Source organism: Eschrichtius robustus, chromosome X (genome assembly GCF_028021215.1).
Source record: "Eschrichtius robustus isolate mEscRob2 chromosome X, mEscRob2.pri, whole genome shotgun sequence".
Taxonomy (NCBI): domain Eukaryota; kingdom Metazoa; phylum Chordata; class Mammalia; order Artiodactyla; family Eschrichtiidae; genus Eschrichtius; species Eschrichtius robustus.
In genome coordinates this window covers 3,699,164-3,771,252 of record NC_090845.1, presented here as the reverse complement: position 1 = coordinate 3,771,252, position 72,089 = coordinate 3,699,164, and positions in this window count along the sequence as shown.

The window sequence follows — 72,089 nt, the reverse complement described above, 5'->3', positions numbered from 1 at the left end:
ATACAACAAACATAAGTTAGAGGAGGGTAATTTTACTATCAACATCTTAAAAATCCTGAAGACGTCCTTTAAGATGATTAAAGGTTCATTTGCATGAGTCAAGCCCATCTCGTGTCTGGTTTTTATCAGGCATTTCTGGTTTCATAGCTGCCGATGTGGTTCCTGATTTCCCCAGTGGCTCCCAAGATGCTGCAAGGTTCCAAATCAAGGGAGGGTTACTCCCGCAGAATGAGAATGAGGAGATTTATTTCCTGCCAAGCATTCAGGAGTGCTTGAGAGAACAGAGTGTGCGTTCTCAGGAGTCTTCAAGAAAATGTCTCTCACAAACGTGCGGAGAGGTTATGAGAGAATTCTTTATCCCCCAGTGTTTAAAGAGATGCTTAAAAGTTTTCCACTGGGTTGGATCAGTCTATAACCACGAAAATACAGTCAGTAATCACGAAAATACTGAACTGGTGTTTAGAACAGTACAAATAACTGTATCTTTTAAAGCAAATACCCCAAGTATCCTGATTTATAATCTAGGTATAAGCAAAATTCTCCACAACATACCCTGCCAGGAGCGAGGACTCGAATGATATACAGAGAGTGTGAGATCAGTCTAAAATGTACTGACTCAGATCTCTCCACCCCATGATCACCATAGCACTGTGTCCCCCACCCTGCATTCCCAGCACCAACCCGCTCCCAGCGTTTCCACCGTGCGGGCTCAGTTTCCAAGTTTCTACACTGCTTTCTCTCTGTGTGGGCTGGGGTCCTTGATCTTGGCTGGTAGGTGGCAGATCAGGGGTCTTCCATCCAGGTCTCTGCATTTCTCAATTTTTCACTCTCCCTGTGCTGAAACCTTGTAGGCTCCAAGGCTGAACACATGAGGCAGCGGCAACCCAGTACCGTTAACAGAAGGTCCTGGTAGGGTCTGAGATTTCCTAGCGTTTTAGGGGCTCCAAGCCTGTAGACTTTGAGTCTCCAAGGGTCTTGATTTATGGAGCGTGGGAATGGGAGCAGGAGCCCGGCGCTGCAGGGGGCATTGCACCCTGAGGGCTTGATGACCAGACTGCAGTGAACCCGGAGTAGGGCTTGGAGAGTGATTTCCATCTGGAGCCAGTATCACCCCGCAGGATACATTTAGCGATGCCAGGAGATATTTTTGGTCGTCACAGCTGGGAGCGGGTGCTGCTTGCATCTAGAGGGTAAATGCTAAACATCCTGCCATACACAGATTTCTTATTCTCTGCCCGGAAACTATGGACTACAGGTATTGGACATGAGATGTCGGAAGAACTTGACGCTTCTGTGAATGAAGTTGCCCGACTGCACTTACGGGCAAGGATGGGGTCCCTCTCAAGGAGGTGGGCCCAAGTTAGGATTCTGCAGGAGCTGAGGGTGTAGATGGTCTGTGGTCTAGGTCCTTGGATTTGCCATCGCACAGCTCTGATGTGTAATGATTAGGACTTGTGTTCCTACCTCCGATGGTCTGGCGTCTCCATTAGCTGGGACTCTCCAGATCCTGGGCTCTGGGTTCTTTCTCCAATGCCTGAGGCTGCTCCCTGCCCCACCTCCTCTTGCTGGCCTGGTATCCGCACTGAGCTTGTTGGAAAAGCTCTGGAGGAAAAGACGCAAAAGCCAGGCGGTAAACAGCCAGCTTGCCTGGGTCTGGTCTCCATGTGGACGGATTCCTTCCTGCATTCGGAACTGATGTTCAAACTCAGCCCTTCCAGGAAAACGTGGGTCGTAAGTAGACCCGAAGGGAGATACTGATGCATGGTCTGTCTTTGGAAATGAGAGATCCTTCACCAAGGGGTCTCTGTAAGAATCAAGGAACAACCCACGCATCATTCTGTCTATGGGTTTCTCTAGTACTGCTAAGTGTTTAAGGCGTTCCTGGGCATTGTTTATTAGCCTCATTGTATAACTGAGCAGATAAAGAGTTGTGTAACCACAATGCACTAACATCCCCTCTGGGGGTATCCCTTGGGGAGACTGTAGATGAAATCTTATCTTGGAGAGATTTCCTCCAAAGGCCTTATATAAAGTTTGTGTTTTCTGGTGGATTTTTGTTTGTTTTTCAGTTTCATTCATCGTTACAGTGATAGATGCTTTCCCTGCAAAGGCCTGGGTTGGATCATAGTTGCATATGAATAAGATACCATGTTTAATGGCTGCAGTAAAATATTGGTGTGCAGCTGGCACAGAGAATAGACTCCAAATATTCTGCATCCAGAAATAACCATGTCTCAGATTGTTTAGGAATCCCTCTCTAAGGCCGGGGAAGATCTGGCAGCCTCCCCTTAAATCAGGAATACATCATTCAAGCCAAATGAATTTTCTAAGCCACAAAGCATATACTTTGATACGCTTTCGAGCCACAATTCGAAAGTTGACAGCAAATGTGCCATTTCAACATCATTACAATTGTTAAAACTTAAAAACGGCACAGCATGAAAGTGTACATTTCTTAAAATTTGGCATTTGGGAACATGATTTAACTATTCTTGCTCTTTCCCTGTTTAATCATGCAAACGTGCATGCATATCCAGTGAGTAGTATTAATTATAAGAGTCAAGTGTATCTTTGGAACTTCCCACTGTAAAACCATATTTCTAATATAATCCAAATACTACTATATTCCCAATACCCTTCATTCTTAAGTAGAACAGTTATTTCCCAGCTAGAGGATCAGGGGTGACATTGTTCTGAAAAAAAAAAAAAAAAAAAAAGATTACCTTTAAGTTCTAACTCTTGATACTTGATCCTTAACTTATTCACATGTGCTTTATACTCTTTGCAGTTCACAGGGATCTTTGACCTGGGGCCACTATTTAAATCATTCCATAGCAAAGAAAGGAAAAAATACAAAATGGGTGCAAACCTACATCACCACCCAATGTCTGTGAAAATCTCTTGCTTGGTTATTGCATTTCTGCATATAGAAGGATTACATTTACATGTGGAGTGGGAATGGAAAATCCACTGCAATTTTCTCACCCAGGAGAGCAGACCTGACTTATTAAAAAAATAATAGGTTTTGAATCTTTAAAGTTCTATTTTAGGTAAATGGTCTGGGTGTAAAATATTCGATGTTTGTTAAAGTGTGTTTTGGTATATTTTGGTTTCAAAAGAATCCTCCATTCTCTCAATCTCTCCGTTCCATTCTCTCTGTCTCTCTCTCTCTCTCTCTCTCACACACACACACACACACACACACGGGTGTGCACACATAGGACATTTGGAGTACTCAAGCATCGTGAACGTTGGTTTTCTCGTACCCCTTTGTGCAGCAAAATTTTCCATCTACAGTTCTAATCACATGACCTAAATCAGATGCTTATTTTGGGACAGACACTCACTCTTGACAGAGGTGCTTTCTAACCTAAATTTCCCCTGGCACATACAGGTCTTTTATAATAATAATATGTATATGTCCAAATACATATATGGAGAGACTCCAGATATTTTTATATCTCAAAACGTGCTTTTCTCTCCTTAAATTCACTACACTCCCCACTCCATGCTTTCTCCTGAGGGATACTTCTCTATCATTGTTAGATAAGTTTCCTGGGAATTCTTCAGTCCTTAACCAAGAGCAATGTAAAACAGCGATGGTCTGTCTCCATTGGATAGACCTATTCGGTCCTGTCTGTTATCTCTTGTGTCATCTAAGTTCGGGAGCAAATGACTTGAAAGACACTACCATAAAATATCACTGTGAGGGAGGGGGTCCCTGCAAAATTATGTCAAGTAGAAGTTATCTGACTCATTGTAAGTCCATGCCTCTAGAATTTTACTGTTTCTGCCATCTAATTAGCATGTATATCATCTACTTGAGATCAGTATATGCTCAAGCCAGCCTATTAGTCAAAAAATTGGCCAATTTAATGGGAAGTGGGTGGAAAAACAAGAGTTAAATCGTTTGCTTTATGTCACGTAGACAGCAATAGCTAGGGTCACAGCATTGTTTCACTACCGAGCCTCTGCTGTTTAATCTCAGTCCTCGTTTTGGATACAAAAATTGGGGTGTGGATCCACGGAACGGTTGGCCAGTTTAATGCAGATTCAGTCGTGGAAACCAGGATGAGCCCTTTACTCTTCGTTTTAAGGTGACTTTTTAAAGTTCTGTACTGAATCTTCTCTGATGACAACAAGAGATACATCTTAGGTTAACAATAATTAACACTTTAAAAGAATAGCTGCCTTAAGTAAGCTTGATAAAATAAATGAACATTAATACTAATCCAAAGAGCATAGTCTGATAGAATTATCTTACACTCCTATGTTTTAACCACAGGGATAGTGTTTTTAGTCTTTTTCTGTTGTTGTTAAATAAGATTGCATTCTTTTTCTTCCAAATTTATGGTGATGAGAGTTAACACTGCCTTAGCGGGAACAGTCCAGTATTGCAGAATGAAACTGAAATATAATAAAGATGCAGGCTTAACCAATAATTTTCAAGAAAGGACTGACCTTAAGTGGGAGCTGTGTCCAGAGCACAGTGTTGGCCCGAACGGGAAACCCAGTGTATCAAACGACAGGAAGCTGTGAGGGTTTGAAAATCCTAAGAAAGGAAGTCAATTCAGGGGAGATTGGAAAGGTCAGCCAGACTTTGTGGAGACACGGACTGAATAGAACAGAAAAGACCCGTGACATGCTTTGCCAGAGGGGTGAGGCAAACCCAGTTTTCTGTCGGTTCTGACCATGTGAAGTGGACGCTGCCATAATGCATCCCGTCACACTCAGTCGCCTTGGCAACAGCACAGCGTTTATACCAGGAGGAGGGAAATAGCTGGCCTTACCAGGCAGCAGAGAGAGGCAAAGCCAGCCAAGGTCCAGAGATCTCGCCAGAAGGGCACAGGTGGATGTTCGCTGAGCACAGGGGGGCACCATGAAGAGAGGCACTTGATTGCTGCATGAGAGGATTCACTGAGCTCCCAGCTGCTCTGGAGCCCCCAGAAGACCCCCTCGGACATTGGCTATCATCAGTGTCAACCACACATCGAGTCTTCGTAAATCTTTGATTTCTTTTTTGTTTTTTTAAATTTTGGTTTTATGGGAGTACAGTTGATTTACAATGTTGTGTTAGTTTCAGGTGTACAGCAAAGTGGTTCAGTTATACATACACATGTATCTCTTCTTTTTCAAATTATTTTCCTGTTTAGGTTGTTACATTATACTGAACAGAGTTCCCTGTGCTCTACGGTAGGTCCTTGTTGGTTATCTATCTTGTATATAGTAGTGTGTGTATGTTCATCTCAAACTTCTGATTTATCCCTTCCCCCCCGGCTTCCCCTTTGGTAACCAAGTCAGACAGAGAAAGACAAACAGGGTATGATATTACTTATATGTGGAATCTATTTTTTTTTTTTAAATGAACTTATTCACAAAACAGAAACACACTTCCAGATATCGAAAACAGACTTATGGTTACCAAAGGTGACTCTTTGATTTCTCAAGCCCACCTGATCCCAGTGTACAAGGAACGGAACCCCCACTGGGAAGATGGCAGGTGAAGAATAAACCAACCAAAAATCTTTTGCCGCTTCTCAAAGCGATTTGCAGTAAAAAGCAGTTCATCACTGTAAGTCCATTCATACTTGTAACTCAGCACAAGTTCAGTGTCTTTATAAACGTTCTCATTGATTGAAATCAGAGTATTGTTCTCAGTGCAGATAGGCATTGATAGAATAGAGATCAATCTGTTCTTGTGACTTATTTGGGATATTTTCCATATAAAAAAATCTGGTGAAGGTTACCACTTGAACAGAGGGTCTCACAGTTATTGTACAGTCCTTCTGGGTTAAAAGAATCTAGAAAAGTGTTTCCCTTGAAAGTGTAGAATTTTTTTTCTCTAGAGTAAAATTATGATTGTGTTAACTATTTAATTTCATTGTTCTTGGACTTTACAAATATTTGTCTTTACAGATTAACCTTTAAGAGCTCATTTTTTTGTTTGTGTTTTGCTGAATTTACTTGGGCATTGTAATTTATTAATAGCTAGTATCACTACCTGTTAGTTCCTAAATAAGCCGACAACTATATTTCTATTATTTGTAATCCTGACACTGTCCCTTCATGTGAGGTACGTTAATTGTTATTTTTGCTTGGTAGAAATAAAACTAGGAAGTGAGAAGCTATCTGAGAGAAAACTTCCGAGTTATTCTACAGAACTGCTTGGCAAAGCTTTTCATCACCATTTTTTAAAATATGTGGACACTTTTTAAAATTAAATGAAGGATAATCATGTGTATATTTATTTATTGTGTTAAAATTTATTTTTGAAGTATAGTTGATTTACAGTATTGTGTTAATTTCTCCTGTACAGCAAAGTGATTCAGTTATACATGTATATATATTATATATACATTCTTTTTCACGTTGTCTTCCATTGTGGTTTATCACAGGATATTGAATATAGTTCCCTGTGCTCTACAGTAGGACCTTGTTTTTTATCCATTCTATATATAATAGTTTGAATCTGCTAATCCCAAATTCCCACTGCATTCCTCCCCCACCTCCCTCCCCTTTGGCAACCACAAGTCTGTCCTCTGTGTCTGTGAGTCTGTTTCTATTTTGTTGATAAGTTCATTTGTGTCACATTTTAGGTTCCACATGTAAGTGTGATATCATACAATATTTGTCTTTCTCTGTCTGACCTACTTCACTCAGTAAGATAATCTCTGGGTCCATCCATGTGGCTGCAAATGGTGTTATTTCATTCTTTTTTATGGCTGAGTAGTATTCCATTGTATATATGTACCACATCTTCTTTATCCATTCCTCTGTCGATGGACACTTAGGTTGTTTCCATGTCTTGGCTATTGTAAGTAGTGCTGCAATGAACACTGGGGTGCTTGTATCTTTTAGAATTAGAGTTTTGTCTGGATATATGCCCAGGAGTGGGATTGAGGGGTCATATGGCAACTCTGTTTACTTTTTTGAGGAACCTCCATACTGTTCTCCACAGTGGCTGCACCAATTTACATTCCCTCAGGTGGATATTTAAAAACAGCTGTGTTATGGACTGAATGTTAGTGTCTCCCCAAAATGCATGTTAAAATCCTAACCCCCAAAGTGATGGTACCAGGAGGTGGGCCAGTTGGGAGGTGATCAGGTCATGAGCGTGGAGCTCTTATTAACGGGATTAGTGCCCTTATAACAGAGGCCCCCGAGAGCTCCCTCCCCTCTTCTGCAGGTGAGGACACGGTGAGAAGGCACCCTCTATGAACCAGGAAGGGCACCCCCTCACGGGACAGTGAATCTGCCAGCACTTTGATCTTGTACTTTCAGCCTCCACAGCTGTGAAAAATAAATATCTGTTGTTTATAAACCACCCAGTCTGTGGTTTTCTGTTATAGCAGCAGGAACAGACTGAATCAAGCTGTTTAAAGCAATAATTATTTGCCAACATAGAATTATTGAGATATAAAATAGCAAAATATGAGATTATATATCTTATAATCTACAAGAAAATTTATCTAAAAGACTAAAAGAAATTTTTAGATAGACATAGGTAAAACAAACTTCTTTTGAAATGTCATTATGAGTTTAGGAAAAGAGATGGTTAAACACTAATATGAATTGCAAGCAGAAAGAAACCCAATGTGTAGTTTCCCAGGAAAACATGACAATGCTTATGTACAATTCAATGTCATAATGGAGTCCCAGGTAACCATTAGAAATAGTTAACCTAGTTATATTGCTATCACAAGGTAGATGAGGGTAAAATATATATTTATATGCATATATGCATAATATATATTATGTATGCATATAAATGCTATAGGGAAATAAATTATGCAAATGTATGCTTAGGAAAATAAAAGCAATTCAGAAGATTTTTTTCACTCTGATTCTCGAGGGGTTTGCCATCAAGGTAGCTAATGCAACAAGGTAATTATTAGCAGAATTATGATTGGGTTCCTTAAAGAATACAGCTGTTTTAAGCTATGGATATGAAAGATATATTTTTAGAAATTTAGACGTTCAGATGTCATTCAAAGAAACTGTTTTCTTGGAATCTGTGTAGAGTGGAAATGTGATTTGACTAAAATCCTTTAATTTGGCGTTATTCAGGCTATATGTCCATGAAGTAGAACAGGGCATGATGTTAAAATACAACAGTCTCAATATTGGTCAAAACAAATATCTTGTTTATGTTATGATGTTTCATCTGTAATTATTCTTCAGAGGAATGATGAAGAATTTAATATCAGGAGCTAATTGGTCCCATTATTAAAAAGAAACATGTGCCTCAGGCTTCCATCAGCCTTAATTAGGCTTACTGGAACAAATTCACAGTCTGTAGTGACCTTCCTCCTGTCTTTTGCAATCACACAGAATTTTAAAATATAAATAGGGAAAAGGCCGTGTACTCCTTCTGTCTCAGAAAATTCATTGTTAGCGTTCTGGTGAAATTGCAGATACCACACCTTTACTATAAAGAATATCAACAGTTTCTAATTATTGAGGGAAAAAGTGATAACCTTGGCTTCACATTGGCTTTCAGATGTGACTATCAAAACGTATTTGTTTGCCTGTAATTTTTAATTTTCTCAGTGTTTGACTTTGGAGGGAGCAAGGATAAATATTTCTGTGGAAGTGTTCAGGTAAATGCTGTGAATCTTTGCATACCAAGTATTTCCCCATCTATGTGCTATGATGTAGCAAGAGTTCTTTCTGTGCAGCTATACTGGTTATCTTCTTGAGGGTCTGTGGTTCGTTGTACCATTCTGCCATATACTGACAAATATGACTCACATGTGTTGCTGTGGAAGTTCTTCAAAAAGATGGATGTGATCTTTCCAGCATCCCAAACTCATCAGACAGAGGGAAGATGAGACACTGCCATTTCCTATCTTACTGCATCATACCTGGACGCAGGTATGATGTCCGTGTAGTGGACCAGATGCCCCGTGAACAGGAAATCAGCTCCTCTCACCCCACCATTGGTGGGGCATGTGGCTCTGACCTTGAATGTGGTCCTTTTCATCTGTAAACTATGCCTAAAAGAGTCGATGGTCTCTTTTTCCACTTCACTCACTAGCATTTGTTCCAAATAGCAGGAAATCTGTTAACATTGCTGAAGTAACTGTTGTCATGCCATTTCATTTCATTTTACTCACATGTATAACCTCTCCTTCTAAATGACACCAAAGGCAGCATGGAATCCAGTGTACAGTTTGGAGCGGTGAGGCATCAGTGGGTTACAGTGGAGCTAGGGATGTTGTGGATATTCAGAAATTATATTTGTGCTTCCTAAGAAGCATATCCAGAACGTTCTCTATACTCAACCCATGTGTGAGATGGTGAGAATCATTTTCATCCCAAATGTACCTTTAAAGATATAAAAACTTTACTGAAAAGTGGAAGATACCAAAACCTTTTTGATTTAAGCAACAGTCAGAGACCATGAGAAGTAGTCCATAACTTGGACATACTGTTAACTATGAAAAATGGATTGCTACTTCCAGGAATGTGTTCAACAAGACAATAGAATATGGTGATTTTTGAGCGTGGGTTGGTCAGTGTTGGTTTTCAAAGTTCTGGAGTGAGTGGAGAATGACAGTTTATCAATGACTTCCATTATGATATCACCTGGAGGCTTTTCAATATACAGTTCCCTAGCTCCACTACACACTTTCTGGACTGAAATATCAAGGAATGATGTGCATGTACCTGAACATGTAACAGACTCCCCAGGTGACTTGAACGCCTGACAGGTTTGGGGAGACAGAAATCTTGGTGTTCATGGATAGAGATGGGGGATGGAAACCCACAGCCTCCAAGTGGGGCAGTTGGTAGAAACACAAGGTGTTGACTCTTGGGGGGCTTGCCATACTGATAAGGATGAGGATCTCATAGTTTCAGCCAAGTACAATGGGGATAAAGACTTTCTCTAACCTCAGCGAGGGAATGGACAAGCTGTATGGGCTTGGAAAATCCAGCAGACGAAAGGGAAATGCTGTTTTGGAGGTGTCTCCTAGAAGGAGTTGGCACGTGCTCCTGCCTGTCACCCATAGTTAGAAAAGCTCTTGTCAGTATGGACTTACCCTGAGAGACAAGGGGAGTTATCTGGAACCTTGTAGGGTTTACAATAACGAGGGGCAAGTTAGAAAACCAATAATCAGAGGCTAAAACCCAAAAAGTACCTACCTACTCTCATTTTGTGGAAGACACTGTTCCAGTCTGGGTGTCTTAAACCCGTGGGGAGATAGCAAGTGAGATGTGGAGTTTCTAATACTGTTATTTTAGGCCTATAGTGCAGAGTTTCTTTTTTTTTTCCTTTTAACTTTATTTATTTATTTATTTTTGGCTGTGTTGGGTCTTTGTTGCTGCGCGCGGACTTTCTCTAGTTGCGGCCAGCTGGGGCTACTCTTCGCTGCGGTGTGCGGGCTTCTCATTGCGGTGGTTTCTCCTGTTGTGGAGCACGGGCTCTAGGCACGTGGGCTTCAGTAGTTGTGGCTCGTGGGCTCTAGAGCGTCGGCTCAGTAGTTGTGGCGCACGGGCTCAGTTGATCCACGGCACGTGGGATCTTCCCAGACCATGGCGGACTCTTAACCATTGCACCACCAGGGAAGTCCCTAGTGCAGTTTCTCATAGAATGATGAAATTGTCAAATGGTGCAGTGGTGCATTGTCAAAAAAAAAAAAAAAAAAAACACCTCTCCAAAAATAAGCAAGGAACCAGTATTAGGGATCCTGCTCTTGTGAGGGGAAGGAATAATGATCAGAAAAGGGTTAGGCTACAAAGTTTATTTTGCAGATGACACTGGGTAGCAACAGCAGCTTCACGATATGTATCAGTCACTTACATCAAAGAGCCAAAGCATCAGTTATATCCTTGGTTATGAAAGACTACATATAAATAAAGACTTTGATTTGAAGGAAATAACCTAGTACCCCGCCAAGATAAATAACCCTAAAATTTTACCATGAAACACTACCAGCAAAAAAAAAAATAAATTGGTGCCAATGCAATTACTTTCCATCTCTTCCAATTATAAAAGCATCCCTATTAAAATATTGCATCTTTGTCACATGAAGGACATTCTTTGAAGTGTTTATAGCTGTCATAGAACTATATTGACTTGTTCTGTTGTAAATTGTGCTGTGATAGTATTACAGTTGAGCAATGCAGTCAACTGTAATTTTATTAAAAATAGATTTTTCTCTTTATAGTTTTTAAAGAGACCCAATTTCCTTTTCATTTGCAGAAAAAAAATCTAGTACCTTGTAAGTCTTTATACTAAAATATGGAAAAATGGTCTCTGAAATAACAGCCAATGAGAAAATACATTCAATTCGTTAATCCATTTAATCATTAATGAATTCAATTGGGAAAACAGAGAAACATATTAATAGGTCCAACTCACGTTGTCAGACTCTCATCTATGAGCTTCAATGGTAAATCACATCAACTCTGGCTAAGCTTTTTGTTTTGTTTGTTTCAAGTAAAAATATTTAAGGAGGTAGAATCATCACCCTGTAATGTGTATTTTATGGAGAAATCATATATTGGACAATGCTTGTAGTTATCTAAAAATAGGGGAATGTCCCAGGAATTCACAGCCATGGCAGAGGGTTTGGTTGAGGATGACTATGAAGGAATCGGGTAAAACAGAAGTGAAAAAATAATCACCTGGTAAGTGGGTTGGTATTAACAAGGTGAAATGATTATTGATAAGTTATTTGACTCATCCAAAACCTTAATTGGAAAAGAGATAAATGTTCTTTAAAACTGAATTTAACAAAAACTCTAGCAAGTAACATGCACACATCTATTTTTACCTACACACACATTGAAAATATACACGTGTGTATATTTATTTATATATGCCTCTGTGCATTGATTTATATTTGTACGTGTGTGTTGATTTATATTATAAATATATGTATGTGTATATATATTAGAAATCTGTCTGCCTGTCTCTCTCACAGAGAAATTTTTATATTATATATAAAATATATATATGTGCGTATATAATATGTATACTCAGAGAGATAGAGGATGATATATATACGTATTATATATATATATTTAGAAAGCGTGAGAGAGAGACAGAGGGAGATAGAGAGAGCGAGTATATATTTCTACATATAGAGATCCAAAGGGATTTGGTTTACACAATTAGCCATAGTTTTAAAATTGGATAACTAAAACGATATCAGCATAAAAGCAACTACAGAGTATAGAATAATCTTTCACTGCAATAATTTGTTATGGAATATAGATGTTTTTAGTTCTGTTGCAGCTAATGCAAAAATGGAACTGTGTAGGAATGTGTAATTTTTATTGTCCAATGAAGAAAACATATCATTTTCTCAGAAGAAATTCATTTTCTCTGGTACTTCATTAAATGATAAATAAATTGCATGCTCTAAATTTTGGAGCTCTGGTAGAAAAGTCATGTAAAAAAAAATTAAGGTGTCTGAGTTCAGCCCCAAAATAAATGTCCCATGGATAATGTACAGAATGTATCTCACTTAGCTGCTACTAAGAGGGATTCTGGGGAGTCTGTTTCTAAAAGAAAGCAAAGTTGGCCACAAGTTCTAGTGCTGTCGAGTAATGGAGATCAAAACATACCACATGTGCAAAGGAACAGGTGCCGTGCTCCTTGTGTGAAATCAGGGACTCAGGAGTTACTCTTAGGAAGCAGGAGAGCAAAGGAACACAGAGCAAACAAAATCCTCAGACATCTCCATCCAACCACTCTTCATGCTCAAGACCCTGGGGACTGGCTTCATCTTAGAGATGCTACAGTAGGAACAAGGGTTTTCCCCTGTGACCTGCAACCAGTGCCCATATGGAGGCTGCTGTGGGCAGATTTTGGCAATGAGCAATGCTGAGGTGTGTGGTGTCAACCAAGATGAGAGGCTACATACACAAGAGCAATGTGCACAGCATAAATCCTATGACACCATGGCAACTGCTCATACAGCTTGTGTGTCTTGAAAGCTGACATGGAGATTAATGATTTAAAAGGCTGTTGTGCTATTTATTTATTAAAAAAAGATTTTTTTTTTTTTTTGCAAAAGCCCAAGCCTGAAAAGAATGGCAGCTAATCCATTTGGCAGGTTCCCAGTTGGTTTCTTTGGAAATGTTCTCTGAAATACCAAAACGATTCATTTTGTTGAATGTCCAGGTGATGTGCTGGGAAGAATAGAAATCATACTAAAAACAAAACCTTCCTAATTTCCCATTTCCATTGCAGAAATATTTAATTTTCTCTTTTAATAGCAGTGAATTATAAAACAGAAAGGCATAAATGCAGAAAAAATTTTGAAACACATAAAATGGCAAAAACTGTGTGCACAGCATGATAACAATAGCAAATGTTGTAGTTAATCCTCTCTTACTATTATAGAAAGAAAGGCATAATGAAGAAAAACGTTATAACTCATAAAATGGTAGACATTAGTGTTTGTGCAAAAGATGACTTGCATCAGAAAAATAACTTAATACACACTATGGTGGTGGGGGAATTTCATGTGAAAATTACCATCAAATTCATTGCCATCAAAATGAGGTTGAATAGGACTTCCCTGGTGGCGCAGTGGTTGGGAATCCTCCTGCCAATGCAGAGGATGCAGGTTCGAGCCCTGGTCCAGGAAGATCCCACATGCCACGGAGCAACTAAGCCCACGAGCCACAACTACTGAGTCCACGTACCACAACTACTGAAGCCCGTGCACCTAGAGCCCTTGCTTCACAACAAGAGAAGCCACCGCAACGAGAAGCCCGCGCACCTCAACGAAGAGTAGCCCCTGCTCACCGCAACTAGAGGGAACCCATGCGCAGCAACGAAGACCCAACGCAGCCAAAAAATAAATAAATAAATAAACTAATTAATTAATTTTTTAAAAAAAGAGGTTGAATGTATAGCCTGAAGAAACTTAGAAGTTTGAGTAATGAAAATATTTGCCATGCAGTGAATATCCATGAAATCAAAAGGGTGGACCCTATCTCTAAAATGAAAATATTTGACCATTTCTCCTAATTCATTTAGTCTAGAAGTCAGGAGGACAATGCAGTGAAGTGGTACCAAAATGACAGTTATCCAGGAGGAAGGTTCTAGGCGTGGGTGCATATGTGTCCACATGTATGGATCCTCTCATGGACCCATGGCGCTCTTCCTGGACCTACAGCTCTCCCAGGAAGCAGCAGGATCACGCTTTTGACCATCACACTGCATTATCCACCCAGAAGTACAACGTTCATCTTTTAAGTCCTCTCTCACAGCAAAGTTGATCATTTCATTCTGGTTTTGAAACAGTGAAAAATTGGAAGCAATCTAATGTATGCACCTAAATGTAGAGAGGAATGGGTAAATAAACTGCAGTTTATTCACAAAATGGAATAATATACACCATTAACAGCAAACTAGGTTTACCTTTGCCAAATAGAATAAATCTCAGAGGCATAGGTTTGAGTCAAAAAGAAAAAGAAAAAAGAAAGAAAATAATAAATAATTAACAACAAGGTCCTACTGTAGAGCAGAGAGAACTCTATTCAGTATCCTGTGATAAACCACAATGCAAAAGAATATGAAAAAGAATGTGTATATATATGTATAACTGAGTCACTTTGCTCTACAGCAGAAATTAACACAACATTGTAAATCAACTAGACTTCAGTAAAATAAATTTTTAAGACATAAGTAGCAAAAATACATGTAAATATATGGAGAGGATGATATATTTTGTGTCCAGTTTGAAATCAAATAAATTTCCTATAAGATACCTAAATGTAAAATGTTTAAAAATACATATGGAAAGAATGTACATCAACATTAGGAAATTGGTAATATGTGGTGGGGACAGGGAGTGGGAAATTTGGGGGATTTATTTTAAAAATTGACACGAAGCATAAAATTACACAGTTTTTATTTGTGTGAACATTTAATGTTCGAAATATTTTCTTAATCAGCTAAGATTATATCCAGTATGTGCAAGATCTCTGGGGAGAAAGATCAAAATATTGTTTAAAATTTGTAGAACAAAAATAAATGAAGTATGAATACATGTAGATGAGAAAACTCCATACTGTTAAAAGTGCAAGATGTTCATTAAGCTAAATTCAATATGATCCCAAAGAAAGTACCCATCTTTTTGGTAGAAATTGACAAGCTGTTCTAAAATTTGTGAGGACAAGTGAGGTGCAGTCATACCGAAGGAAAATTTGAAACTGAGGAATGAGTAGATGAAACTGAAACTTCCATAAAGATATATATATATCTATATATATATATATCTAGATATATATATATATATCTAGATATATATATCTAGATATATATATATTTTTTAGCAGTTCTAATAGTATGGTGTTGTCAAGAAGTAAGTAAACACATTAGTTTACTTACTAAAAAGATTAAATGATGTGATGAAATTAAATTCGTAGAACAAAAGGTCAACTATGTCCATGTGATTCCTACTGTCACAGTATGTCCATTGTCACTGAGAACATCTTAGACCAAAAGTATGGGTTTTTAATTTGCATAAGAAATTACCACACGTCCAGCGATAAAAAGTAACACCCGTTTGTCAGCTCACAGCTTCTGTGGGTCAGGAGTCCAGACACAGCACAGCTGAGTTCTCTGCAAGGCTGCAGTGAAGGTTGCTGCTAGGACTGCATTCTCATCTGAAAGCTTGTCTGGGGATGGACCCATGCCCAAGCTCACCTAGGCTGTTGTCAGAATTCATATCCTTGTAGTTGTAACACTGGGGCGTTCTCATCTGAAAGCTTGGCTGGGGATGGGCCCACGTCCAAGCTCACATAGGCTGTTGTCAGAATTCATGTCCTTGTAGTTGTAAGACTCGGGCATTCTCATCTGAAAGCGTGGCTGGGGATGGACCCACATCCAAGCTCACATAGCCTGCTGTCAGAATTCATGTCCTTGTAGTTGTAAGATGGGAGGGATGGGAGGGATTGGGAGGGATTGGCTTCCAAGATGGGAGGGATTGGTGTCCAAGCTCACTTAGGTTGTTATCAGAATTCACAATATAGGACCTTGCTTCTTCAAAGAGAGAAGGGTCCAGAGTGAAGTCTTATATAAAGAAACATCGTCACAAAAGGCATATCCCATCACAGTTGCCATAGAAGGTGACCTAATCAAGGGAGGTGATCTCACCATGTCGGTTATATTCCATTGGCTAGACCAAGTCATCGTTCTCACTCACATACAAGGGGACAGTGTGACCACCAGGAGGTGGGGTCCTGTGGACCACCCTACAGTTTCTCCATCACAAATAGTTAGTTCCCAGTGACCGATCACATTTTTAAATTTTAAAAACAACTGTATAGATTGGAAAGCCCTCCCAAGTGATTTTTTAAAATGTTTATTTTGAATATGAAATATGTTTTGTAGTTGTTTTATAGATTATTTTGACCCAATGGTGAAAATATATTGATCTTTATTTTATACATTATTTATGCAATGTGTTATTTTTATAAATGGGAAGGCATTAAAAATCCCATCTTTCCAGATGTTGTCGAAATTCTACACACAATTAATTACTGTGGATTATAGCCACCTGTATGTCCTAATTGTGAGAAGAGCATAATATGGTGCTAATACATTCTCTCTCAATGAAATTGTTTAGAGACATATTGTTTCTAGGTTGGAGAAAAGTCAATACTCTAAAAGAATTGCCAGAAAATATTAAAAATCATCATTGACCATAATTTTAACTCGAAGGGTTTATGGCCACAGTATTTATAATGTGACCGAAGAATTCATGAGTAGGGACAAAAATCTATCATATAATTAGGGAAATGACTCCAAAAGGTCATATGATATTCATGAAGATAAAGCGGCTGCTTTGGAAACAGAGTTAGATCATTCTATGGAAACAAAAACAGCCTTCCCGTATCGGACAAGAATGGTGTCATGTCGCCATAACCCTTCCCAGCCTTTGCTCGGTGATAAAGTCCTAGACGGTGAAACCAGCTTGGTTTCGAAAGCCATTGCCCCCCTTTTTGCTACATCAGCCAGCACTGAAACGCCAAATCATTGTGCAGACCCGTTTTCATGGCACTCTCTTCCGATGCCCCCGCCTGTGGCATTTCTGTGCACATAACAATTAAGCATTTTAAAGGGAGCAGGAAGAGGGCAACTTCGTAAAAATGGCAAACAGAGCCAAGTAAGTGAAGCACAATGTTGTTGTAGGCCTGCTGTCTTCTTTTTATGAGCCCAGGCGCAGGAAATCCTGTAACACTCACGTGTGCCTTTTCTTCTTAACGCGTTCGTTGCCACCTTTAGCTCTTGGCAATAGAAATGAAAAGATTCCCCACATAATCACTTCATTTCCCTCCCTCCTCTTTCTGTCTCTTGTTTGGCTTCATTTAGAGGCTTCCAGCAGACCTCATGTTTTGACTTTATGCCCCCTCACTGTACAGAAACGAATGAAGCGTATGAGTTACTCTGAAAACATTGCCATCATTGGAGACACAGCCGGGTGTCATCCAAAACTGCAGCACGGAGCTGATTTCTGTTACTCTTTTCGAATGCATATGGCAGTTTGAAAAACCGAAGCGCTCCTAATGGTCATTGGAGCCGTAGGTGATATATTTGAAATGGACCTCGTTTTGCTGCTCTGCTTGGTCATTAGCTGGGCAACTAGGCAGCTTATTTAATAATGCATTATTTTTGGAACGTACAGTGCGTGCTCAGGCTTAGAAAGCTGGAGATTCATCTGAAGGAGTGCATACAGCGGGAATCTGGGACATCACAAAATGCAAATATTCAGCCACTCTGTGAATATCCAAATTTGCATGGCCCACTCTGCAAGCCACTAAGAGGCAGGAACAATAGACACTGAATGTGACGATTTAGCCCAGGAAAATCATCTTTGGAGGATCCTCTTGAAAATCAACTCCATGAGTTCGTTGATTTACGGATATTTGTAAGAGATTCGGCGCACGTGTCATTTTCTTATTCCTAATATTTTCCATGCATCTGGAGATCTTCACAATGGCCCTCTGATTGCCAGGCTCTTAGGCCAGAAGAACGCTTTGTAGGTATTGTGATGTCAGGTGTATGTCTGTAAAACCACCAAGGAGAGCCTGAATTACTCATGGCAGGAGTGGACAGCTAGACCATCACAGGATTGAAAACGAATGGATCAACCTGTGTAAAGATGGGAGAAATCTTCCTCAAAGACATGAGTGTACCTGGACCTGCCCTCACACCTCCACAACAGTCTTTACAAGCCATTTTTAAAAATTAATTAATTAAAAACTTTAAAAAAGTTTTTAACTTGTTTAAGTTGAAGGATAGTTGATTTACAATATTGTGTTAGTTTCAGGTGCGCAGCAAAGTGATTCAGTTATTTCGATTATTTTCCATTATAGGTTATTACAAGATGTTGAATATAGTTTCCTATGCTATGTAGTAGGTCCTTGTTTATTTTCTATATGGTCGTGTATATCTATTAATCCCCTACTTCCAATTTATCCCTCCCCACCTTCCCCTTTGGTAGCCATAAGTCTGTTCTCTATGTCTGTGAGTCTATTTCTGTTTTGTAAATAAGTTCATTTGTGTCATTTTTTAATTTTTAATTTTATTTATTTATTTGGCTGTGTTGGGTCTTCGTTGCTGCGCGCGGGCTTTCTCTAGTTGCGGCGAGCGGGGGCTACTCTTCATTGCAGTGCGTGGGCTTCTCATTGCGGTGGCTTCTCTTGTTGCGGAGCACGGGCTCTAGGCTCACAGGCTTCAGGCACGCGGGCTCAGTACTTGCGGCACGCGAGCCCTAGAGCGCATGGGCTTCTGTAGTTGTGGCACATGGGCTCAGTAGTTGTGGCTCGCGGACTCTAGAGCGCAGGCTCAGTAGTTGTGGCGCACAGGCTTAGTTGCTCCGCGCCATGTGGGATCTTCCCAGACCAGGGCTCGAACCCACGTCCCCTGCATTGGCAGGCGGATTCTTAACCACTGCACCACCAAGAAAATCCAGTATCATTTTTTTAGATTCCACATATTAGTGATATCATACGGTATTTGTCTTTCTCTGACTTCACTTAGTATGATCATCTCTAGGTCCGTCCATGTTGCTGCAAATGGCATTGTTTCGTTCCTTTTTATGGCTGAGTCATATTCCATTGTATACATGTACCACGTCTTCTTTATCCATTCCTCTGTTGATGGACATTTAGGTTGTTTCCGTGTCCTGGCTATTGTAAACAGTGCTGCTACAAACATTGGGGTGCATCTCACAAGCCTTCTTGATACCTGTGTCCATCATCCTTTGTCATAGGTTGAATTGTTCCCCCCCCCCATGATTGTAACCCCTATTTGCTCAGAATGTGACCTTATTTGGAAACAGGGTCATTGAAGGTACAGTTAGCGAACTGGAGGTGAGGTTATTGTGGAGTAGGGTGGAACCTTAATCCAGTATGACTGCTGTCCTTATTAAAAGGGGACGTTTGGACCTGGGGACATAGACACTGGAGGAACCAATGTGATGATTGGACTAATACTGCCATAGACTCAGGAACAACCACCAGAACCTAGGAGAGAGACCTACCACACACCCTCCCCTGGGTGGCCTTCAGAAGGGGGGCAGCCCTGCTGGCATAGCTTCATCTCAGGTCTCTGGGTCCAGAACTGGAAGAGAACACATTTGTGTGGTGTACGCCACTTGGTGTGTGATGCTTTGTTGTGGCAGCCCTACAAAGTAAATCCAGGTCTTTTTGGTGCAATGAATAGAATTCACATTGAACGCCTTAGGCAGGAAAGGATTTTCTTACTAAATAATAGAAAGTTCAAAGTATCGTCAGAGAGTCCGATCTTGATGGCTTATGCAGCCTGGAACAAAATCCAACCACGTGTGGGAGATTCTACAAAGTGGACAATGGGCTGCCTGCCACCCTGACCATTGGAAAGAACTGCCACCTATCCTGCTCCAGGACAACTGGACACCTTCCCAGGAAGGGGCAGAGTCCAGTTTCCCTGCCACCAAGCCACTTACCTCTGAAACCACTCATTGTAAACTAGGTCACCTGGTCTACACCTGATGTCCAGGGGAGTCTGGCGTATTGGCTGGATAGCACCTTGGGAATCATCACAAACTTGGAGACATTCAAAACCTGAGTGGAAGGTTTAGGTTGGGAAATCAAAGAGGACAGAGGTTTATAGAAGTGGTAGAAATTTCAACCATTATGGACATTTTGTGATCAGTTTGTCTTTTTATCTTAACTCAGAAAAAAAGTGCTGTGGTACCATCTTTGTTCTAGCCACCAGGAATCCAAAATGAACAGGACAGATTTATTCCTGTTTCTTATGGAGCTTGTCTTCCAATAAGGGGAATCATTTGAAAGCCACATTTTTTACAATATTATAAACCATTTTTGAAGTAGAGTTGATGTACAATATTACGCAAGTTACAGGTATACAATATAGTAACTCACAATTTTTAAACGTTATATTCTATTAATAGGTATTATAAAATATTGGCTATATGCCCTGTGTTGTACAATATATCCTTGTAGCTTATTTATCTTACACATGATAGTTTGTACCTCTTTGTTGTATATTTTAGAGTCCACATATAAGTGATATGAAACAGTGTTTGTCTTTGTCTGGCTTATTTCACTTAGCACAATGCCCTCCAAGTCCATCCATGTTGCTGCCAATGGCAGGATTTCATTCTTTTTTATGGTTGAGTAACATTCCATTGTGTATATGTACCACATCTTCTTTATCCCTTCATCTGTCAATAGACATTTAGGTTGCTTCCATGTCTTGTGAAAGCCAGATTTTTAAAACGTAATTAATTGTTGGTTATGATTGGTGTCTTGAAGGATTAAATACAACTAAAGACCACCAGGTAGAGTTGTGTAGGGTTTTTACCTGCAGCAAAGCACTTAGCCCAGGGGTAAATGAAGAATGAAATCAGCTTCTGCCCTGCAAGCCCTGCCCTGGGGAGTGGGCTGTGTCTGCCCAGAGCAATGTGGTCTGTTTGCTAATGAGTGCTGTGCTGTTTCTGGGCCAATGGGGGTCTCTGTGGGTAGGGTGTGCTGAGGGTATACAGGCAGAGATAATGCTATTTACACTGGGGGTCAAAGGATAAAGAGTTCCCACCCTGACATTTTCTCTGCATCCTGTATTGATACGTACGGATCTTGTGATGGTGACCACGATGTATGTTTTCATATATGGCATCTGGCATCTCTTTGTCAATCATTCTCTCTTACCACATTTCAGCTACTTATATAGATTTGTTGTCCTAATGCATTTTATGATTATTTAACCCAATTTAGATAAAAATCCCAATGGATTAGAGTTGGATGGAGTCACACACAACTAATAATTTTCAGTTTTGGTTTGTCCATCAGAAGTTACCTTTTACCGCATAATATACTATTCACAGTTGGTAATAAAAATATTGTTTTCTCGCTATCAGTCATTACTATTTTTCTATATTCACTTTAATCGCAGGACTAGAAAAATGTTATTTTTTTTAAAGACAATTATTTGTATCCAGCTAGTTTTCCTAAATCTAATATGAACTCTAGTATTTCTTTTTTTATGGAGTGCGTCAGCATTTTCCACGTATATGGTTATATCACCAGGAAAGAAAAAAATAACTGCATCTCCTCATTTACAATGTCCACACCACCAATCTGTTCTTGTTTTACTCTTTGCTAAAATTTCTAAGGCCATGTTAAATGATAATGGTGGCAGTAGGCATCATCTTCTGCTTTATTCTCTTCATTAAAATCGGTTTTCATGCTTTTGCTGCTGAAAATACTCGCTGTGGATGTGTGAGGGGTGACTGTGCCTTGTTGCTCACAGCTGTTTTTATTTACATCGTCCCTTCCTTTTCTCCCACATAGCTGCTTTACCTAAAATATAAGAACTGGGCTCTCTCAAGGTGAGGGCACTCAGCCCTTTGGACACACGTTAGTTAAGAGTTTACGTAAAAACTTTTCAAGAGGCACCTACCTGTGGAAAAATGGTAATGGGAGCAGAGTAGAAACAGTGTACAGATTAAGGAATTGAGTCCGCATTGTGTACAACACCAACACAATTTTAAGCAATGCCTACTGCTGGCTTTTGTGGGTCGGTTGGCATTTTGTTGGTTCAGCAGCCCATTTCTTGAGGGGCCCATTTCAGGTTCCTTCCTCCAATTTAAGCTGAGTCCTGGAAATGGGGTTTGTTTGTGTAACTGACAAACAGAGATCAAATTAGGTCAATCTGGGTTGACACAGTTTGCAACAGTAATTGGTTTCTTTAATTGGCTGCTGTAAACCAAGATGGAATCTGCTCACATTATTCTGTCACTCTTCAGGAGGGGGTTTTGTCTCCGGGGAAGATGAATAATTACAGTGAGCAGAGGCTTTTTCCATCCCTCCATCCACAGATATGCTCAACCGCAATCAAACAGTTCCATGAAATTTTCCTTAATACTCTTTATACATTCATTAGTCACAGATGCTTGTCTTCAGTTTCAAAACAAAGAAATGAACTACATCTTTCTTTCTTTCTTTCTTTCTTTCTTTCTTTCTTTCTTTCTTTCTTTCTTTCTTTCTTTCTTTCTTTCTTTCTTTCTTTCTTTCCTTCCTTCCTTCCTTCCTTCCTTCCTTCCTTCCTTCCTTCCTTCTTTCTTTTCTTTCCTTTTCTTTCTTTCTTCCTCTCTCTCCCTCTCTCCCTCCCTCCCTCCCTCCCTTCCTTCCTTCCTTCCTTTCTTTCCTTCTTTCTTTTCGGGTGTGTCGGGTCTTAGTTGCGACACGCGGGCTCTTCATTATGGTGCATGGACTTCTCTCTCGTTGTGGCACGCAGGCTTAGTTGCCCCATGGCATGTGGGATCTTAGTTCCTCGACCAAAGACAGAACACAGGTCCCCTTCATTGGAAGGCGGATTCTTTACCACTGGACCACCAGGGAAGTCCCTGAAGTACATCTTTCTAAAGAAAGAACTATAAGTCTACCCTTTTGTGTTGTGTTCTCTAAAAGCAAGTGCATAGCACTTTTAACCACACTCTTACTGTATATATATTGCATCATAGTTAAATGATATTGATAATAATAGTGTTTATGTGTACAATTTCTTATGCTTTTTTTTTTTTTTTGAAGGCAGATCTCCTCAAATGTTTTCAACACAACCTTTCTACTCACTGGCATTGTGAAGTTTAGGTGGACAATTTTCTTTTTCTTTTTTGACAATTTTCAAAACATCATCAGAGCTATAATTTTTTAAGCTATTTGTGAAACACTGAATGAAGTCCTTCACATATACCCTGTCACTAGCTTCACTGTGCATGTGAGAAAATCGGGGTTTTTAGCATTAAAGGAACTAGACAGACTTTACAGCTGTATGTGGTAGACGGAAGTGAAACACATTATCTGCCCAACACATGCTGGATTTCTCAGCCACTGGTCAGTACTTCCCCCAGGCCAACAAGGCCATCAGCCCAGAAGTGTGACTTATTTACTTAATATATCAAAAGTGGTACCTGATTCATTATGTCTGGAACCACAAGTGTCTCCCCCTTATATTAAAGTACCTCATACTTAAGTGTTAAAGATGAAGGTAAGGTTCTTATACTCGCGTGTATTTCAGTAATAAATCCCTCCATCAGGTAGGAGTAAAATGACTGCTTTATGGTTTTCTGCAAGCACTGTAATCTGTTCAGTTAGTTCTTGTTTGTATTAATGAGAGAAGGAATAGGTCATGGAATACTACCTTTGCAGTGTTTTATGGTTGGATAGAAAAATTATCAAGGGTGCTGTAGTCAACGGCATACGTGTCTTCACATTGTAAGGTTTTATAAAGATTGTTTCCCAAAAGGTAAAAAAGAAAATCCTTCTAAGATCTGTTCATTCTCCTATGACGTATGGGGCCCGGATGTACATGGCAGCTCTGATGCATGTAGCACAGTGGTTTCATCCCTGGGCTTTTGGGTTCATAAATTGGCTTCATCAAGAGACCTTTGTTGCTTCATGGGGGCCGTCCGTGGGACCCGGTAATCTCTGTTTTTGCAAGCTCTCATGGGTTCTGATGAATGGCTGGCTAAAATTTGAGAACCTCTGCCTTTCATGGATGTGTAAAAGGTTATCATGTGCAGGGCTTAGGAAAAGGCTCCCACTTTACATTTCTGTTTCTCAGATCTCAGACGTGTTTTCTGGTTGCCAGGGTGAAAATGTAAAAGACCTTTTCAGGAAGTGGCTTGAATAGATGTTCCTGGCTGACGCGCCCCTGTAGTGAAAGACAGATGAACAAGAGAAAAATAAACAAGTTTATTCACATGTCTACCCAGGGGAAAATGAGTAACTCCCCAAGGTGGCTTAGAATTCCAGTTTATGAAGCATGTTCTACAAAGAACAAAAACTTTTGGAGAAAAGGCGGGACAACGGCAAGTGGTTTTAGGCTTCCAAGGTCAAGGTAAACTAACGGTAGATAAAGTGTAATTGGTAAAGTCTGTTATGTAGATTCCTTTGGTGCCACCTCCAGCCAATAGGGTCTAAAGTTTGACGTCCTACTTTTAGGTAATAGGGGGAGGGCGGGAAGTTTTTCTTGTGTCTGCTTCTTAGTTGTCTTCAGCTCAAAATAATCCTTGCTCCAAAGGGGCATACCTTGGAATGACTTATGCTACGTTCCACCGCGAGCAAAACAACTCCTGTTTTTGTCCCCTTTGGAAATTGACACTCACTGTTTGAAGGATGGAGGTTGTGTTTTTGCTTACAAACTGCTGCATCCCATCTTGTTCAAATATGTGTGCTTTCTAAGAAGTGACCTAAAGGTAACTGACGATGAAAGCGTACTTACCACCCACACTTGTGTTTAAAAGGCGATTACGTTATTCCACACCGTACCCTGAACACGTGAGTTGAAGACAAGAGAATGGGCATGTTTGTTTAAACTACTGCATGGATGGCAACTCTAAAAAGCAAACCTGGGGACTTCCCTGGCGGTCCAGTGGTTAGGACTCTGAGCTTCTACTGCGAAGGGCGCAGGTTCCATCCCTGGTCGGGGAACTAAGATCCTGCATGCCTCACGGTGCAGCCAAAAATTAAAAAGGAAAAAAAAAAAAGCAAACATGGATCTCTGGTAACATGTAGTACGTCAAGATTTCAAAATTATGCAACAGCCGTGACTGAGTCATGAGTGTATCCCTCTCGATTTCATAACAGTACATTTTAGATAAGTTCTCATGCATAGACATGGACAGAAAAGGTCAATATTTGTGTTAATTAGTCAAATTGAAATATCATGAAAGAACCCCAAAGTCTGCAGCAGCCACAGCTCGTGTTTTGAAAAATAAGAGGGGAGTGGAGTTTAGGAGATAAGTGGCGTGATACCAGCCTGAGCTAATGGCTTGTCATCCTTTTATGGTCGACAGGCTCCCTCCCACCCCGATGCCTAGACTCGAAGGAAGATAAGGCAGACTGTACTGATGTCTTCCATGGCAGAACGGGGGCGCCCCTGGCTCTCTCTATATATAATATTTGATAATCGTCACTAGTCAAAATTATTGGGCTTCAGTAACTGTTTCTATTTGAATCTAGAAAACATTTAAAAATAAACATACTGGGAATTCCCTGGTGGTCCAGTGGTTAGGGCCCCATGCTTCCACTGCAGGGGGCCCGGGTTCCATCCCTTTTCAGGGAACTAAGATCCCCCATACCGTGCGGTGCAACCAAAACAAAAAATGAAAAAGAAAAGAAAAGAAATAAAAATGAGCGTACTATCTAAACATAAATAAACTGACTAGTTTTCTGAAAAATTTAAACGTTGTACGTGCAAAGTTGAGTTAGTTTTTCTGCAACGGTGCCTCCACTGGATCCCATGGGATAATTCATACCATCCCATCAAGGCCGGCCTGATCAATCCCATTGCTTTCTGGCCAATTTAAATACAATGAGATCAGTCTAAACCCAACTTTTCAAATATGTGCTGTGAGTTGAATTGTGTCCCCTTCAAAGATATGTTCAAGTCCGAACCCCCGGAACGCGTGAATCTGGCCTTATGTTGAAACAGAGTCAGGCAGATGCCGTCAAATTAAGGTGAGCCCATACTGGGTCAGGGTGGGTCCTAGTCCAGTGCCTGGGGTCCTTATAAAAAGAGGGAGATTTGGGCGTGGAAACACAGAGGGAAGCCAGGGGCAGAGACTGGAGTGATGCAGCTGCAAGCCAAGAAACCCCAAGAATTGCCAGCAAACCACCAGGACCTAAGAAAGAGGCATGAAACACTTTCTCCATCACGGCCTCGGGAGAAACCAACCCTGCTCACACCTTGCTCTGTCTTCTGGCCTCAGAGAATAACTTTCTACTGCTTTCAGACCCCCGCATCGTGGTCCTTAGTGGCAGCAGCCCTGGGATTCAGCACAACATCCTACTGGGCTTAACCATCTTTCGACACCAGTGTGGGTGAACTCCTCACCTGTCCGGGGGACATGCTGTGGGCTGTCCCTCCCCTCTGCCCCCCGCCTTCTCCATCTTCCAGTATGAAGAAGGCACAATGGCAGTTTCACCCCACAGCCGCTGTCACGAATTTCTTTGTACCATGAACGCACATTCTGTGACCAGCATCCAAAAGCAGGTTTTCTTGTGGGACACACGTTGGGGTCCTTCTGGAGACATCTCCACGGTGTAGCTTGGTGAAAGTTCTGTACCAGTTCTGGGCAACATCCTGTTACTCCAGCACTTCAAGTTTAAGTCACTTTTTCTCTGGGACTCTTTCACCAGTGTATTCCGGAAGACTCAAAATCATGAATGCCTTAATGCCTTTCCTGCTCTCTTGTTTAAGATGGGTAAGCATTTAATGTATTGATTTATAGACAACACTAAGGTATAATCACAGATGTTTCCAAAAAGAAAAGAAAAAAGAATCTGTAATTCCACCCACAGTGTAAGTAAATGTTGTCTTTTCCCATTCAGCTTCTTGTGACTTTGCCATTTTATATATCTCAGTTGTTAATAGATTAATTGAAACACAGGCATACACAGATACATTTATATGTTCATTTATAAAGGAAAAGAACGTTGCCCTTTAATTTTCCCATGTTTATCCACATTTTTCGTATCTTAGAGTAGCCTACAGAGCCGCTAAAACAACCCTGAATCATAATGATGGCGAGGGACAGCTCTACTTTTTATCTGCATTTTTAATAGATATTTTGATATAGAGCTGACAGTACTTACCGTTTCTCATTTTAATTTTAAAAAAGGTTTTAACATTTCATCTGAAATTTTACCAGTGGCTTTATCAGTTTCTAATGTTATAATCCTGTGGGTTTTTTCCTTCCTAGTCTTGTTGGTATAATAGTTTATTTCAGTGAACCACCAGTAATTTCCAGTAATATCCTTTCCTTAGACAAGGAATTGTATTGTTTTATCAGCGTACGGTTGAGTGTGATTTTAAAATATGTTCAGAAATATGGATTAATGATTAATCTGTAGTTACTTTATCATTATTAGGTGTGGTAATAATTTATAATAATTTAATGAAATGAACCAGGGAGCATTTGCTTTAAGTAGAATTAAAATCATCTGTTTCTGTTTGCTGCTCCTTTTTGTATATTTAAAGGATCATACAGCATTTACCTTTGATACTCTCTGGTCCTGAAACCCTTTACAATGGAAATCAATAATCACATTTCAAATCTCTTTCAGATAATTGGAAGTTATAATTCTCTACCTACATGTGGGTCAAAACTCTCCTTTATCTATTGCAGTGCTTTCCTAGCCACTGTATACCTTGCCCATTTTTTCCTTATTACTACATCTGTATTATGATAACCTATTTCTCTGGGGTTTTTTTCCCAAGAAACCAGCTTTTGTACTTATACATTATTGCTATTATTTATTATTTTCGATCTAATGATTTCCAATTTTTATCTTAATCAGTTCTACTTGCCTACAATTTGTTTATTTACATGGTCCATTTTATAATTTCTTAAAGTAAATATATTCTTCCTAATATTCAATATTTTTCTTTAATAAAATTCACAGCTATATAATCTGTACTTAGTACATATTTGGCCATATATTTCAGCATTTAGTATAAGATAGACATCTGTGTTTTCCAACTTTGGGCTGAATTTAAGGTGATAAATCTGATCAAAGAGTATTTAGGGAAATGTTACTTAATTTGTGAGAAATTAAGATTTTGGCAATCCTTTATTATTATTTTCTAATTTCATAATTTAAGATTATTTAATAATATTTAATATCAGCAAACATCACATTTTCATTTTTTGAAATTTTGATGATCATATACTTAAGCTTTTTCACAGATATTCTAGGGATATAAAATAAGGATTTATGGAACTTTTTCCTCTTTCTATATACATATGCATGTTGGTTTTATGACCCATAACCCTGCTCAGATTTTGCTTTTGTTTTTTCGGATTTAAAATCCAAACACTAAAATTTAATTCCACAAGTTTAGCTTATTAAAATATTTAATTTTGCTCAAAATGTGTACCTGAGGATTCTTTTCATACATGTACATTTATAAATTCTATATTTATCATTACATTTACTCTGTTTCCTGCATGTCCTTTATTATTATATTTTTTGCTTTTATCACTTTCGTTTAGGGATGTTTCTTAGAAATACCGTTTTAGGAATCCATTTAAGTTATTAATTTTTTTATATTTGTGATAATTTTATTTTTCTAGAGCCTTTATAATTTCTGACCTGGTCTAATTGGTATTAATCTTTTTTCCCCTAATTTAACAGCTTGTAGTTGGTATTATGCTTTTCTGTTGTCTTAGATGGCATTGCCTCTCTTTCTATACTCATAACCAAAAGAAAAAAAAACGTAATTATTCTTGTCAATAAGGCACTCTCTCTGTATGTTTTTCCCTTTCATTCTCTCCCTGGTACATAATGTAACTTCCTTCCCAAACTTTCTTTACAACTCTGGGTTTTAGACAGTTTGTTCTTTTAATTCCCCTCACCTATTTTATCTGTTTAGTACATATAGCTGGTCATACCAGGGCTAAAGAGTAACCATTAATTTATTTCAAAATTGGCTTCTGTTCAAAGCCAATAAAAGAACCAAACATAATCCTTATGCTTATATACAAAATAAACCCTTTTTTCTTTAAAAAGAGATTTTCTTTGGTTACAGTTGCATGAGTATTTTAAGAATCTCAATTCATGCTCCCACACTATGAGTTTTTTTAATCTACGCCATAATACATTTACCAGAATTGTATTTCGTCTTATCACTTACGCATCTGTTTCAAAAAGTGGGTACTTTCTTGATCTGTGTTTTCAGTTTATAGACGTATCTAAATATTTACAGAAGCCCAAATCTGTGGTTTTAAATGGGAATTGTAAGAAGTGAGGGGCGTATGAGAGCTGACATAGGATCACCAAGGGTTATACTATTCACTCTTGAGGCAAAGGGCGAAATATTTCAAACTGCAATTCAGATACTGATGACTAAGGTTTTTTTTAAAACACCGTGTTATAGTGTTATATTTATTCCTAATAGAATCTGAATAGCAGAGCCATCAGAATGAAATAAACCACATATCAAGTGATTGTTTAATGAACTGCAGAAAATGTCAAAGGAAGAGCTGTAAATTCCCTGAAAATTGGACATTGCCAGGAGAAATCTGGCACCTACTTGGAGATAACTGCAAAAGAAAATACCCCCTGCCATGAGTTAACAGCAATTTTTTTTTTTTTTTTAACAAAAAGTTGAAGTGAACATAATTTGCGGTTTCTGACATGTAATCTCTCTTGAGGACCTAGTGTTTTACAGGTCTACTCATTCCTATCTCATTTACATGTCACGTTAGCCTGGTCCTCATTACGAATTCCACACAAGGTGATGTCAGCTCACAGCAGCACCCCTGATTTGCTGTTCTGCTTGTTTTAAAGGCACCTCCTAGTGAAATGATGTAAGATGTTCCATTCACTGCTAGCGTGATGTAGCTTTGGCAGATGATGCATTTGTATCAACCATGTGTCCGTTCTCACTGGACACAGTGGGTATTTCAGTTCTAAATTCTCCACATCACATTAAAAAATATCACAACAGGGGATATTATTTATTGCTGGAAATTAGAAATTATTGGGGGGGGAGATAAATTAGAAGTTGGGGATTAACATATACACACTATATATAAAATATATATGTAAAATAGGTAAACAACAAGGACCTACTGTATAGCACAGGGAACTGAACTCAATATCTTGTAATACCCAATAATGGAAAAGAATCTGAAAAAACATATATATAAATATAACTAAATCACTTTGCTGTACACTGTAAACTAACAGAACATTGTAAATTAACTACACTTCAATACAAATAAATGAAATTTAAAAAAATTATTAAACATCTGATCTAGACTTAACCAATATAAGCACTATTTAGGCATTAGCAGCTAGAATCATGTTGTCTCATATTTTACAAGTATTATTTCTATTATTTTGAAAAGACAAATAAAATTGGAATAAAATGTATATTGGCTGCAAATACAGTTTTCCAAGCAGATTATCCTTCTGATTTTTTCCTATAAATCAGTATGTCAGTTGCTTCTCCTTAATTAACTAACAGTGAGACTGCTTTTTGATCATAAGTGCAGTTTATTATATCTGTGAGATCCTTTTGTATATTGATCAAACCATCGATTATATCTAGAATCAATCCTTGGTTGCTGGCAAACATCCAGTCTAGACAGGATGAATTATAATGGACTCACCAGATTTGTGGTCAACTTTTTTCTTTATAGTAGTTAAAGTTAAGACATGTAAAATGGAATTCACACATATTTTTCTTAGCCATTGATGCCATGTTATGATAGCATTTCCAACTAAAATAGTTGGGAAGGACTTCTCTGGTGGTGCAGTAGTTAAGAATCCACCTGCCAATGCAGGGGACACGGGTTCGAGCCCTGGTCCGGGAAGATCCCACAGGCCGCGGAGCAACTAAGCCCGTGTGCCACAACTACTGAGCCTGCGCTCTAGAGCCCACGAGCTACAACTACTGAGCCCGCGTGCCACAACTACTGAAGCCCACGCGCCTAGAGCCCGTGCACCGCAACGAAGAGTAGCCCCCGCTCGCTGCAACTAGAGAAAGCCCACACGCAGCAACGAAGACCCAACGCAGCCAAAACTAAATAAAATTTTTTAAAAAATAATAAATAAACAGATAAAATAGTTGGGAAAATGCTCCTTATTCTCACAAAATTCAGCTCTATTAACTTCAGTCAATTTCTCAAGTATGGTGATAATTTTAGACACTAAAATAGAATTGCATAATTTATATGAGCTCATATCATTTAAAGTTCCCATAGTACCTAAGTATTCTCGTGTGTGTCCGTGTGCGTGTGCACACAGGTACTGAATCTTGATTAGTGAATAAGCTGGCAACAGTTCAATGGAATTCAGTCAAATACATTTTGAACACATACTGTACAATGCTGTTCTCTGCAATGGAAAGTGTAAAAAGAAGAAGAACAGAACACTTTCCTCCCAATTTACTGTAATCAGAAAATTATAATAAATAAATGAGCTAAACCCAAGGAGAAGATCATTGCCATGGTGGCAGACAGTTAAAGAATGGTAGAAGCTTAGAGGCTGGGGGGTAGGCGGGTGTGGAGATACCAGGGACACATCACAGTTTCTGTGGGCTAAGGCCCTTTTGCCTCTGTGTGCCCCTTCCTCCATAAAAAAGAAGTATTAAAATTATATTTTATGACCACCTTGATATAAAGATGAACTGAGTTCCTGATTGACTGTTACATGAGCCTGGACATTTCTTTCCTGACATGAGATTATTCTTGGGATTTCAGTAACTGGAGAGCGATTTATTATCTGAGACAAACTTTTGGTTAAGGGGCAGAGAAGCACCCAGTGCAGGAAAAGAATAGAATTATTTTCCACTTATATCTTACAGATCATACTTGTGCAATGTCACAGCTGCATAAAACAACACTGGGATTCATGAACATGCAAGAGACACAGAGAAATGAGAGGAAAATCCAATACACAGTTTGGAATAAAAGTTATTATTTTTTAATTAAGCATGGCTTAGGCTATATTTCATAAATGTTTAAACAATTGATTTATTTCAGAGATGTGACATATTTCATATATGTTTAAAGAATTGATTCAGCTCAGTTCCCCATATACTATTTGTAAACAAAAACTGTTTTGATATGTAATCTGATCTTTGCATTTGATACTTAAAGGCAGGTGTCATAATGTACCTTAGTCATGCATTCCAAAAAGAAACACGTACTTAGGAAGATCTTAGGGACAACCCAAGGGAAATCCTTCACTCTCATCTCCACAGCTCAGCTTCACAAACTAGAATCTCTTGACTCTCTTCAGCCTTACCTCCAAACTCATGAAAGCAGTGCAAGGAATTCCAAGTCACATTCTTTTCTCTTAGCACCCTTTGGTTATTTCCTAATGGCACTGGGTAGAAGAGAAATTCCTTCTTGGTCCTTTGCTCACACTATACATGTAGAGTGTTTATTCTAGCCAGTGTGTAGAACTTAGATAAGACACGGGGAGAACAAGCACCCTTACCCATCATAACACCACACCTATTCAACTTGGCGAGGATTCTTTAATAGAGTTGCATTTGCACTAACAAATATGGACAAAATTCTAAAAGAAGTGGATCCTAGGGACTTAGGTGAAATTGAAATCTCTCACTGATGTGGAGGATGAGATTTCTCTCTACAAAAGAAAGGCATTATAAGAATAAAGAATACTTTCAAATGGTCCGTTCCAAAGGAATACATTTTACTTCATTGCTCATCGTAGAGTTCGTATTATAATAAATATCTCTAGACAATATGCGTTTTTAACAATTGCTGTGCAAGGACTTCTGCTTCCAAACAACTTGAAATACCAGACACCAGATTTTAATTGTAGCCCAAAGAAAAAGAAATATATACATTTCTACCCATCTATATATTTATCTTCTGATACTAAAAAGTAAGTGCTGTGGTAGGGATTAAGAACAAAACATGATAAGGCAGTTGGCTAAGTTGGAAAGTAAATGTATTTGAATAAACATAATTTAGTTGCATATCAGAAACACCCCTGCCTTCCAAGATCATTAGGACCAAGACTAAATTATTGCTAGCAAGGAAATATGTAAATCATATGACAGTGAGTCCAATAAGCTATTTTGGATAAAAAAATTAATTAGACTTTTGAAGAGAAAATTAGTTGTTATGATAATTTCAATAATAATTACAGTTCCATCTGTGCTAAAATATGCAACGACCTTGCCAATTAGGAATATAAATTTGTTCTTCTGTTCTATTATTTTTTAATTAGAATATGAATTGTAAAAGTATTAATATGAAGCTGTAACCAAATTCAGGTTGTGCTACTTAAAAGTTTTGAATAATGGTCAGATATATTTTACAGAAATACCTCTGAAATTCAAAGATGGTTACTCATTAAAGTCACATGAATAAATTACAAGTCAAAAGTAACTATGGTTATGACCCATAACGTGATAAAATGTCCCTTCACGTGAGCTTACGGTAATTATGTTGCATCAGTACTCAGGGGATAGCAGAGACTTGCCTTGCCTTGCTATACTATGTTTCCTGCCCCTCTCCATCCAGAAACCTGAAAACTAAAACAAATATGAAGACTGACCCCCAAAAAAGTGTGTGTTATTTGTTGCAAAGAATTTTGCTGAACTTCGGACCGATATGTTTCTTGCTAACTGCTAACTTTTCGGTGCAGAACTATTGCTACTTGATTATACCTGAAAGATTGACAAAGGTTATGGGAAATTTTAGTGTGAAAGTCCAGGAGTCTCCTGCACAACAGAGAATAAGAAAATGAGGAATTCCCCGAGACAGTTTAGCTCAGGAAAGAGTGGTGTTTATTTTCTGCGTAAGGGCAGAGTATCATCCAATGATGGGATCCTCATGTTTCGCCATCACGTGTGTTTTCTTCTTTAAAAGCGTATAGGAGGTATCATGTTGTGCCTCACACAGATTTAAACCAGTTCTGGTTATCTGGTCACCTCCCTGCTCTCAGCCAGCCATTTGATAGTCCCTGGGGCTGGAAGCCAGCAAACTACATTCCTCAGGTTCCCTGGGGAGCCGTCTTCCTTGTCAAGTCTGTCCCAAAGGGGTCAGAGACCTGTGTATAAGGAAACAGAGCTGTTGGCAGTCTTGTGTAGTAGCTGGCGACTGAGTTTGGACAGGCAGCCTTTCAACAGTTCTCACCAGACACTGCAAACTCTCTTTACCAGTTCCTGAACCACCAGGTCTAAAATCATCATCACTGATAGAGCAAGCGAGGGTTTGGGGATCCATCCAGGGGTAGATAGATAGCATCTTCCCGATCTGTGGGTACCAATCCCTTCTTCACTGTGCTACTGCCGTGCCCTTTCATTTTTCCTGCTGCTCTACTAGCATTTGTATTACCATTTTCTTCTTTTTAATTTTATTTTATTGAAGTGTAGTTGATTTACAATGTTGTGTTAATTACTGCTGTACAGCAAAGTGATGCAGTTATACATATATATATTCTTTTTCCTATTCTTTTCCATTATGGTTTATCACAGGATATTCAATAGCGTTCCCTGTGCTGTACAGTAGGACCTTGTTGTTTATCCATCCTATATATACTAGTTTGCATCTACTAACCCCAAACTCCCAATCCATCCCTCCCCCTTGGCAGCCACAAGTCTGTTCTTTATGTCTGTGAGTCTGTTTCTGTTTTGTAAATAAGTTTACTTGTATCATTCTGTTAGATTCCACATATAAGTGATATCATACAATATTTGCCTTTCTCTGTCTGACTTACCTTACTCAGTATGATAACCTCTAGGTCCATCCATGTTGCTGTAAATGGCATTATTTCATTCTTTTTTATGGCTGAGCAGTATTCCATTGTATATACGTACCATGTCTTCCTTATCCATTCCTCTGTTGATGGACATTTAGGTTGCTTCCATGTCTTTTTTTAAAATTAATTAATTTGGTTGCACCGGGTCTTAGTTGCATCAGGAGGGCTCCTTAGTTGTGGCATGCAAACTCTTAGTTGTGGCATGCATGTGGGATCTAGTTTCCTGACCAGGGATCGAACCCGGGCCCTCTGCGCTGGGAGTGTGGAGTCTTAACCACTGCGCCACCAGGGAAGTCCCTGCTTCCATGTCTTGGCTATTGTGAATAGTGCTGCTATGAACATAGGGGTGCATATATCTTTTTGAATGATAGTTTTCTCTGGATATATGCCCAGGAGTGGCAATCCTATCTTCAGTTTTTTGAGGAACCTCCGTACTGTTTTCCATAGTGGCTGCACCAATTTACATTCCCACCAACAGTTCTAATACCATTTCCAAAGCCAAATCCCTATAATAAAATCCTAGTTTGAAATACTTGGCATATGTTCTACTGAATATTTTCCTCTTAGGCCTGGATGCATACAGCACGTCTCTGGAGATCTGCGTTCCTAAAAATGTGAATCGAAGTGGTCAATTTATATGCGTCAAGACAGAAACAGAAGATGGCACATGGGGAGATGTGAGAATGGTTTTCCCAAACTGGATTATGTGTTGGAGTAGAACACTCGTAATAAAAACGTCCAAGGGGACTCATAGGAATTATAAAGTACAGGGAAGAAACACTGACACAAGTTTTCGGTTCTTTAAGGCTTCAGAGAGCATTTAATATACGTTTACCCTTCTTATAATTTCAGGAGTCCTAAAATAGTAGAAACAAGAAAGTGAATATATATTTTGATCAAAAAAATTTATTGCGGTATTAAAACAAAAAGAACCTTAAGTTTACCAAATGCTGCTATTGGGATGACCAGGGAAGGGAAAAAATCAATCCCTGTTTGGACCTAATTTAACTGAAGGATCAATATCTATGCATCTATCCATACAGATACGGATGAGAAGAATGTCAGTGGAAAATAAAATAACGGTTTTGACAGAAAAGACTTATTAGAATTAAAATGATTTAAAATAATTTAACAGAATCATTCAGTAGGAAGAGAGAGCAGTTCTGAACTTGCCTGTCCTAACTTACAATGTCAAGATAAATAAAACAAAAATATTGAATTGAGCAATGGGAATTGAACAAAATGATGTGAGAGATTTTATTCTGCGTCTTTCAGAAACATATGTAGCTGAGCCAAAATAGTAAATTCAAGAAGATATATATTATATCAACTGTTGAGATCTATGAACTGTTCTGATCTTACAGAACTACTGAAAAAGCTGAAAGTAAATATAAAGACATTACTTACTATTTTTAAGCACCCATAAAATATTTATCAAAATTCACCCTGTCATTAGTCCTGAATAAATTTGTCAAATGAAATACAGGCCACCCACATATATTTAAATTTCAACCAAACGACAAACAAAATTTCAGTAGACCTATGCCCTGAATATTTCATTAGACACGCTTAGAAATTATTTGTTGTGAAGCTGAGATTCAAATCTAGTTAGGCATTTGGTATTTTTATTTCCTAACCTCTTAACTCCAATCCTGAAGGAAATCTAAACAAAAAAAACAACAAAATGAAGAACAATGATTAAACACACCATTTCCTCTAAAGATGAATGAATGAAACTGGAAATACATTTTTTAAATGCTCACAAACCACTTCTATTTAAATAGTACTGATATTCGGGACTTCCCTGGTGGTGCAGTGGTTAAGAATCCGCCTGCCCATGCAGGGGACACGGGTTCGAGCCCTGGTCCGGGAAGATCCCATGTGCCGTGGAGCAACTAAGCCCATGGGCCACAACCACTGAAGCCCACGCGCCTAGAGCCCGTGCTCCGTAACAAGAGAAGCCACCGCAATGAGAAGCCCGCGCACCGCAACAAAGTGTAGCCCCCGCTCGCCGCAACTAGAGAAAGCCCGTGTGCAGCAACGAAGACCCAATGCAGCCAAAAATTAATTAATTAATTAATTTTTTAAAGTAGTGCTGATATTCTAAGTAGCTCATTTGTCAAACAACTTTCAGTAGAAATTATATATTTTTAAAAATCAGAGATCTTGCCTAAATATCAAAATGTGACAGTAATTTCCAGGATACAGGTAATTGCACATACAAAAAAACAAGGCATCAAGTTCGATATCTTGTGATAAACCATGATGGAAAAGAATATAAAAAAAAGAATGTCTATATGTGTATAACTGAGTCACTTTGCTGTACAGCAGAGATTGGCACACATTGTAAATAAACTGTACTTCAGTTAAAAAAATAAAACAAGGCATCAAGTAGACCTCGACAATCAACATCTCCCTTAGATGCTTCCTTAGCTGCTTCAGAGTTCATGCTGCCCAAAGTGTAATGTAGAAGGTTTTTCTAGGCAGTGCATGGGGAATATATGTTATTTAAAAGTTTGCTACTTCGTTCCTGAAATATTTTAATTTTATTTTATTTTTTAAATTTTATTTATTTATTTTTGGCTGCGTTGGGTCTTCGTTGCTGCGCGCGGGCTTTCTCTAGTTGCGGCGAGCGGGGGGCTACTCTTTGTTGCGGTGAGCGGGCTTCTCATTGCGGTGGCTTCTCTTGTTACGGAGCACGGGCTCTAGGCGCGTGGGCTTCAGTAATTTTGGCTCACGGGCTCAGTAGTTGTGGCGCACGGGCTCTAGAGCGCAGGCTCAGTACTTGTGACGCATGGGCTTAGTTGCTCCGCAGCATGTGGGATCTTCCCGGACCAGGGCTCGAACCCGTGTCCCCTGCATTGGCAGGCAGATTCTTAACCACTGCACTACCAGGGAAGTCCCAACATTTTTATTTTAAACTCTCATAATTATTTTGCTTGGGTAATTTTTCAGGGAACTGTGCTCCCTAAAAATCTATAGATTCTGTGGTGATTTACCAAAATCAACCAAAAAGAGCTTGTTGGTACCTCCTGCCGAAAGCCTTGCCTAAATGAGAACTCTTTCCCTGCCAGGCCTGGGCACTCTGCTTATCAGGACGCCTGGAATGCGCCTTTAATGTGATTCAAAAACTAGTTGGTAAACTTCAAAACAGCATGATAAAATGAACTTACAAAACTAGGAAGGGAAGGGGATTTTCTTGATAAACGGAAACTAACACAATATTACAGAAAAAAAATTGGCCTTAATGGTGAAATATTAGACTTATTCCTTGTAAATCAATAACAAGAGAAATATGTCCACTGTGACAATTCTGTTCCGCACTGAATTGGATGTCCTGTCAGTGCAGAAATGGAAAAGGAGCTGAGGGGAACAGCTGTTACTGGCAGATGATACCACTGACATAATTATTTTGGATAGATGTATTCATGAATAAAATAATTTTTAAAGGCGTAGCCAATAAAAGATGGGTGACATATATTAGTAGAATTAGTTTACACCAGCATTACCAAATACCAAGTGGGAGTGTTACTTGTTCAAAACTCCTTATCCCAACAGGAAGAAACCTACATGTTCTTAGAAATAAATATAATTTAAAAAAACCTAACAACTTTTTGTAAAACAGAAAAAAAGTATAGGATCAACATTAAAAATCATCTAAATAAGATCTATCAGCGTTTGTTATATGGCAGATTCAATAGTGTAAAGATGTCAGTTCTCCTCCAAATTGATTTGAAATTCTAACTTATTCTATTTTTTCTTGACTTCACAAATTGATCCCCAAAAGTATATGGAAATAAAATGTCCTGAGATCGTCCCACAAGAATGGACGATAATTATTATGATTCCTCCCCCTGGGTAGCGAGACTTACACAGTGATCTCTGTGGAGTTTGGGCAGGGTGGATAAAATAAAACTCTGAAATACGGAACTTAAATACAGAAATACAGCGATTTTCTTATTACGAAGTTTCTGTGACAAACAGCCAGAAATGGACGTGCCACCTACAAAATAAATAATGGTAGCAAAACTGGTTTTTGTACCATTGACTTGTTACTTGTACTGGACAGATGTCAAGATCAATGGCTTATTCAAACAGCATTTTATTTTTCTCCTATGGTAATACATTCAAAGTATGCAGGATGACGCGCTCAGAAAAGTCTCGCTGTTTTCTTCTCCATGATCCTGAAAGGCAGGGTGTCAGGTGAACTGTTCCCCAAAGACCACTTTCCATAAATAAGTAATGTTCTCACTACAAGGTGAAAGAAAAGGGGAAAAACTCACGTATCTGAAGGATCCTTGCTTTTAGGAAGAAAGCAGTTTTATTCAGAAACCCACCCAGCTGAGTTGAACCTACCTTGCATTTTCCAGAAATGCATCCCATACCTATCACTGGCTGCAAAAAAAAGTGTTTGAAGAGGAGGGCGTACCCAACTGTGAACATCAGTCGTGCAGAACAAATCCAAGATCTATGGGGAAAGAAGAGATTGGCTCTCGTGATGTCAAATAACAGTATTGCCACCACTGACCATATGGGGAGAAACATGGAAAAGAGATCTTTGTGATGCATTAATTAATTAGATTCCAGGTGAATGTAAAACCTCAATATGAAAAGCAGGTGCTTCAAACTTTTAGAAGAAAGCACATAACTTCTTTATGATAGCATGGGAGAAAACCCTTCTATATAAAAGTGTAGACTGGTCAATAGGACTACAAAAATATACACCTGTTTTGTACGGCAAAAGCACGGTGATTAGTTGGGAAAATATGCAAACTCTGGAATTAAACAACTAGACTTTTCCTAGTCTCTCATGGTTAAAGACCTTAGAGAAATTTTCATTCATGCTGAAAAACTGATGAATTCATGACACGATGTATCATAAAATATGCTTTTCAAAGACTGACTTTAGTGAATTAATTTATATGCTTCTCTCTTCCGCCTTCTGGAAGTGTTTAAAAACCCATATCTGATTGAATTACGTTTATTTGATTTCTTAAAATATGGCAAGTAGTGAATCATAAGTGTAGAGATGTAGCCCGTTTTGTTCAAATAAATCTGGTTAAGGAAACATACCATCATCTTTGTTGAGAACTGTTTTTATTTTTTCCTTTTCAGCGACTCTGGATAAATATCTCAGGTGAAATGCAGTATTCCCAATTTCCCGGGCATGCCCATAAAAGAGTGAAAGGCAATTTGTAGATGCAATTCTATATTATGTGGGAACACTTAGACCTTGCCAAGTCCTAAAATTGAATAATTTGAGAGATTCCTACAAAGGGAAATAAAATGCTTTAGAAAAGATTGGCTTCGGACTCTATATCAAGAATGGGTCCATTTTGTAGAATTATGTATTTATAGTAGCATCCACTCAAAGTGTGGAAGAGAAAAGTATTTTTGATCATACTTTCACACATTTTTATGATTATTGCACTGAAATATTTGCAGCAGACTGTGGACGTTTATCTTTTTCACTTTAGTTTGTTCATTGTCACCATTACCAGTAAATCAGCATTGAACTAACACCACTCAAAACTGTGTTCTCTACTGCTCTTGCTTAGGGAATAGAGGTTAAAATTTTCATAAATATTCCAGGTTCTGAACTGGTCAAATATTCTTCTACAAGACAGAGTTAAATATGTATTGAGCAAGAATACTCTTGGAAACTGATCGTTTATTAATTCCCTGTATTTTGAATGCCAAAGCATACTAAATACATATTTTAACAGTGTGACTCAGATTAAAGGGCAAAAATGTCTTCACAGGTAGTGTTTTTCACCTTCCAGAAAATTTCCTCTGGTGTTTATTTTCTGCTTTAGTTTCAGCATTAGGGTGGACACGGCAAAATACAGCTCTCCTCAAATCCGAGCATTCTTCAAGAGATTTATTCACGATCAAGTGAATCATTAATATTGTGGGCCGTTATGAGCTTAATAGAAAATCGTAAAAAACCATAGCAGCCATTGTATCTGCCATAAATAATAATAATATATAAATATAGTTTTAGCCCGTGTTTTCTATGGGCAAAACAGAATAATGACTTTGATATTGAATAAAAATCTCTGGAAAAGAATGAACCCAATTAAAGAAAAGTAAGTGATTTCCAATGGGATTACCTGGGGGCAGTTTTTGTGCAACAGCAAACCTGTTTGAAAGAAAGCATTGGCTGTGACAGCTCTGGTTTAGAGGATGTAAAGGCTTCTGCAGGACTGCCCACCCGGTGCAGTTGCTAATTTTGTTTCAGGGGAAAATACTTTCCTTGAAAACGTGATTAAGCCTGTAGCATGCTTACGCTAGACACTGGATAAAAGAACAGTGAACATATAATCAGTTTAACAAGAGATGATTCTGTGGGCCATTGTGAATGATTCTTGAGTAGGGAATGCATACGTGCTTCAAGAAGGGAAGGGATGTGTCCTGCAGTGAAAACTCTGGCTCCTGCACCACGGAACCCCCAGTTCCACATCCGGTCCCCCAAAGCAAAGCATGCTGCCATTTCTGCTGGCCCCGCGGGATGCAAACTCCATCCTTCCACACCTGTTCTGTGCTGTTGGAGCCCGCCTCTCTGGACCAGCTCAGAGGGCTTCCCTGCCGTCTGCTTTCTGATTGGCTTGGCCCGATGGGTACCAGAGGGTTGGGGAGAGCAGGAAATTGAGACACTCTTCCTTGCCACTGTTGCATGGCCCTCTGTCTCTCTGCAGCCGTCTCCTTCAGTCTCTCTCTCTCTCTCTTCTCTTGCCCCTTCCGGTTTCCAGGCCTTCCTGCTGTGACTCATCTTTTCTTCTCTTCCTGGTTTTCTGGACACATTCCTCCAAGCATCTTTGTACCATGTCCCTTCAGGGCTCCTCAGTTTACCCCCCGCACGAGGACACCCTCAGTTCCCCTGAAACCCTGACTCAGAGACACAGAGCCCCACTGATATTAGTGTCTTCTGACTCCATCAAAACTTTCCCTCTGCAAATGTAAGCGACTCCACACAGGTGGGCGTACCCCACACTTCTTTGCCCAAAAGATGTCTTACTGTCCCATACCTTCCTCTACTGACTTTATAAATTTTTAAAATTGGTTTAACTTCACAGTGTATCCTGACCATCTTGTCATAACGCTGCAGAGAGCAATTCCTAAATAGGTGTTTTCTGGCGATGGAGATTTCCTGCTTATGTATGGGGAATGATTGGTATAAGCATCCAATTCCATATAAAAAATGCAGCAGTAACTTTACCTTGTGCATATTTTCCATAAACGTGTGGATATGGGATAAATTCCTAGCGAGAGGGTTTCTGGGCCAACTGGAGATGCATGTGTGATATCCGTAGATATTTTAAAATCCTCCTTTGTAAGAATTCAGTTGTAGCTAGTTGTAGACCCACTGGGAAAGTATGAGGACATTTCAGATTTGCGAATAGAAGATTACGTCAAAGTAAGCTTAGTGTACTTTTAATTCATAATGTCTCTTTTCATTAATGAATTTTACATATTTTATATGACTAATAATAATGGACTTTTCACTTTTTGTGAATTCCATGTTAATTTGTATTATTGTTTTATATTACATCTGTGGGTTTTTACATACACATACATATTTTTAGGAGCTATTTATATATTTGGAATATTAGCCCTTCGTGATATGATATGCAAACATTTTCCCAGATTTTTCTTGCTTTGCTTATTTATATTTTGCTATAAAGACTATTACAAATCAGTCTTAATCAAATTTATTATTACTTGTATGGCTACTGGATTTTGAGTTTCAGAGGTTTTTCCAAGATTCAATACCAGGGTTCAACCTTGAACACCAAGGTTCAACAATTATCTGTATAAAGCAAACACACATACTCTATTTATAAAACCATTGCATTATGGTAGATGAGTAGCATATAATATGCAATATTATATACTGTGCATATAAGTGTTACATGATTATAATAAATCATTATCAGGCATCATTTGTCTACCTGTAAACAAACTTTAAGTGGGGCTGTATTTTTGAGGAGCAGACATGGTAGTTTCGGAATGACTATAAACTAAGAAAAATAGGGTCTATCACATGTTTTAAAGGCAGGGAGATATATATATATATTTATTTTTTTTAGATTTTTCTGGGCAATTTTATTGTTTTCTTCTTTTTACATTCATTTTTATTTTTAAAATTGTCTACATTGAATATGTAATTTTTAAAATGTAAGTTATCTCTAGAAGATGCTGTATAATACTCTTTAGGAAAACAGGGTTTTCTTTTTTTTTTTTTTAAACATTTTTATTGGAGTATAATTGCTTTACAATGGTGTGTTAGTTTCTGCTTTATAACAAAGTGAATCAGTTATACATATACATATGTTCCCCTATCTCTTCCCTCTTGCGTCTCCCTCCCTCCCATCCTCCCTATCCCACCCCTCTGGGTGGTCACAAAGCACCGAACTGATCTCCCTGTGCTATGCGGCTGCTTCCCACTAGCTAGCTATTTTACGTTTGGTAGTGTATATATGTCCATGCCACTCTCTCACTTCGTCCCAGCTTACCCTTCCCCCGCCTTGTGTCCTCAGGTCCATTCTCTAGTAGGTCTGTGTCTTTATTCCCGTCTTACCACTGGGTTCTTCATGACCTTTTTTTTTTTTTTCCTTAGATTCCATATATATGTGTTAGCATACTGTATTTGTTTTTCTCTTTCTGACTTACTTCACTCTGTATGACAGACTCTAACTCCATCCACCTCACTACAAATAACTCCATTTCATTTCTTTTTATGGCTGAGTAATATTCCATTGTATATATGTGCCCCATCTTCTTTATCCATTCATCTGTCGATGGACACCTAGGTTGCTTCCAGGACCTGGCTATTGTAAATAGAGCTACAATGAACATTGTGGTACATGACTCTTTTTGAATTATGGTTTTCTCAGGGTATATGCCCAGTAGTGGGGTTGCTGGGTCGTATGGTAGTTCTATTTTTAGTTTTTTAAGGAACCTCCATACTGTTCTCCATAGTGGCTGTATCAATTTACATTCCCACCAACAGTGCGAGAGGGTTCCCTTTTCTCCACACCCTCTCCAGCATTTATTGTTTGTAGATTTTTTCATTATGGCCATTCTGACCGGTGTGAGATGATATCGCATTGTAGTTTTGATTTGCATTTCTCTAATGATTAATGATGTTGAGCATTCTTTCACGTGTTTGTTGGCGATCTGTATATCTTCTTTGGAGAAATGTCTATTTAGGTCTTCTGCCCATTTTTGGATTGGGTTTTTCCTTTTTGACCCAGCTCCTAGAGAAATGGAAATAAAAACAAAAATAAACAAATGGGACTAAATTAAACTTAAAAGCTTTTGCACAGCAAAGGAAACCATAAACAAGATGAAAAGACAACCCTCAGAATGGGAGAAAATATTTGCAAATGAAGCAACTGACAAAGGACTATCTCCAAAATTTACAAGCAGCTCATGCAGCTCAATATCAAAAGGCAGGGATATTTTTATAAATATCAAATGTGTTAACTTATGAGTATGGCATAGTTGACCTCATAGGCAATAACGTTGCTGAGCTTCTGGCCCCTGAATAGCTTTGGGGGAATCTTTTTCTACTAAAAACTCATGCCTATCTTTTGATGCCCCAGTTTGAGAAACCATTGATGGAAAACCATAAGCCATGTCCTAAAACCAAATTCGATTGTGAGCGTAATGCAGCCTTACATAAAGAAATATCTGGAGTAAATTAGGAGTTGCGGGTTAATAGATAACACACTACTATATATAAAATAGGTAAACAACAAGGACCAACTGTATAGCACAAGGAACTATATTCAATTCCTTGAAATAACCTATAATGAAAAAGAATCTGAAAAAGAATATATATATATATATCTGAGTAACCTTTCTCTACACCTGAAACAAATACCACATTGTAAATCAACTATACTTCAATAAATATATATATTTCACAAAATATGTGTGTGTGTGTATATATATATATATATCTGAATGGATGTGAAGTTCCCTGCTAGGTCAGCCCATATGAATGGTCGCACAATATGTGAACACAAGACATTATTAACCACAACTGTGAACATCTACAGCACATGTCAACATACACCGAGTGCTTGTGTTGGATAGAATAGCGGGTTCCCTGTCGCTTTATGCATTGAATCAGCAGGAAATTCAATAACAGAAATAATCCCCCAAGAACCAGTTATTTTGGAAATGAATTTTACAGAGACAGAGCATTGTGTGATGAATGACCACAACCTTGACCTTTGTTAACCAACAAAACCCGAAAATGAACAGCGTATGTTTGCTTCGTTGCCTGACCACGAACATTCTTAAATACTCTGCCCCATCCCATAAGGATCCCAATCACTTAGACAGTGACCCCCAGACACCGTGCATTAACAGCATATCTGAGTGATGCTTGCCTGCTTTACATTCGCTGACATATAAACACAAACTACGATTCCAAGTAGGAAACAAATAACAGCAAAGCGCTCAGTAATAGAACTGACCCAAGGGAAGCATGTGGATTTATAAACACAAAGGGGTTCGCCCTAAAAAAACCAAAACGTCCACGTGACTGAATTACTGCTTCTTTGGTCACAGAGGTGGAGCTGTTGCGTAATTTTGGATAGGCTAACTTCTGAATGGCAGCCGATATCCAATCTCAAAACATTCAAATAAACAAGAAATTGTACTCTTCTAGGGCAGCCTCTGAAAGCTGGAAAACTTTTGTAGATTCTCCCCAACCGAGTGTCTCAGAAAGAAGTTCCGTCAGCTCAGGAGTTTTCACTTCTCATTTCTCTGATGGGATCCTGTGAGGGCAAAGTAACTTCTTCCTCCAGTGAATAGCAGGTAAGGAGATGAAGGAAAGAGAAGACTGGGGGAGAAGCACCAAGGTCATAGAGAGGTGGGGAAAGTCACACTAGAAATTTGAAAGAGAAAGAAATATCTCATAGCAAGTAGATGTATAGTATCTGGTCATGATAAGGGCTATGAAATATATGGTCATAATAAGAGCTTTGAAATAAGGCAGAGTAAGGGGTTTCTTTCTTTTTTTTTTGGCTAGAGTAATTCAACCACATAAATCCCAGAGCCCCCTACAGACGTACTGAATTGCAATGCCCATCTTTAAAAAGCTCTTCCCGCGTATCTGATGCTCACCGAACATGGTAAACTAGGGTGTTACATATTCAGTGACAACGTCGCGAAGTGCCCACTCTACAGCGCATCTGCTTTCAGGGACTAGCTCTGTCCTCCACTCCATCCTGTGTTACAGCTTATTTGGGATGCTGGCACTCTGTTCTAGAGAATGTTTCCATGGCGTCATCAAAAGGCAAATGTGTTTGTCTTTTCTACCAGGAGGCTGAGATGGAGGCATGTCAGATTTAAAATCTAAAGACAGGAAACCATGGTCGAACGTTTTAAAAGTATTCTGAGAGCCTGAGTGTAGAGCTAATTGGGATTAAAATGACAAAGATGAAAATGCAGTAGATTTAATGCTGTCACGTATTGACTATCTAAGGGAATCTTAAATATTTCATATTACATCTGTTGAATTTGTGGAAGCTAATATCTTGTCCTTATTGTACTTTATTTTGAAGACAGTGTTCATAGCTAGACATTTTATGTTTTCTCAGATATTAAAGTCATCCTCAAAACCCAAAGGTAAGGGAAATATTCTAAGCATGCATCCCGTGGGCCAAATCCATCTTGCCACCTGTTTTTGTAAATAAAATTATAGGGAATAGTCATGCCCATTCATTTACTATTGTCTATCCCTGCTTTGTGACACAACAGTGGTGTTGAATACTGCAGTTTCAAGAGACACCATAGAGCCTACAAATCCAAAAAAATTTACTATCTGGACCTTTAGAGAGAAAAAAAATGCTGACCCTTGATCTAAGCACTGAAGCTTAACAGATACAAAGAAACCTTTTCTTTTCCCCACCCATGGTGTTATACCACATCGAGAATGCAGTATTTCTTTGTGATATATCTGTTTTAATTAATTTGGGAGGGGGGGAAAGTGTAATTAAAAAAAAATTTTTTTTGTTGCAGTATAGTTGATTTACAACACTGTGTTAGTTTCAGGTGTACAGCAAAGTGAATCAGTTATACATATATCCACCCTTTTATAGATTCTATTCCCATATAGTTCATTGCAGAGTATTGAGTAGAGTTCCCTGTGCTCTACAGTAGGTTCTTATTAGTTATCTATTTTATATATAGTAGTGTGTATGTGTCAATCCCAATCTCCCAATTTAGCCCTCCCAAAGAAAGTATAATTTAACAAGTTCCATGTTCCACTCCATTGCTAAGCATTTATTAGTAAACTTATTTTGAATACTGTATTGCATATTTGAAAATTTCTAAGAGAGGAGACCTTAAAAGTTCTCATCACAAGAAAAAAAATTGGTAACTGTGTGTGGCGAAGGATATCTAGTTATCTAGACTTATGGTGGTGATCCTTTAGCAATATATACAAATGATTTTGCAATGTACACAAATATCGAAGCGTTACACTGTATGTACACCTGAAAATAAAACAATGTTATATGTATTAGTAAGGAAGATGAAACTAGAAATGAGGAAACCAGCAGGAGAGACACAAGTTAGGATGAATGTGAACAGAGGCTTAAACCAGACAGTGGGTTTTGTGAGAAGTGGGGAAAATTAAGATACATTCTCAGAATCGCCCATTTGGCATCAACCAAAAAAACGATTACTAACACATTTGTGAATTCAGCTGGTATCTTTTTAACAGAGCTATTTATATATGAGTCAGGTTGTTTTATATACCTGTATACATTGTATCCATATCAGTACCTATCCCGATGTTAACTACTTTATATTAAAAACAAAACTATTTTCTCTGGAATTATGCATCAGTTGAATGGCTCAATGCTGTTCCATAAAGTGGTCATGGCAACATTTACATACAAAACTCCTTACCATTAAGCTTTTAAAGTTTTACCTTTTTTTTTTTTTTTCTATCACCAGCTCCATCCACTGAAAGCATTAGGAATAAGTCTGCCTTTTAATATTTTTTTTCCCCAAAATTCACACTAGCTCATCATGGTGGACTGAGAAATTGGGGTTTACTTGGTTAAACATATGAGTAATTGAGCAGGCTTTTGGTACATATTGCAAGAGTGCTGTTCACAATAGTATTCAAGAATTCCCATTTCATCTTCAATAAAATGGGGGAAAAAAACACTTGATGTTCGAAGAAAAACGCTGTAGAAAAGTCATTACTTTCACCGAGCTGGAAAAGAAAATGGTTAACACATTTAGTGGACAATTCTGTTGATACGTGAAATGTTTTTGCAACATGCTGGATTTCTCTTTGTTTACCTGGGTTGAGGGTAGGAGAGATTGGGGAAGAAATATGTATCAGCTTTTCAAGGAAATTATACTTTTCTTTAAGCAATAGAAAATCTGTGAGTAAATCAAACTCCGTTATAGTTATGATTCTGTGCTTCTCAATTGTTCTATATTAATTTGTAATAGATACAGTACAACTAGTAGACCCTCATGTGAATTTAACTTCACACTATTCCACCCACAGTTTGTACATGTTCTGTAAACAAACCCTTAGCGAACTAAGAAAGCTAACATTTTAAAACACAAGCTGATTTTTGAAAATTTGAAAATCATTTTATGATTCTATCACTGGCATAGTGTATTTTTTAAATTATATTATAAAATGGATAATTTTACATTTCAAATTGGTAGGAATAAAATAGAATAAATAATCTAGATTATGCTTGGGGGTTTTATGGGATTTTAGTTACTTGTCAGGCACATAACCTGTGGATGATTGTACTCAGTTTCGAGAGCACTGCATCGTTTGTCTTAATATTCATAAATATGAACAAAATGCTACCCATCATGTGTATTATGATAGAAATAAACACTCAGTGTATTAGTCTGGGTTCCCCAGAGAACCAGGACCAATAAGATATATCTGTATCTGTATCATTTATATCTATATCTTTGTATCTGTATTGCTAGAGGATATAGACTAGCCCCTTCACACTGTTTCAAAGATGCACAACCCAATTGCATTGGTCAAAGACATCCAGAGAAAGAGGACCAATAGGAGGTGTTAGATGCATAGATTTAGATACAGATTTAGTTGTAGATAAAACTACATATGTTTGCTTACTGTAAGGAATGGATCCGTGTGTTAGGGGAGCTGAGAGGTCCTGAGGTCTCTAGTCAGCCAGCTGGAGACCCAGGAAAGCTGATGGATGAGCTCTGTCAGAGTCCAAAGGCTGAGAACCAGGGGAATAATTTCCAGTACGACTCCGAGTCCAAAGGCCAGAGAAGATAGGTGTGCCAGCTGTAAGAGAGTCAGAGAGAGAACACTATTTCTTACTTGACCTTTTATTCTCATCAGACTTTCAACTGTTTAGATGAGGCCCACCCACAATGGGGAAAGTCATCTGCTGGATACAGCCCACTGATTGAAATGCTCATGTTATCCAGAAATGCCCTCGTGGGCGCACCCAGAATCGTGTTTCACCAAATATCTAGGCACCCGGTCAACCCAGACTAGTTGACATGTAAAATCAACCGTCCCGATGGGTAAAGAGTGTGTGTGTATACATATACACACACGCTGCATATATATATATATATATATATATATATATATGTATGTGTGTGTGTGTGTATATATATGCACACATATATATAAGTCCATGAATATATCTATAAACATGTATTTATCTATATTTATACACACATATATACATGAATATATATATTTATGAATATTTAAATAATTAAAAAATAACACTGACTTTTGGGTTTTAAAATATAGACATATGTTTTCCTATACATGAGCATGGCAGTCAGTGGACCCCATCCACAGGGCACAATCTGGTCGCATCCCATAAGCGTGCTAATGAGCGTTAACATGACAGATACAAAGCAATGTGTCTTTCTGAGTTATGTATATAAATATCAAACAGAGCAAAACAGGTATTTGATGGTAGAATGTAGACATTTTGCTGAGGTAGGGGCAACGATTGTTGAGAGTGGACACTACTTGTAGCATGCCTGAAATACCCTATTTCTTGATTGGTGGTACAGGGGGTATTCACTTCGTGGTATTTTGGGTGCTGCACAGTTTTTGCTTTTCTGTTTTACTGCATAGATTTTACTTCAGTAAAAGAGTTTCAAGAAGTAGTGTAGATGATATTATCCTGTGTTTAATTCTCTGCCTCACACATATACCTGTATTTGAATATAGATATTTCCATTTGTATGTACATATACATACACACGTATAAACATATATGTGCCAAAAGATATGCTTAATGGGTCCAGAAATGAAGGCTGTATATTTTAAATTAATATACCACATACATTTATGTATTTATGAAATGTAACCTAGAATACACTTTGTGTTGGTATTAATTTCTTATTATTTCAGAAGCTCATCTTTTTGGAATGGTACAGTTATGGGGATTTGACTTTCTTCTTTAATCTCATCTTTATCATGTAGTTTCTGCCATAATCTTGAAAGATTCAACAATTTCTGTTACTCGAGGAATATAATTGGCCTTGGAAAAACAGTTTCCTTCTGACAGTATTTAACTGTATAGAGCTTTAATGTTTTAATTTTCAGACAGAAATGTGAATTAGCTTCAGAATCATTTAATGTCAGTCCACTCTAAGGATTATTTCCGTTAAAGTCATACTTTTCCATTTTTAAATATTTTCTTGTTATCTCTCTGCTTCTATATGTTTTACATAGCTCATGTGATTAAAAAAAATAGTTGGATTAAGATATGACTTGCTAGTCTTAGATTACTGAATGAAAGGAGGGTTTGGGGGGGAAAAACAGAAAGCCCACATGTTCCTTGCAACTGGGAGTTGATTTGAGATGCATGTGGACATATGTGTCATTTGGACGAACCTTGTATTAATCATTTTTCTAATGGTCAGTTCCTTCACCATCGCAAATCGTTACTCTGGGGTGTACCTGTTAGATGGTGAGTCCATATGCCATGTATTAAAAAAATGCGCTCTCAGAGCCATCGCTTTGAAGTGTGAGATTCTTTCTGGTGTGTTTTTAACTTTTCTTGGTCATGGTTAAAGTTAGGGCAAGGCTTAAAGCATCATAGAGCCGCCAGGAGAAAGTATATCTTCCCCGCCATCTTGGAACCTCACCTGAAATTCTCAGAGCCCATCTAAAAGTGTCCAGGCATTTTTGCTTTGCTTGAGAGGATGGATTTTTCTCTCTCTTATGCATATGTCATGAGGCATGAGCATTAGAATCTGGAGGAAAAGCTAGAGATGAGTGAATTCCAGGTGGAGAGACCATCTCTGGCTGACTCTTAGGAAGGCTGGAGCGTCTTGTGTGTGGCTGGTCCTATTGTTCTCATGGAGAAGGAGAGACTTACGTGGAGGTGTGGACCCTGCCCTCTGATACCTTAAGTACCAGCCATTAAGAAGAGAAACCAGCTCGCAGCTTATATGCTCAGCTAACGAATAATTTTGCATGCTTACTGTCTTTCTGGCATTGTGTAAATAAGGGTACACACCCTGCTCTTAAACACCTATTTCCTTCACGTGCTTTATTCCACTTTCTCCTGTTCATTCATTCTACTTCAGTAGATTTTGCACAAGTCTCCTTGACCTCTGCGTTAGGAAATCCAGCAGAAAATTTCCAATCCTTCTTGGCCTCTTGGTCAACATTCCTCACGGTTGTCCAGTCCCAGTGACTAGAAACACCCTCTTCTCTTGTCTTCAGAGACACAGCTGTCTCCGGATGTTGCTCTGGTCTCTTGACCCTCCTCTTCCCCATCTATTCTGAAGTTCCATCCTGTTCCTGCCCATCAGATGGTATTTTCCATAATGCAGGATCCTAGCACCACTACTTTTGCCGGAGTTTCTTTTCTCTTGGGTCTTCACTGGCCATTCTTTAGTTCTTGGAAAGCACCTGGTGTCACCGCTAAGGGTCATGGAGGATGTCAGCCTAACCCGAGAGGTTTCCTTCATGTCTCTTCACCAAACTAACTCTTTCATCCTTCAGACCCCAGATGAAGCATGAACCTCTCATGACCGTCTGTAGATGATATTTATTCAGTAGAACCTCTACTGACTGTCTATGCAGGATTGATCCTTCTACCCCATTATTCTCACTTGAAACAACTTACTGTTCCTTCAGATCATTTATCATCATTGTAATTTTACACCTATTTATTTTTTGACCAGAGTTTTCCACACTCTTGGGCCATGAGCTTCATGAGGGCAAGAGACTGTGTTTATTATGCTTACCATTTGCATTTCTCCCTTCTGGCATTGCCCGTCAGGCCCAGAGACATTGCTTAACAAAGGATTTGCTGATATATTTCCTCTTTCACAGTGCCTTTCACAAGAAATTATTTGCTTGATTGATCAGCATTTATATTTAATGTGAGGAATCATGATGGAGAGAAATGTGTAAACAAAATCTGTGAATAAAGCCTCTTGGTGTGTAGGATGCATGCATCATTTATAGATGCCACAGACAATGGGACAGCAGGTGGGTTTTCTACACCAGGCAAGTCCCTGGTTCTCTGTAGATACCAACTGTCTTACAAGTTATTTCAGTTCTGACACTCTCTCCCTGGAGCTGGTGCAGACCTCACAGGTGAAGGGCTCAGTCCCGCAAGCCTGCCGCCATGACAGGCACTAATCACAGCCAGTGGGTCCCCAGATTACCCACACTTCTGTCCAATTTGGCTACAAATCAGGGGCTTGCATGACCCCCTCCTCATGTTCAATAACTCGCTACAACGGATCAGAGAGAACTCAGGGAACCACTTACTACCGGTTTATTACAAATGATATTCGGAAGCATGCAAATGAACCCTGAGATGCGCGGGGTCTGGACACGTCCCGAGCGCAAGAGCTTCTCTCCCCGTGGAGTTTGGGGCATCCCGTGTGGATGTGTTCACAATCGTGCAAGCTCTATGAACCCCTTCCTGTAGGGCGTAGATGGGGCTTCCATTCCGTAGGTGTGATTCATTAAGTTATTGGCCATCGGTGATTAACTCAGTCTCCAGGCCCTCTTCTCTTCCCAGACGTCAGGGAGTGGGGCTGAGTGTTCCAATCCTGTAGTCACATAGTCGGCTACTCTGGTGACCCTCCCCCATCCTGAAGCTATCTAGGGGCCCATGACGGGTCACCCCATTAGCATAAACTCAGGTAAGATTGAAAGGAACTTATTACGAATCATAAAAGATGCTTAATCACTCCTTTCTCCCCTATCCCTGAGGAAATTACAAAGGCTTTAGGAGTTCAGTGCCAGGAACCGGTGACATAGACCCAATACGTATATTTTTTATAGCACAATATCACAAACAGCTGGTTTCATGTGTGATGAGAAAGGTCGAGAAAGACTTAAATAATTAGGAGAAGCCATGTCTGAGTTGAGTACAAGAAAATAATGTGTGAAGGCGGCATAGGTGGGCACAAGAATCAGTGGGGGTAAAGAATCACTGAAGGGGTCCTTCAGAGCAAGTCAGCGTGATCTCTGCCCAGAGGGGCCCAGGTATGTGGGTACCAGGGAGAAGACAGCATCCCTAGGGCTTGGTGGGACATGTTGGGTACCAGTAAGAAGACAGCATCCCTAAGGCGTAGTGGGACATGTTGGGCATGAGGGAGAAGACAGCATCACTAGGGCTTGGTGGGACATGTTGGGTACCAGGGAGGAGATGGCATCCCTAAAGCTTGGTGGGACGTGTGAGGTACCAGGGAGAAGATGGCACCCCTAGGGCTTGGTGGGACATGTTGGGTGCCCGGGAAAAGACAGCATCCCGAGGGCTTGGTGGGACATGTTGGGCACCAGGGAGAAGGCGGCATCACTAGGGAGGGCTTGGTGGGACATGTTGGGCACCAGGAAGAAGACGGCCTCCCTAAAGCTTGGTGGGTGGGGCATGTGGGATACCAGGGAGGAGATGGCATCCCTGGGGCTTGGTGGGACAGAGGGTAATCTAGAATGATTGAATTATTCCAAGAATGGAACAATGGACCGAGATCACGTCAGAAGACTGTTCCATCAACAGTAACAAATTTCCCCAGACTTGATGGCTTAAAACAACACAAATGTTTATTTTGATTTTTCCCCTCACAGTTCTGTAGAAAACCAACATGGCCGTCTAACATTAAAAGGCCTGCAGGGCTGATTCCTTCAGGGAACTCTGTAGGAGAATCCATTTCCCTGCCTCTTCCAGCTTTTAGAGGTGCCCACTTTCCATGGCTCATGGCCCCTTCCTGCATCTTCAAAGCCAGCTATGTTACATCTCTCTGATGCTTCTTCCGTAGTTATAGCTCCCTCTGACTACAGCTGGAAAATAGTGTCTGCTGTTAAGGACTCAGTGGAATCCACCTGGGGTACTCGGCATCTTCTCTGTGCCTCAAGAGTTACACCCTTAACCACCTCTGGAAAGTCCCCTTTTCCATGTAAGGTGACATAGTCACAGGTCCCATAAATGTGGGTATCTTCGGAGAGCCGTTATTCTGCCTGCCATAAGGGGGATTGAACCTGATTATTTGTGTCATAACATCTAAAATAGGGAAGAAGCATATAACTTCTGATAATGATACCTGTACTCTCGTTTACTGCACTTCTGATTCTGTTGTGCAAAGTCTCACTAATTGCCTTGAAGAACAAACCATACTTTATTTATTTATTTATTTATTTATTAAAATTTATTTTATTTATTTATTTTTGTCTGCGTTTGGTCTTCTTTGCTGCGTACGGGCTTTCTCTAGTTGTGGCGAGCGGGGGCTACTCTTGGTTATGGCGCACAGGCTTCTCATTGCGACGGCTTCTCTCGTTGCGGAGCACAGGCTCTAGGCGCGTGGGCTTTCAGTAGTTGTGGCACGTGGGCTCAGTAGTTGTGGCTCGCGGGCTCTAGAGCGCAGACTCAGTAGTTGTGGCGCACGGGCTTAGTGGCTCCGCGGCATGTGGGATCTTCCCGGACCAGGGCTCGAACCCATGTCCCCTGCATTGGCAAGTGGATTCTTAACCACTGTGCCACCAGGGAAGCCCCCAAACCATACTTTAATTCGATAGTAAATTGTGTACAGATTTGGCCTGCAATGGCTGTTCTGAGGACATAAAATAGGGACTGAAGAAAGAACCCTCTATGTAGAATTTGAGAAGATGACTGTAAATTGTAGAAAATGCATATTTTGGATTATTAGAATTCCTGGTCTCTAATTTTGCAGTGGAATTATGAGTGCTACGTTAAATCTGATGGGAACAGCAAAAAAAAAAAAAAATGCTGTGTTAAATGCGTATTAAAATTTTAAATAAAATCCAGGTTCTCAGTCTTGCTTTTAGAATTAGGTATAGCAGAGTGAGAGAGACAGAAAGAGAGAGAGAGAGAGGAGGGGTAATAGACTGAAGTTAGTTCATGCATTTGGAAAGATTTTTACATAAAACCAATAATCCTTAAATATATTTTAGCTTGATAAGAAACACAGCACTCTGTTAATCACCATCAATTATGAGGTTAAAAATAAGAAACTTAAAAAAAAATCACATCTCACACGGAAATGGGAAGAGGCATTCAAAAGTATATGGCATAAGACTAAGTTATTTTTTTCTTAAAATTCATCTTCTAAGTGTTAGTATCAGAGTGGTGAGTTTCTCAAGTTAAATTTGATAATTGCATACTCTCTTCAATACCTTCAGTTACTTAATAAATGTGATTAGCAGACTCGATTTTTGAAAGAAGCAAGTGTACCCAGAGCTCATTTGTTTAAATTCTGTTTCTCTCATTAAATAAAGCAGGCACAACCTGTCATTTAATAATAATTGATTGGAGATTATTTCTAAGAAAATTAGTTTTTTCTTACTAGGACATTTTAATTGAACTCAAATCGGGAAGTATGATAATGTGGAAAATATTCTGGCTCTAATTACAATAATATATAGTGAGAGAGCAAGAATCAGCTTTAAGTTGTTGGTATGGCTTCACATGTAACATATATTACAAAGAGATGCACAAATAACACTTAATATAATTTAAGTGTGTATTAAATTATAATTAATATAATTAAATAAAATATAACAGATATGCCTTTTTTGACATATAGAAACTGGCTAAAATCCCCCATCTCTTACCTGTGGACACGTTGCATGGAATCCATTTCCACTTAATTGCGGAGAGGAATATGAATAAACAATTAAAACTGTTGATTTCCAGCTTATCTACAAAACAGAAATAGAGTTACAGGTGAAGAAAACAACCTATGGTTACCAGGGGGTAAGGTGGAGGGGAGGGATAAATGGGGAGAGTGGGATTGGCACATACACACTAATATATATAAAATAGATAACTAATAAGGACCTACTGTATAGCACAGGGAACTCTACTCAATACTCTGTAATGACCTATATGGGAAAAAAAATCTAAAAAAGAGTGGATATATGTGTATGTATAACTGATTCACTTTGCTGTACACCTGAAAGTAACACAACATTATAGATCAACTCTACTCCAATTAAAAAAAAATAAAAACAAACAAACAAAAAACTGTTGATTTCCAAGTAAAACTTCACCACCCCCCAACCCCAGACAGCCTCTCACATGAGTGAGCTGAAGCAGAGAATGATGAGAAACCTGTGGGCACTTAGAGGAAGCCCTGAACCATCAGCCCTAGATGTAATTTTGATTGTTTTGTGGTCTTACGGTCTCCAACAAAATCGATCATTTCCAATGCAGGAGAACTGAGGAAAATTCCAGTCGGTTTCCCCTGGGGACCAGAGCAAAGTGGAACACATTCTACCCACTTTATGTAGATGAACTGAAGAGAGAGGCCCATCTCCTAGACATCGTATCCAAACCGCTCCCTTCCGTATAGTCCCACAAAAAGGGAAAAGCTACAAGGCACAGAGCGATGAGAAGTTGAAAGTTCATCCAGCTGCCGTATTTAGACAATCTGCACATGTCCCCTTCCACACCCCAGTGCTCTCCTGTGACACATTTCCAGTGTGCTTGTCCATGGAGAGACCCCTAGAGTGTGAAGGTCCAATTCGAGAGTACAAATGTGCTTAAAAACCAATAACTGATGGGTACTGGAAGCATATAATAAAGCCAAGGAGAAATGTCCATGTCAAGTGATTCAGGCTAAAATTAGTTCTACCCCATTACTGGGACAAAGGTTTCTCAGCCTCAGCACTACTGATATATCGACCTGGGTAATTCTCTGTGGTGGTGGAGGGAGGCGTCCTGTGCCCTGTGGGGTCTCCGCCCACTAGGTGCCAGGAGCACCCCCGGCCCCAGTTGTGACAAGCAAAAGTGCCTGAAGACATGGCCAAATGTCCCCTGGTCGGGGGGCAGTCCTTCACCGGTTGAGAATTAACTGTTTTCCGTTGGTTCCATTGACTCCAGACCTCCCCTGTGATTTTAACACCCTCTAATTTATAATATGTTATTTAGCCACAGCTCTTAAAATATAAAGTTTCACCACTGTTTATGTATCAAATGAAGTGTGACAAATGAAAGAAAATTAGTGTCCTGTGGTATTTTAGGAAGACGGTCGCCTCTCCATTCCTTCACCATTAATCCTGCGGCAACTTGGAATAGGAGAGGCATTTCCCTTCAGAGTCGTGGGGCAGAAAGGATTTGGCAGGGTGGGGACGCTCACCAATATATTTGAGGAAAAAATGAAAGAAGGCAAGGGATCATGAGAGACAGAAAAGAAAGAGAGAAAGAGAAATAAGCCAAAGAGAGAGAGAGAAAGGGACAGACTCTTTGGAAGGATGTCCTTGAACAGTTAAGAAGGACTCTTTGGAGGGATGTCCTTGAACAGTTAACAAGGACAGAAGAGGTCCCAGAATCACAAATGTACGGGCTGCATTTGGGGAGGAACGCAGGGAGGTCACAGATAGTCACCAGCAGGAAAACAGTAGACGTCAGGACAGACTCAGGTTACGTGCTTCTGATGAGGCCACTCATGAAGATGGTGTGGTCTCCAGTCCTGTTCAGCTGTATGCGTTCAGCAGCCAAGTCAACAGAAAGGTAGATTTACCCAGGGCTGTGTTTTGTCCCAATTTCTTTTTCCTTAGTTTTCTTGGTTCAGTTGGAAGATGGGAAGGGGAGCTAAGTTGAGACTGTAAATCCATGAGTCACCTTGGAGTGGATGCTGTGTAAGGAGGAAAGGAAATCCAACGGGGGGCCGGACAGAGAGACCCACGGGGTTGTTAATGGCCTGGAACACAAAGGTTCTTCAGATCAGGGTTGCAGAGGAGGTGAACCTGAAACACAGGAGGTGGCGGTTGCAGAAGGAGTTACCTGAAATCAGAGGGAGTGAGCGTTGCAGTCACTTGGAATGATGGTGCAGTGTTGAACCAGGAACAAGAGCCTGGGGTGGGGAAAGGGATATATCCATGCAGGAGAAAAATTCAAGGATATGAGAGGCCCACGTCCTAGAAGGACCAACTACATACACGTTGAAGTTTAGACAGGATTTATGACATGGTACTGCAAAAACCAGGTAAAATATAATTTATACACTATTACTTTAAACAGATGTACACGTGTATGCAGCCTATACATAAATCTATCTATTCCTCTATAATCTCTCTCTCTCTCTCTATTTATCTATCATCTATTTATCTCTCAGTCATCTATCCATTCTTTCTATCATCTCTTTAACATCTACCAAATCTATCAATCTTTCATCTATCCATATCTATCATCTATCCTTCCTTCTTTCTTTCTCTCATCTATCTCTCCATCGGTTCTGTAATCTGTCTAATGTATCCTATCTATCTCTATCATCTATCTATCATCTATCTATTTATCCATCCATCTTTATTTATTTATCCATCAATTCTATCATCTATCTACCTATCTATCATCCATGTATCTATTCATCAATCTGCCTACCCACCTACACATCCATCTATCCTTCTATCTGTCATCGTCTATCAATCTGTTATCTATCTACCCATCTGTCTGTCTCTATCTCTCCACCTATCTATGTGTATAGGAAAATACAAATTTTAACATTGTGATTACAGTGAACATGCATTTTTATGCTCTTCCACACTTTTCTTTATATGTTAAGAAAACATGTGTTGCTTTATGTAAGAATGAATTATTACTTAGCCTCTACAATGTCTCAGCTGTATTTACCTCTCTGCCTGCCACTTGTCCTAACACAGCTCTTATCAGCACAACACACAAAGGATGAGTTACTAAAAGACAAGGCCAGAGAGCATCTCTCCCATTAGACTCAGGAAACACCCAGAAATCCTACCACGGCAATGAGTTCATAATTCTCGTCTTCCAAGAAATGATTTATGACTATTTTTTTTAAACATCTTTATTGAAGTATAATTGCTTTACAATGGTGCGTTAGTTTCTGCTTTATAACAAAGTGGATCAGTTATACATATACATATGTTCCCATATCTCTTCCCTCTTGCGTCTCCCTCCCTCCCTCCCACCCTCCCTATCCCACCCCTCTAGGTGGTCACAAAGCACCGAGCTGGTCTCCCTGTGCTATGCGGCTGCTTCCCACTAGCTATCTATTTTACATTTGGTAGTGTGTATATGTCCATGCCACTCTCTCACCCTGTAACATCTTACCCCTCCCCCTCCCCATATCCTCAAGTCCATTGTCTAGTAGGTCTGTGTCTTTATTCCCGTCTTGCCACTAGGTTCTTCATGACCTTTATTTTCCCTTAGATTCCATATATATGTGTTAGCATACTGTATTTGTTTTTCTCTTTCTGACTTACTTCACTCTGTATGACAGACTCTAGGTCCATCCACCTCACTACAAACACCTCCATTTCGTTTCTTTTTATGGCTGAGTAATATTCCATTGTATATATGTGCCACATCTTCTTTATCCATTCATCCGATGATGGACACTTAGGTTGCTTCCATGTCCTGGCTACTGTAAATAGAGCTGCAATGAACATTGTGGTACATGACTCTTTTTGAATTATGGTTTTCTCAGGGTATATGCCCAGTAGTGGGGTTGCTGGGTCGTATGGTAGTTCTATTTTTAGTTTTTTAAGGAACCTCCATACTGTTCTACATAGTGACTGTATCAATTTACATTCCCACCAACAGCGCGAGAGTGTTCCCTTTTCTCCACACCCTCTCCAGCATTTATTGTTTCTAGATTTTTTGATGATGGCCATTCTGACCGGTGTGAGATGATATCTCATTGTAGTTTTGATTTGCATTTCTCTAATGATTAATGATGTTGAGCATTCTTTCATGTGTCTGTTGGCAATCTGTATATCTTCTTTGGAGAAATGTCTGTTTAGGTCTTCTGCCCATTTTTGGATTGGGTTGTTTGTTTTTTGTTATTGAGCCGCATGAGCTGCTTGTAAATCTTGGAGATTAATCCTTTGTCAGTTGTTTCATTTGCAAATATTTTCTCCCATTCTGAGGGTTGTCTTTTGGTCTTGTTTATGGTTTCCTTTGATGTGCAAAAGCTTTCAAGTTTTGTTAGGTCCCATTTGTTTATCTGTGTTTTTATTTCCCTTTCTCTAGGAGCTGGGTCAAAAAGGATCTTGCTGTGATTTATGTCATAGAGTGTTCTGCCTATGTTTTCCTCTAAGAGTTTGATAGTGTCTGGCCTTACACTTAGGTCTTTAATCCATTTTGAGTTTATTTTTGTGTATGGTGGATTTATGACTATTTTTAAAGACCTTATTGTTTTAGAGCAGTTGTAGGTTCACAGCAAAATGGAGCAGAAAGTACAGAAATTTCCCACTTACCCCCTGCCCCAGCTCAGGCACAGCCTCCCCTGCTATCAGTGTCCCCACCAGGTGGTACATTTGTCATAATTGACGAACGTACACTGACACGTCGTCATCACCACCCAGAGTCCGTAGTTTATAATAGGGCTTGCTCTCGGTGTTGCACATTTTATGGGTTTGGACAGATGTGTGACAGACTGTGATCCACTATTATAGCATCATACAGGGTAGCTTCACTGCCCTAAAAATCCTCTGTGCCCCCCCTATTCATGGCTTCCTCATCCCCAACCCTGGCAACCATTGATCTTTTTACTGTCTCCATAGTTTTGCCTTTTCCAGAAAGTCATGGAGTTAGAACGATACAGTATGTAGCCCTTTCTTTCCCATTGGTTTCCTTTGCTTGGTGATATCCTTTTAAGGTTCCTCCCTGCCTTTTCATGGGTTGAGAGTCCATTTCTTTCTAGTGCTGAATAACGTTCCATTGTCTGGATGGACCACAGTTTATTTATCCATTCACCTGCTGAAGGGCATCTCAGTTTTGGCAATTAGGAATAGAGCTGCTATAAACACTCATGTACAGGTTTTTGTGTGAACATAATTTTGGGTAAATACCAAGGAATTTGGTTGCTGGATCTTAGAGTATGCTTAGTTTTGTAAAAAGCAGCCAAAGTGCCTTGCAGGGTGACGGCACCATTTTGCATTCCCACCAGCAACGAATGAGAATTCCTGTTGCTCCAATTCTCATAAAGAAAACAATTGTATTTCTTCATATCAGAATTATTTAGTCAAGGTCCTACAGTGTTGTATACTATACAGGCAGGTTACGTATCAAGTATTCTAGTCACAAACAAGAGATGAGTATGGATAGAAGCAGGACAGATTCACCTGGCCTTTCCTTCAATATCATGTCTTTGTTGTCAGCATTCTTGGGATGACTCACCCCACAAATGGGTCCGTTAGTTTTGATTACTTACACCCAGACTCTGAGGTACCTAACTCAGAGATACAAGAACCCCTTTGAGTTCTTGCTTCCCTACATGCCACTTAGACAATGTCCTAACTTGGTAGCTGAGGGAGTAATTGAACCCCCAGAACCCAGCACGACTTCATCTTCCTCATGGGTCATGTGGTGTTCAAATCATTCATTGCCCAAGTGACTTAGTCACTCTTACAAAATTACGTATTTGGAATTTCACATTTAGCATTCTATTAGTGTCCATACATCATAAAAATTATAGCCAGTTTCATCATTTATTAAGTCATGACATTGTAAAATATCACATGGCTTATATTATTGCCCATGACTGCATTAGACACTGTTCAGGTGTTATCTTCAGAAATGAAATGGCTGGTGGGAGGCTTGCTAAATAATTAAGTTTAACTTTTCGTCCAATTTAAAGTTATTATTGTTGTTGATCTGGCTGCAGGGGGGGCGGTTAGAACAAGTTCAAGGACAACCTTGACTCATGGGGGTGGAGGAACCTGGGAGGAGAGAAAAAATGAGCCTTTTCAGTATTTGTTCTACATTTCCCTTTATCCCCTTTAAACATCATTGAGCACTTGCATTCATGTGTTCTATTGCTGTATCATGTATAACGTATGCTTAACAAATGGGGAGAATGCTAACCTTACATTGAGAACAATGCAAATTACAGATATCATTTAGCAAACATTTATAGATAGGAGATATTGATCCTAAAATATGATCTAGGTAAAATTGAAACCAATATATAGTATCCATAGAAATATATATTACTACCTGAAAATAGGACAGGCTGGAAATCAGTGAACCAAATCCTTTTTTTTTTACAATTCCAAGCAATAGGTTTACATTTTTATTACATTCTTTAAAAAATTAAATTAAAATATTTTTGGAATTGTGATGACCTGTTGCCTACTTTTTTAATCTGATTGTTAAAGACATACTTTATATCTTTTTTGATGAGCTGGATCACAATAATATCTAGATGAATAGCCTGTTGAACAGAAGCAATTTCTTTTACTTACTGAGGTTGAAACTATTGGAATAATGTGACCAATATCTTCTTTAGTTTGTGTGGCTTATGATGAGGTAATAGTCGTTGATTGCTCATTCTCTATTTCATAATTTGATATAAACTTTGCACTTTCTCATAATTCATTTTTTGCTTTGCCAGTTTCTGTTGGATGATGTTTTGATTTACTCCTTCCAGCACTGGAATGGTATTCCAGTCTAGATATATGTATTTGCACATGTTTCATGAAATACAACTGGAGCCTTTTTTTTCTTCCATTTATTTGGACTTGTAATACTACAAAAATTGAATGGACATCATTTTTGTCCCACTGTTCTTCCTCAGCACAGTATAAATTATTTTTTGAGTGCAACAGATTCCTTCAAATCTAGTAAAAGGGATCTTTTTCTTACAATTTCACAAGGTAGTCTTATGAAAAAAATGAATTGGTTTGATTGAAAGAAATGTTGACTTGTACTCCAAAATGAACCAAACTGAAAATTACTGACTGTCTTCTGGAACAAATAAAAAATACACAATATATATTTTAGTGTTGTGGAATTTCTTTACTTTCAAGTATTTTGTAGAATATCATCATTTCTTCTCACTAAGCAATGAAGCAATAAAATGAATATATTTTTAGAAGTATTGGTATTTGCGATTCTGCAATCAACGTTAATTACTGGACAATCTGCTAAAGTTATTTTTTTTTTCTCTTTTTGAGCAAAGCCTTTGCGTATGTTATTTATTTAGAATTTACATAGTGAAAGTTGGCAAAATAGCTTTTTATTAGCAATTTCCCTTTACTAAGTAATTCTTGTATGAACAGAGTAAATAATCATGTAACTGTACCTTGCTTTAACAAGATAAATTCCATTTGAAAAAAATGTATCAATAATGTTGGTTTTGTAAAATAGAATAAAGAGAAGCCATAGTTGAAAGCATAAACAAGAATGCAGAAGCAAAAATAAGAAATCTTTCCACCCTGGGCACTGAAAAGATCATATTGAACTGTAAGTCCTGGTGATGTTAGGTTTCCCGTGTCCATGTGCAAACAGAGTAGGAAGGGAAGGTTACTGCAGGTGGTGGTGTGAGTACCAGCCTTAACTGTCCTGCTGGCCAGGCTATGGTACCCAGTTATACCGTCAGTGACTAACCTGGATATTACTGTACCGTTATCTTGCACAGGTGATTGACATCTGCAATCAATTAACTAAGTCAATCCACTTATTCTAATGTTGAGCAGGATTCATCCAATCAGTTGAAAAGGCTTAAAAGCAAAAACTGATGTTTCTTTTAGAAAGAAGAAATTCTGCCTCAAGACTATAGCCTCTACTACTCCAGCCTGGAGTCTTGTCCTACAGACTTCAGACTTGCCATCCTCTACAGATTGCTTAAGCCAATCCCTTGAAATTTGAGAGATAGATAGATGATAGGTAGATTGATACATATAGATAGATCAATTGATATAGATTATAAATAGATGATAAATGGTTAGAGCTATAAATAGAGATCTGTGTAGTTACAGATGGATAGATAGATATGGATAAATAATAGATGATAGATATATGGATACACATAGATGGATAGAAAGATAGAAAGGTAGATAGGTAGATAGGTAGATAGATAGATAGATATGTTCAGTTCATAGATATATCTTACTGGCTCTGTTTCTCTGGAGAACTGATAAAGGTGGGAATTATCAACCCCATTTACCCCAGTTGATACAAGGCTGCTGCGGCCATTGGGAACCCATGCTGTCTCCTGCAGTAAGTTCTAATGCTGCCACACCTAGTAGAAAAGCAGGTGGACCATTAGAACAGCCTAACCCGGTCGGAGGCAGCAGGGGTTCTGATCCCTCAGGAATGCCACATACGGTCACCCCAGCAGTTGGAGACTCAGAATAGGCTGAGGGCACGAGGGGGTGGGGCATGAATGGTGGAGGGAAATCATGGCAACCGTGAGAAGTAGACTTGGTACCCGTATGTTCTTTCTCGCCTGGTGGTTTATGTGTGGAAGAGTGTGTGTGTGTGTGTTTGTGCATGTGTGTGTGTTTGTGCATGTATGTGTTGCCCTATCTATTTATGTTAAATAGGTTGTAGCCAACTGTCACCTCATTACCATCCATTAAAGTGGGGTTAAGGAGAGAGCAGGGGAACCCAAGCTAGGCTGGGTGCAGAGCCTAGAGGATGATGGGGCACCCCGTGTAAGGACAGGTGAGGACCTTTTGTGTCCAGGCTTATGCTGCATGGACAATCTGCCCCTCCCTCCATGCAGGCTGTCCTTCTGTGCCGCAGAACCAGGAAAGCTCAATGTTCCATCTCCCTGCATTCTTTCTAGCTATGGTTCTGGGTGAAAAGTAGGTGCTCCCAGTTACTTGAACGTGGAGCGAGAAGCCTGGTGGAGACCTCCGCAGGCATCCCGTCTGCTTCTGCAGGCATGCAAGTTCAGGACAGTCCTGTCCTCCAGAACGAGAGTGCCAGGGCCAGTCCCAGCTTGCTGGCTGTAGAAACGTCACCACCGGTGGTCCTGTCCAGGTACCCTGAGCCCAGAAGTTTTAGTGGTGACCTGCAGTGCCTCCAATCAGTAGGCTTCAGGCTCCCTACATTCAGTTACAAGCTGCTGGGGACACCTGGAAGGAGATTCTGTTCCTTCCACTGAAGCTTAGGTGATGCCATGTGCTTTTCACTCCGTGATATTTCATCCCTGGCGCTTTATTTTTTTTTTAATTAATTTTTATTGGAGTGTAGAGTTGCTTTACTGTGTTGTATTAGTTTCTACTGTACAGCAAAGTGAATCAGCTCTAGGTATACATATGTCGCCTCTTTTTTGGATTCCCTTCCTATTTAGGTCACCACAGAGCACTGAGTAGAGTTCCCTGTGCTATACAGCAGGTTCTCATTAGTTATCTATTTTATACATAGTATCAAATGAATTTAGTATAGTCCCTGGCGCTTTATTGAAAAGTAGTTCTACTTCAATATTTAAATGAAACTTTCATTCCTTTATAACTTATATCGTAATTGATATTTTTATCTCTATTAAGTTGTATGTACACGTACAGACACACACACACACATATATATATACACACATCTGTATACATATATATATAATTTTAAATAGATGTTTCATGGTGGTAAAAGTATACAACACAAATTTTGCCTTTTAAAAAATTTGCTTTTTTTAAGGTAAAATGTTTATCTTTGTTTCCAATTTTCTTCTGAGCACTACATTGTAATTGAGACATTTACAAAGCTTGTCCTTTCCTCAGAAGTAGGAGGTGGCTGATTCTCTCCACAGGAATGGGTGAAAGAATTAGGATATTTTTGGGCTTCCCTGGTGGTGCAGTGGTTAAGAATCCACCTGCCAATGCAGAGGACATGGGTTCGAGCCCTGGTCCAGGAAGATTCCACATGCCGTGGAGCAACTAAGCCCGTGCGCCACAACTACTGAGCCGGCACTCTAGAGCCCGCGAGCCACAACTACTGAGCCCTTGTGCCACAACTACTGAAGCCCGCACACCTAGAGCCCGTGCTCCGCAACAAGAGAAGCCACCGCAATGAGAAGCCCGCGCACCGCAACGAAGACCCAACGCAGTCAAGAATTTAATTAATTAATTAATTAATTTTCAAAAAGGAAGAATTAGGATATTTTAAAGAGAACGGAAGTCATATCGGAATGTTAAAATAGAGAAGAAAACTTCTGGGGAGAAGTGACAAAATGAAGGGTTTACGTGCAGAAGACAAATGACATTTCTCTGCTTGGCTACAAAATGCAGATTCAGGAAGGTTAGCCTCTGAAAAATTATGTAAAGAGGACCCTTCTCCTGCATGGGGACTTTCTGTATATTCAGGTAGCATAGAACAGTATTTCAGGGTGATTAGGAAAACAATGTCTCCCTCCTTTAGGACCGCGGAGTTCTAAATGGGACGGTACTTTCCAGTCAGTACTACTCCTATCTCTTGGCTTTTGAAATGCTATCCAGCTCTATGTGCTATTTTAAGCTATTTTAGTGGAAAAAAAAAAATCAACACACTCCCTAAGTGGTGTAATATTCCATAGTCTATTTCTGGCTCCATCTTCATTTCCTCCTGGTGGGTCCCAATGATCATGATATTTTGCAGACTTGTACGACGTGGGTTTATTTGAAAGCTCTCATTTTATTGGCAAACATCATTCTTTTGTTGTTGTTGTTGTTAACTAAGAAAACATTTACTTTATTTGCCAATATGTTATCTGTAACTGCATTCTAGACACATCCAGCACACTTCGCGTCATCTAAGAGGAAGGCCCTTCTCTGGCCTCCACTCTTGTCCCAGTTCTAATGTCATTGACTTTGTTTTTTGGTTTTTTTTGTTTTGTTTTGTTTTGTTTTTTGTTTTTGTCCCAGCACTCATCAGTTTTAATCATGTTGTAAACACTTTCATTCAGTTAAACCAAAGGTCTTTCCAGAAAGGATTTAAAGTGATTTACAAAAGTCATAATAGCAAAAAGAAAAATAACAGATATAATTAGAAAAGTTAGAATTATGGATTTTTTTCCTTGTCTGTTTAACTTTTTTTTAAATTAATTTTTATTGGACTATAGTTGCTTTACAATATTGTGTTAGTTTCTGCTGTACAGCAAATGAATCAGTCATACGGACACACATATCCCCTCTTTTTTCGATTTCCTTCCCATTTAGGTCACCGCAGAGCACTGAGTAGAGTTTCCTGTGCTATACAGTAGGTTCTCATTAGTTATCTGTTTTATACATGATAGTGTGTATATGTCAATCGCAATCTCCCAATTCATCCCACGCCCCCCTTCCCCCTTGGTAACCATAAGTTTGTTCTCTACATATGTGTCTCTGTTTTTGCTTTGCAAATAAGTTCATCTCAGTAATTTTTTCTTCTTTTTGTTTTTTAAATTTTTATTCGCTTATAGTTGACTCACAATGTTGTGTTAGTTTCAGGTGTACAGCAAAGTGATTCAGTTATACACACACATATATATATTCTTTTTTAAAAATTTTTATTGGAGTATAGTTGATTTACAATGTTGTGTTAGTTTCAGATGTACAGCAAAGTGATTCAGTTATACACACACATATATATATTCTTTTCTAAAAATTTTTATTGGAGTATAGTTGATTTACAATGTTGTGTTAGTTTCAGGTGAGCAGCAAAGTGAATCAGTTATACATATACATATATCTACTGTTTTTTAAGATACTTTTCCCATATAGGTTATTACAGAATATTGAGTAGAGTTCCCTGTGCTCTACAGTAGGTCCTTGTTGATTATCTAGTTTATATATAGTAGTGTGTGTATGTCAGTCCCAGTCTCCCAATTTGTCACTTCCCCCCATGTTTCTCCCTTGGTATCCATACGTCTGGTTTGGAAACATCATTCTTAATGTTTGGGTTTTGCCAGCAATTGGATCACAGGTGCTTCCAACCTCAGAGAAGCATGGTTTGTCTTTACTGTTTCACTTACAGGTTTCAGCTAATGAGGAACTGGGCGGGGGGGGGTGTTAAAAGGTGAGACCCCTGGCCTCAATATGGAATACACTGAAGTGCTGAGCCTCCTTCCCAGATCCTTTAGGCACCAGCTAAATCCTCTGCTGCTAAACAATGACATTTCCATTGCTCTCTCTACCCAAACCTGCCCCTTGCCCATTTTTTTCCTTTGTGAAAAAATTTTATTGAAGTATAATTGACGTACAATGTTGTGTTTAATTTCTGCTGTGCAGCAAAGTGACTCAGTTATACATATATATTCTTTGTCGTATTCTTTTTCATTGTGTGTTTTTTTTTAAATTCAAGTAATGTTGGTTTATAGGATTATATAATTTCCATGTGTACCACATCATATTTCAACATCTGTATACACTACAGTGTGGTCACCACCAAAAGTTTAGTTTTCATCCATCACCGTAGGGTTGACCCCCTTTCCCTGTTTCACTCTCCCCCGACCCTGCTTCCCCTTTAGTAACCACTACTCTGTTATCTGTCTCTGTGTGTTTGTGTTTGTTTCATTTGTTTCTTTATTACGTTCCACATATGAGTGAAATCTTATGGTATTTGTCTTTCTCCATCTGACTTATATTTCCCTTAGTGAAATACCCTTGAGGTCCATCCAAGTTGCCGCAAATGCCCCTTGCCCATTTTTTAAGTGTCTGTCTTGTGAATGCTCCCTGATGAACCTGAATCCCAGCTTCTGTTTCCAAGGAGAACCTGTTCTAAGACTCTGTCATGATGTGTCCTTCTAAAGTCAACTGACTGCAGCAATATTTACAACAGCCAGGACGTGGAAGCAACCAAAATGTCCGTTGACAGATGAATGGATAAAGAAGATGTGGTACATATATACAATGGAACATTACTCAGCCATAAAAAAGAATGAAATGCCATTTGCAGCTACATGGATGGACCTAGAGATGATCATACTGAGTGAAGTAGGTCAGATAGAGAAAGACAAGTATCATGTGATGTCACTTACATGTGGAATCGAAAAAAAGGGTACAAGTGAACTTATCTCTGTAACACATAAGATGAGTTACAGATGTAGAAAACAAACTTATGGTTATGAGGGGATAAAGGGTAGGGGGAGGGATGAATTGGGAGATTGGGATTGACATATACACACTACTATATATAAAATAGATAACTAATAAGGACGTACTGTGTAGCGGAGGGAACTCTACTCAATACTCTATAATGGCCTATATGGGAAAAGAATCTAAGAAAAGAGTGGATATACGTATACGTATAACTGATTCACTTTGCTGTACACCTGAAACTAACACAACATTGTAAACCAACTATACTCCAATCAAAAAACAATTTTTTAAAAAATAAAGTCAACGGAAGGAAGGGCGATGGTATACCACATGGAATAGCACCCCCCCACCAACTGTCCATGTCAACATGGACCCTCCATGTGACCTTACTTGGAAATAGAGTCTTTGTGGACAGAATCCAGTGAAGAAGGGGGTGGTCTCCAATCCACCAGTGAAGAAGGGGGTGGTCTCCAATCCACCCCAGTGACCAGGACCCTCACAGGAAGAGGCAGAACTGAACACACGGCAAAGACGGTGGGAAACAGAGAAGAAGACCCTGTGGGCAACAGAGGCAGAGATGGGAGTGATACTCAGTCTCGCTCAGAACTTCCAGCAGGCACCTGCCAACCCCTTGATCTCAGACTCCGAGCCTCCGCAACTGTGAGCGAGTCTGTAGTTTAACCACCCTGTTTGCTGTGCTTTACCCACTTCTGTGACGATGATAGTGTTTCAGGCACGGTCACTGGCTCGAGTTGCAGTGATCTTCCAAGAAGAGCAAGAGAGAATTTATGACAGACAGGCAAGTCTCAACCCCAGGCAGAACCTTACACTGAGGGCCTTCAACCTGGAGCTACATCTGTTCTGCCCGGCACAGCTAGAAAAAGAAATTAAATTCTTAGACCACACACTATGGTAATGGCGCTAGCATTGTGTCTGAATTTGCCAAAATAGCCCCATTTCATCCTGCCCTTGGCAAGGTTCAGAAACACCTCTGCTTTTGTATTCAAAGTCAACTGGAAAAAAGACACTTGATAAAGATGTGCTAAAAGCAAGTGAAGAATTAAGATCAAACATCACATTTTACGGATACATCACAGATGCCTGTGTTTATTTGAGTTACCATAACCTTCAAAAACCACTGAAATGTATACAATGTTGAAATATGGACATGTTGAGATATTACTTTCACAACATTTCAATATTTTGAAATATTGTAATGAGCATTCCGCTGAAAGATCGGTATATATTTCTCAAAATGTGTCCCTTGGAACGGGAGTTAAAGGAACTATCTTTAAAAAGGAAGGGACTTCCCTGGTGGTCCAGTGATTAGGACTCGGCGCTTTCACCGTGGGGGGCCCGGGTTCAATCCCTAGTCAGGGCACTGAGATCCCGCAAGCTTCGCGGCGCAGCCAAAAAAAAGTGTAAAAAAGTAAAATAAAAAGGAAAGCCCAGGGTAAAATCCATGGACACAACGGGTGACACACACACACAGGCATGTATAAATTTTCACAGGCTTGTAAAGCGAATAGGAACATTTAATCCGTTTGTAATGCAAGACCGTCCAAACTTTTTTACAGTTTTTGTTCTCTTCCTGAGTATTCTAAGCATGAAACTCAAGGGAAAATTGGAACAGTGAATTTTAATATATTCTTGCAGCAGTATATATGCTCCCAGGGAATGATGGTGCTTCCTTTTTTTAACTGTTTTTTAAAATTTTTTATTGGAGTATAGTTGATTTACAATGTTGTGTTAGTTTCAGGTGTACAGCAAAGTGAATCAGTTATACGTATATGTATATCCACTCTTTTTTAGATTCTTTTCCCATATAGGTCATTACAGAGTATTGAGTAGACTTCCCTGTGCTATAGAGTAGGTCCTTGTTGGTTATCTATTTTATATGTAGTAGTGTGTATATGTCAATCCCAATCTCCCAATTTATCCCTCCCCGCCCTTATCCCCCCGTAACTACAAGTCTGTTCTCTATGCCTGTGACTCTGTTTCTGTTTTGTAGATAGGTTCATGTTGATGGCTCTTCTTTTTTTCTCTTTTTTTTCCCTTAAAAATAATATTCTTTACAGCACCTAGTAGGAGCACAATAAATTAATTCATATGTACAATCAATACTTATTTCAAGTTATCCTTACTGAATGAAAATAAGCTCTCTCACCACTTCTTTCCATGCCTATACAGTCATCAGCCTGGCCTTCAAGGACCTCCTTAGCTGATTGTGCTACACTGCAGAATCCAGTTTCCTTTATTCAGCCCCCAAATCACTCTTCCTTTCTTCTCCAGCCAGGCGTATCTGTCCCCACTCTATCCCCAATCAGATGACATCCTCTCCCTGGGAGAACCAATGTCAGCATCGTTTACCTGCATTTGACATGGGTCGGAGAACATTTTCTTACCTTTTCTTCATAGTTGTCTTGTCCTCCATAGAAACAACGCCCTTCACCAGCAAAGACCGTGGGTGACATCTGTGCGTCTCCTGACGAGGTGCGGGGAGACATCCCGTAGGGTGTGCTGGAGGGACAGATACAGAATAAACGTCCTTCAGTATCGTGGGTGACATTGCAAGTAAATATTAAGTATTCGAATAAATATACTTTAAAATCCCCCCAAATTAGATTCATCCCCAAATAGAATTCTAATGTATTTAAGATTTATATGAAGGAAACATCTCCAGATCCTACGAATACTTGAACAATTAGCGCTTTGATTACACCACATGCACTGATGTTCTTTCAAAAGGAACAAACACAAGGCATTAACACCTTAGCACACCATTTGCTGTTTTTAAGTATTTATGGGATTACATTGACGATCAATTTAAACAAAAGATGGGTAGGTAAGTTCAGATCCTAATAAGCCTTTGAAAATGGCTCAGCCATAAAATATTAGAAAATACTAGGAGGATGATGTGATAAATTAAAAATTCAATATTCCATCTTCTTTCTCTCTCGACCTCAGCTGATACCCTCATACCGATTTGTTCGATGTGAAAGATTTCTTCAGTAAAAAGGATCCTGAATCAAATGGGGTA